The sequence below is a fragment of the Microtus oregoni genome, unplaced genomic scaffold (genome assembly GCF_018167655.1).
Source record: "Microtus oregoni isolate MIOR12 unplaced genomic scaffold, Mior012 000097F_ref0000449, whole genome shotgun sequence".
Taxonomy (NCBI): Eukaryota; Metazoa; Chordata; class Mammalia; order Rodentia; family Cricetidae; genus Microtus; species Microtus oregoni.
Genome location: NW_024544710.1, coordinates 2,278,926 through 2,351,014, shown reverse-complemented (window position 1 = coordinate 2,351,014; position 72,089 = coordinate 2,278,926). Strand labels below are relative to the sequence as shown.

The window sequence follows — 72,089 nt, the reverse complement described above, 5'->3', positions numbered from 1 at the left end:
CACCCTGAACCAGCCAGAAGTAGCCTGGAAAACTATGCCCACATTCCAAAGAAAATGGATTACAGATGATCTTTTTTATATAAAAAAGGGGGGAATAGTTTGGAACAATTCTGTATTCTGTCAATTATGTTTTAAATACACAGATTGGCTGGTAGCCAGGCAGGAAGTATAGGCAGGAAAACCAGACAGGAAGTAGAGGTGGGGCAACGAGAACAGGAGTATTCTGGGAAGAAGGAAGCTCTCTCCCCAGTCCTGCCCAGACCACGAAAGAAGCAAGATGTGACCTATCCCACTGAAAAAGGTACTAAGCCATGTGGCTAACATAGATAAGAATAATGGGCTAATATAAGTTATAAGAGCTAATACAAAGCCTGACCTAATGGGCCAATTAGTTTATAACATATGTAGATTTCTGTGTGATTTTCTTTGGGACCTAAAGACTGTAGGAAATAGACAGGACAGAAACCCCACCAAGCAGGCCCTCATGTTACAAATTTTAGGCAAGTTCAATCATTATTTTTCTGTGGGTCCTGCATGTCCAGTTCATACAGCATAACATCAAGCAGTCCAGGCAAGAGAATTTTCTTTCCCAAATGGCTAACAAACTCCATAAGGAGTCTCTCCGATGACCATCATCCTCTTGAAGAAATTTGTGCTGCCAGGAGCATATGTGTCTCAATGTCATGAAAATTCCTAAGTTCTTAAACATTCTAAATGCCATATTCTGTATGTCCTTGAAAGGTTTGAAGAATGCCTATCCATCTGAAATATTTATCTATACATCTAGAAAACCTAATTGACATGACTACAAACTTGACTATTATAGATGGCTGATGACATAAGTCACAAAACAATCCCACACCAGTTCAGAATTATGAATAATAAAGGGTTATTTATTTAAGGGAAAACTTACAGATCACTGTCTTAGACAACAGTCCTCTGCACAAACAGGAACAGAATCTAACAGCTGGAAGCGGGAGCCGTAAACAAGAGAGAGGGCACATGTTTACTGCTGCTTTTACCACATCTAAGTGGGCTGGTACCTTAAAGGCTATTGGCTGAAGGAGCAGAATGTGCTCACACAGCACCTCCCCCTTTCGTTTAAATAAGAGAGTTCCAGACCCATTACAACACGATATACACTAGGAACAGATATCAAGTATATTTAGAATTACAACCAGTACAAACAATAGTAAGCAAGGAACATATGCTAAATGTTTTAATAAACATTCTATCCTAGGGAGTCTAAGTCTTGTATTAGAAATGGCTTGGCTAGATCATAAGAGGACAGTAACTAAAACTACCTAATCTTCAACACCATTGAAGGCCTGAGAAGGGAGATAATATTACTTGAACAGGTAGGAAGTACAATCAAGTAGCTTCCAAAGCCAGCAATATATGACAGAGACAATTAGCTCCCTGAGCAATCACCCAAAGTTTCATTTTGCAACGTTGAAGTAACCAACTTTGGCTAAAGCCTAGTGTAACTGAGAGACCATTTTTAGAGGCAGGAAATTTTTCGAAACCATCTTATCCTATCTTGGCAAGATTTGACAGTCCTGTTTATTCATTTCCAGATACCATATAACTTGTTAGTGGTTGAGGTATTGTCAGTTCCTTGCCCAAAGGCCAGTTTTGTCAAGAAGAAAACAAACTCCAAGTGGAGTGTCTTTGGTGCTCAACACTCTCTCAGGAATAGATTGGTGTGGTCAAAAGCAATCATGTCTCATGTCAACAAAACCCTAAATTATTTAAATGCCATGTTCCACATATCCTTGAAGTGGTTGAAAATTACCTATCTAGACATAAAACAATTTCTTTGTATCTAAAGACCCTAACTGACTTGACTGTATGTACAACAAACATGAACAACTATTGACCTATAATAATTAATACCTGTATAACTTAAAGACTATAACTTCATGTCAGAATATTAAATAATCTGTAAACAAATATGCAACAAATGAGGACAGTGACCTCAAAATGTAAACAATATATAAGTATCTTAATCAGAGGTAGGAGTAATATTTAATGCAACATGAAAAGTTGCATCAATATACAAAATGTCCTAAACAGAGATGAAATCATGCATATATACAATCTGACAGAATAACTTTGCATAGGTGTACAAATAATGTAAACAAAAATAAGAAATATCATTTGAACTTGTATCAATATACAAAAACTATACCAATGTAAATTATCCATGAATAATAATAGCTCACAAGTATTCACTCTATTACTCACTATTATTATACCTTTTTTTGAACAAATATAGTTTTCACCCCAACCCTCTAGTACAAGAAATAATCAACAATACCTAAACAGTTGCATCCTCCTTCAGATTTCCTACCTCTTTTTCAAGAAGTTTGGTACCAGTCTATACCATTTCTAAAAATACCTCAGTTAACTAAGTTTTGTTAGTTTAAGTGGTCATATCCTTCTTCAGATTTCCAACCTGTCTCTTGAGAAGCCTGGTATCAGTCTGGAAAGACTGTACCATTTCTAAACATTCTTCATTCCTAGCCCTATTGTCAAACCATACTTTTAATAAAAAAAAATATTGAGGACAAGACTAATCCCCAGAATCAAAAATAGTGATGTAGAAGGGACATCATATAAGTCTTGTAAAACCTCACACATGGTAAAGAGGCTATTAAAACCTTGGACAGTTAGGTTGTCTGACATATTTCCCTTTTAAATTAGCAACTTATGATATATTTTGGATATTAAATCTTACCTGTGGTTTAATTAGCTGGATTAGATGAAAAAACCATTACCTGCCAGTAGGTGTCATGGGCCACCTACAAAATGAACCCAGCTGGGCCCAGCAGCATACCTGAAGTCATGTGACTGGTCTGAATCTGAATTTAGTGTGAAATGCTGAAAAATATGCTTAGATCAAAAATATATATTAATAGAAATCACAGACTGTGTGTACCACGGAGGGCCCTGATCAGTCAACAGCTGCAGGAGCACAGGAATAACAAGATAACAGCAGGCACCCAGGAAAGCTTGTATCCCCTCTGAATTTCTGCACAGTTTGCAGTGGTGGGACACAGACACTGGGGCTAGCATGCAGGAACTGGAAGCCACTCTTAGGCGAGTAATGAGATAATATAAAGAACCGTGGCCAAACTGCAGCAAGAAAAGCTGCAGATTCACAAGAATTCTATAACCAAATGAACTGCTGGCTCCATGCACAGGCTGCAGCCAACTGAGGGAGGGATCGCGCCAAATCGGGCACACTCCAAGCCAGTGGCATGCAGCAGGGCTGAGGGGTTCTAAAACCAAACATTCAGGTGCCGGGTGATGATGTAAGTCACAAAACAATCTCATACCAGTTCAGAATTATGAATAATAAAAGGGTTATTTGTTTATGGGGAAAGCTTACATGTTACTGTCCTAGACAACAGTCCTCTGCACAAACAGGAACAGAGTCTAACAGCCAGAAGCAGGAGCCACATTAGTCTGGAAGGGATCTACTGGTTCTCATCCTCTGTGGAAACAAAAGCAGAGCTTCTTTTCCAAAGCAATATATCCTTTCACCACAGTTTTGAAGTCAAGATATCTTTAAAATATATATGTTGGTTTACCTTATCACCCTATAAAATAAAATATCTCTCTGTACTTAGCTCATTCACTCGAAAATTCAAAAAAACCACAATAATATACATAATCCAGACTCTCTGTGTATATTCTATTCTTACATGGCTTATTTTTCTTTATTCCTTTAATCTATGACTATCTGTACTCTGTCTCTTTAAAGACTTTGTTTTATTTTTTAAACCATTTACTTGCTTTACATCTGTCTATATTATTTCTCTTCTCTCTCCCAAGCCTATGTACATTTATCCAACACTGTGACCCATTAAGGGGTCTTTTTCATCTGAATCCGCCTTTATTGTGTATCTGTAATAATTTTCTGACCAGGAACACTTTTAAAATGATAATCAGCTTGGTCACAGTGACCCTAGATGCTGATTCTGCCTGCCTCAGGCTTTTAATATATCAGAGGTAGTTCATCATCAGCTCTGAGACTGCCAGGTAGGAGCTGTCCTCACCACCTCAACTCTGGGTGGCACTGTGTAGCATATAAACACTTTATCTGAGTAAAAGCTAAATCAGCCATGTAGCATTTTGTATTGCCTGAAAATATCTCTGTGTGTGGCGGGGTGGGGTGCCTTGCTCTCCTGCCTGTGCACTCCTAGCAAACCTGATCCCACAACCTGACCAGGCAGGGAATACTAAGCCATGCTGTTTTCCTCCTAACCCCAAGCAGGTATACAAGTACCCAAACCTAAAGTGTGTGGTTTGCCATGCAGCTAGCCCTAGTTGTTTGGGCGCCATTCTGTAGTCAGAGGCTGATTGCTCATTTCCCAGGCACCCAGACCCTAAATGATCACACAGAAACTATATTAATTGCAACACCACTTGGCCAATCACTTAAGTGTATTGCTAACTAGCTCTTATATCTTAACCCATCTCTATTAATCTGTGCATCACCACAAGGTCGGGGCACACCAGCAAGGTACCAGTAGGCTCCCACAAACATCTTTCTCCTTCAATGGCTACATGGTTTCTCCTTGACTCTGCCTACTCTCTCTACATCTCTGTTTCTATTTCCTGCCTGGTTTTTTTCCATAAGTCATTGACTAAAAGCAGCTTCTTTATTAACCAATGGCAACAAAACATATTCACAGCATACATCACTTCCCACATCAGGTTTCAGTAAAGAATTCTACCAAAACTTCAAAGAAGAGCTAATACCTATATTCTACAAATTGTTCCACATAATAGAAACAGAAGGAACATTGCCAAACTCTTTTTATGAGTCTGAGGTTATGCTGATACTGAAAGTACACAAAGACTCCACCAAGAAAGAGAATTACAGACCAATCTCCCTCATGAACATTGATGCAAAAATACTCAATAAAATACTGGCAAACCGAATCTAAGAATATATCAAAAAAAATCATCCTCCATGATCAAGTCAGCTTCATTCCAGAGATGCAGGGATGGTTCAACATGTAAAAATCTATCATTGTAACTCATATAAATAAACTGAAAGAAAAAACATACAATCATCTCACTAGATGCTGAAAAAGCATTCACCGAAATCCAACACTCCTTCATGATAAAGGTCTTGGAGAGATTGGGGATACAAAGAATGTATTTATACATAATAAAAGCAATATACAGCAAGTTCACAGCCAACATCAAATTAAATGGAGAGAAACTCAAAGCAATTCCACTAAAATCAGGAACAAGACAAGGCTGTCCACTCTCTCCATATCTATTCAACATAGTTCTGAAGTTCTAGCTAGGGCAATAAGACAACAAAAGAAGATCAAGGGGATACAAATTGAAAGGGAAGAAGTAAAACTTTCAGTATCTGCAGATGATATGATAGCATACATAAATGACCCCAAAAACTCTACCAGAGAACTCCTACAACTGATAAGTACCCTCAGTAATACAGCAGGATACAAGATCAACTCAAAAAATCAGTAACCCTCCTATATACAAATGATAAAGAACCCGAGAATGAAATCAGAGAAGCAGCGCCTTTAACAATAGCCACAAATAACATAACATATCTTCGAGTAACACTAACTAAAGAAGTGAAAGACCTGTATTACAAGAAATTTAAGTCTTTGAAAAAAGAAATTGAAGAAGGTACCAGAAAATGGAAAGTTCTCCTATGCTTTTGCATAGGTGGGATCAGCATGATAAAAATGGCAATCTTACCAAAAGCAATCTATAGATTCAATGCACTCCCCCATCAAAATCCCAACACAATTCTTCATAGACCTTGAAAAAACAATACTCAACTTCATATGGAAGAACAAAAAACCCAGGATAGCCAAAACAATACTGTACTATTGCTGGGTTCTAACATCTTCCTTGGGGGAAGAGGGTGAAAAAGTGCAACACCAATGAACATAGATGCCAGGAATCAGGCAGAAGACTTGCTGCAGGCTCATTTATTTAACAGTGTGAAAACACTTATATACCCAGGCTGGGAGACAATTGATAGCTGACATCTCATGCTTATCTCTCATTGGCTAGGCACCATCAGGACCTCTGACAGCACCTGTCACTAGGCACTCAGGAAACACTGTTTGGTAACTCCTTATTGGCTAGGCACAGACAGGATCTTTGACACCTCCAGGCAGACTCTAGGTTGCCTCCTTTTGGTCCAGTAGGCCTTATCTTCCTACATATCCACCCTTTTTCTTTATTACATAGGATGTTCTGTGGGAGCCAGAGTTCTTTGTTTAGACCTTGTTGACCCCACCTCAGGGAGGCTCAGCAACTTGACTGTGTCTGTCTTACGTTGGCCTGCCAAATAAGCTCATGCCCACCTCTGACCACCAGCCCTCCAAGAGCATTCATTCCTGGAGAACTGCCAAGGTGTGGGGTACTAGATAATAATAGCATTTTGAATTACAAATAACTAGGCATGCATAAGCTCCTGTGGAGGACTGCCAGAAGGATGCCTAAAAGCCATTAACACCTGGAGTCACCTTAGTTACTGTCTACTGGTGTTGGATTTACTGCATGAGGCATTTAAGGAGAATAAGAGTTAAAAAAAAAAAAACACCACCAATTAATACATACATGAACATCCAGGAGGATCAATATCCTTTTTTATATTATGCCAAACTTTTTTTAAATGAATCATCAAAGGCCATAACCTCTGCTCTTAATAAACCAATTTGTTGGGGATGAGTAATGAGAGCAAGAAAGGGGAGTATGTACATTGCCCATCCTGGTTTATTCCCTCCTTGGTGGAAGCAGCCTGATCCATGGCTAAATGTACATCTCTTACTGGGACCCATATTGGTGTTGTGGCATTCTGAGAAAAAACACAAGCATACCCTCTCCCAAGGGTTAGCAGGGTGCTGGAGGCTGCCACTGGAGGGAGATAGGATCTCTGCATATCACCGGGGCAAAGATGCCCAGTGCTTGTAAACTGGGCTGAGCCCCTTGTCATCAAAACTGAGAAAGTCATATGTAAAAGAACCTCTGTTAAGGCCAGATGAGGATCTCTCCTAGCCTCTGGCAAGACAGTCCTGGCCAACAGCTCCTTAAGAGGACTGTTGGTTCTTTCCACAATGCCTTGTCTCTGTGGGTTGTAGAGGATGACAGTAGTGCAGAAAATCCTTCAGGTCCCCAGAAAATCATTGAATTGTTGAGAGGCATAGGCAGGGCCATACAGGAAAAAAATAGACATACATACACTCACAAATAATTACAAGTAAGATAAATATGTTTAAAAGTAATGCTATTCCACTGAGTATATGTCACATCTATTATCATCTGTCTATCACTTATCTATCCTCTATCATCTATGTATCTATCGATCTATTTTTCTATCATCTATTTTCTATTTATCATCTATATATCTCTATTTTTCTACCAATCTATTTATTTTATTTATCAGTTTATCAATATATACTTAAGCTGCTTAGCCAAAGAAAGGTACTAAAGAGTCAAAAATAAGTAAGGGGAGAAATAGAATTTTGGGGAGATAACAGAGTTTTGACAACAATAGTTCCTTGATTTTTGGTTTTCTTCTGTCCTATACCAGGTGGCTCTTCTGATGTGAGACAGAAACTCTGAATTTTTTCTTCCAACAACATGCTTGTGTTTAGAGAAGGAAACAGCCACATTCCAACTCCAAAGTTATCTTTAATTTTTAATTGAATTGGGACTACAACTTTTCTGAGAAGTAAAGAGATATAGATGTTTAGGTAGTGGGATCTAATGTGACAGGTACCAGCACTCAGTCCCCTGAGTTTTCACTGGAATCAGAAAAGACCAGTGTGATGTGAGGGGTGGAAGTGGAGGCAGGGACTGCATGGGGCTGTATCTAGGGATGGAGTGGAGGCGGGGGACTGCATGGAGCTGTATCTAGGGATGGAGTGGAGGAGGGGACTGCATGGGGCTGTATCTAGGGATGGAGTGGAGGAGGGGACTGCATGGGGCTGTATCTAGGGATGGAGTGGAGGCGGGGACTGCATGGGGCTGTATCTAGGGATGGAGTGGAGGAGGGGGCTGCATGGGGCTGTATCTAGGGATGGAGTGGAGGAGGGGGCTGCATGGGGCTGTATCTAGGGATGGAGTGGAGGAGGGGACTGCATGGGGCTGTATCTAGGGATGGAGTGGAGGCAGGGACTGCATGGAGCTGTATCTAGGGATGGACTGGAGGCGGGGACTGCATGGGGCTGTATCTAGGGATGGACTGGAGGAGGGGACTGCATGGGGCTGTATCTAGGGATGGACTGGAGGCGGGGACTGCATGGGGCTATATCTTTATTGGAAGCGTAGGGAGCCCAGCTAGGATCTTGTTTTTTGGCAAATGATTGACAGTTGTATCCAAAATGATAGTATTTGATAAGCCTTTCAGTCCAGGGATGTCCAGGAGATTAGTCAGTCCTGTCCAGTTAATCCCTAAAAGTGGTTTCCTAAGGAAGAAGATGGACAATGTTCCAGCTAAAGGCATGTCATCAGTCAAGGGCTCCAGGATCGTCCACATTGTCCCACGAATCTGAATACTTTTCACACCAGCTCCACAAAAAAATTGATCTCCAAATCAATCTCACAATTTTCTGCAAAACTAATCCAAAGGGGCCCCGGAGCTGCGGGACAAAGTGCGGCCGCCCGGCGCCCCGCCCCCGCAGCCGCCGGAACTGGGGGGCAGCCTGCCTCCCCCCCCCCCACCGCAACTGACGTGATGTTTCCTCAAAGCCGGCACTCAGGCTCCTACCACCTCCCCCAGCAGCTCAAGTTCACCACCTCCGACTCCTGTGACCGCATCAAAGATGAGTTCCAGTTGCTGCAAGCACAGTACCACAGCCTCAAGCTGGAGTGTGACAAGCTGGCCAGCGAGAAATCAGAGATGCAGCAGCGGCATTACGTCATATACTATGAGATGTCCTATGGATTGAACATGGAGATGCATAAACAGGCTGAAATCGTGAAGAGGCTGAATGGGATTTGCGCCCAGGTTCTGCCCTGTTTGTCACAGGAGCATCAGCAACAGGTTCTGGGAGCTATCGAGAGAGCCAAGCAGGTCACGGTTCCTGAGCTGAACTCCATCATCCGACAGCAGCTCCAGGCTCACCAGCTGTCCCAGCTGCTGGCGCTGGCCCTGCCCCTGACACCGCTGCTCGTGGGGCTCCAGCCGCCATCACTCCCTGCAGTCAGCGCGGGCACCGGCCTGCTGTCTCTTTCGGCTCTGGGCTCTCAGGCACACCTCTCTAAGGAGGACAAGAATGGACATGATGGGGACACCCACCAGGAGGATGACGGCGAGAAGTCGGATTAGCTCCTGGGGAGGAGGGAGGGGGAGGGGGGACACAGGGGAGACAGGCACAGAGAGGGAGCAGTGTTCCTAGGGCCACACAACACAGAGCTCAGCCACTGCCCAAGCTTCCACCCCCAGTCCAGGTTCCAGCCGTCTTGCCCTGCACCCTGGACCTAGGGGACCTCAGATGGACACCCCAGGTTACAGAGGGCAGCAAGAAATCCCCCACCTGCGACATTTATCCGGGTCACCGCCACCAGTCGTGGCCCACAATGTACACAATGCAACTCTAGCTGCCCCTTTCCGCCCTGTGCGCCCCGAGTCCTCCCCGTGCCCCGGCTCTGCTTCCCCACACTGTACACTTGCTAGGTCCAGACCCCCCCCCCAACTCACCCAGTCCAGTTCCCTCGCCCACCAAGGAGGGGACAGAGGAAGTGACATGAAGACTAGGGACTGCAGTGGGGGTGGGCACCCACAAACCTCCCTTCCTCCCCTTTCCCAAATAAACATGAGGGTTCTGAATTTGGTTTATTTTTTTTTTGCCCTAGTATTCTATAGCTTGTCTTCTAAGAAAGGGGATTTAAAGAAAGAAAAAGAGGAAAGAGATAAAAGACCGAAGCACCACGCGTGTCTGTGTATATAGTTAGCTTTGGTGTGTCCTCTTGGTCTCCCCATGAAGGAGGATTGCTGTACTGAGGGTGGGGTCTAGCTGTGCCTTTAAAATAAAAACATGAAAAGGTTAAAAAAACTAATCTGAAGGGCCAGAATAATTTGTCTTTTGTTTACATTTTCAGTATAAACCTTAACATCATTGACTCTAAGGGGTTGCTGACCCACATTTACTTTTGAAAAAATGAAAATGCTGAGGTGGGCGTTTGTTCAGCACACAGCCAGTTCTATGATTTCTTGAACGAGTTTTTCTATAAATTGACAAATAAAGGGCCACATGTGCCTTGCCATCTTATTTAGCCATTCTACCTTTTTGGTGTCTGGAAAATGAACCCAGGCAGGCAGATTACAGGCGTGTACCCCCAGGTGCACAGCTCGCCCCTTGTCCTCAAACAACACCAGCACATGACACAGGCAGCTAGCCTCAAAGCCACGGCTCAAGCAGCACCAGGCAAGAAGCCCAAGCGCCAGCAGCACCCAACTGAAGATCAGTCCAGGTAGCCAAAGGCATACACTGACAGCAGCAACATGAAGCTGTGGTCACTGCTTCATCCACACACCAGCTGCTAAGAGTCAAAGGGAATCAGGAGCTGTGAGGATACACCAGAGCGACCAGTTAACACCCTCACTCTGCAGGGCAGGCCCAAGCTCCCACTGCTTGGACCACCCACCAAAGTCCCAGCAGGTGCCGCAGAAGCAGCAAGCGTCCGAAGGCTCTGGCGGACTTGGACAACTTGGGCAGACCAGGCCGCGGGATATAGACACTCTGCAGTTCCTGGACAGGCTGCCGAAGACCAAGGCGGACCACAGGCCACCCTCCATGCACTACTGCAAGGTCTGCGGTGTCAGTTGCATAGGACCGCACACCTATCGCGACCACCTGGAAGGACAGACGCGAATGATGAAGCTTAGATGACAGGTACACAGACAGTGGAGGTCCGTGAGGGGCCCATAGCCTTCACTGAGGCCTAGTTGCACACCAGGCTAGGGAAGCCTTTTTCCTCTGAGCCCACACCTCAGAGTTTCACCTACACCCGAGGCTCGGTCAGCACCCTGAGACCTCAATCAAGTAGGAAGCTCACACCAGTCACAACTCACACCCTTCAGGCCTGACCAACACAGGCCTTCGGGTCCTCATCTCCCATGCCTCCATGCAGTTCACTTCTCTCTGCTGAGGCAAAAGCGGCACTCCATACCCTTCCTGTCAGTACCCCTCTGAGGTGGACAGCAGGAGATCAATGGTCAATAGGGGTGGGAAATTGTATTGGACCCTGTTGACATCATAGCTGGTCTAACTTGAGACCCATACAGCAAGAGGAAGTTCATACCTGGCACTGCCTAGTGTGCCAGGAACCAGAAGCTGGATAGCCCAGAGACCCAGAATAGAAGAAAAAAAAAACATGACTGGCAAAAAAAAGTCAATGAAATGATTCCTACCAATACTTTTCTGTACTTGTAGACTAACACCTGGCACAACTGTCCTCAGAGAGGTTTCATCCAGCAGCTGATAGAAACAAATGGAGAAATCCACAGCTAAATATTAGGCAGAGCTCAGGGAATCCTCTGGAAAGGGGAGAGGAAGGATTTATGAGCCAGAAGTTCAAGGACACTACAAGAACCGGCCCACAAAATCAACTAACCTAGGTTCATAGGGGTTCACAGAGACTGAAGTGACAATCAGGGAACCTGTATGGATCTGACCTAGGTCCTCTGCATTTATATTACAGTTATGTAACTTGGTCTTCTCATTAGACTTCGAAAAGTAGGAGTTGGGAATGTCTCTGACTCTTTTGCCTGCCCTTGGGACCCTTTTTCTCCTGCTAGATTGCCTCATCCTGCCTTAATATGAAGGGATATGTCTGGTCTTATTGTAACTTGTTATGTCATGTTTGGTTGATATCCCTAGAAGGTGTACTCTTTTCTTAAGGAAAACAGAGGAAGGGTGGATCTGGATGGGTGACTGGGAAAAAAGGAGGAAGAGGAAACTATATTCAGGATACAATATTTGAGAAAAATAAAAGTCAAAACTATTTTTAAAGGCAAAAAAAATGACATTATAGATCAAATGGACTTAACAGATATCTACAAAATGTTCCACAAAATACCAAAGAACACACATACTACTCAGCAACACACAAAAGCTTTTCTAAAATAGACATCTTAGAACACACATAAAAAGAATCTTTACAAATTCAAAAATATTGGAATCATTTTTATATCCTAGTTAACCATAAAAAATTAAAATTGACACCAACCAAGTCTCTAGTAAATACACAAACTCATGGAGATTAAACAATTCATTACTAAATGAACAAAATCAAAGACCCAAACAAATGTAACTCCAGTCACTTAATATTTGACAACAATGCCCAGAACCTATGCTGGAGGAAGGAAAGAATCTCCAACAAATGTTGCTAGGAAAACTGGATGCCTACATGCAAGAGAATGGCATTAGAGCTGTATTTATCACCTTGTACAAAAACTGACTCAAAATCTATCAATGACTTAAGCCTAAATCCTCAAATACTGAAACTGCTAAAAGACAGCAGAGGCAGTGCCCTGTATGATTAAGGTGTAGGAAGAAACTTCCTGAATAGGACTCCATTGACTCAAGAATTAAGGCCAACAATTGTCAAGTAGGACTTAATGAAACTAAAAAAAAAAAAGAACAATGACCTAGAGGAAGGGAAAGCCCACAGAATGGGAGAGAATCTTTGCTGGCTATACACTTGATAAAGATTTAATATTCAAAATATACAAAGAACTTAAAAATTAAAGGGCCAAAAGAGTGACCCCTTTCAAAAATGGGCCTGGAGCCTGAATAGAAAGTTCTCAAAAACAAAACAAAGAAAGTTTAAAAAAAAAAAGACAAAGCAAAACAAATTGGCTAAGAAATATCTTTTTAAAAAAACACATCATGGATTGCAACTAGGGAAATGCAAGTCAAAGTAACTTTGAGATTTCATCTAACCAGAGTCAGAATGGCTAAGATCAGTGGAACAACTGGCCACAAATGCTGGAGAGGATGTAGGAAAAAGAGAAACCTCACTCGTTGGTAGATTGCAAACTTGGTCAGAAACTATGGAAATCAGGAGCAATATAGCTGCCCTTTGGTAGATTTCTATTTGCTTTTTGATAATTCTCCATCCAACAGGCTCTCCTGAACATGAGCTAAACAAAGATAACACCATTAGGCATGCCTCTGGATAAGGAAAAGCCTAAAAGGCCTCAACCCTAAACAAAGAACTACAAGCAACTAAAGAATGCTGGAAGTAAGAGAAATCGTCTTCCCCAGGGAAGAGCACACCAAGGGGTTATCCAATCCCAAATGGTCAGTCCTGAAAACATACACACAAGTAATATTATAAGATTAAGTAGGCTCTATATAGGAATAAATGTATCTGTACATATATGCATGCAATAAGAGCTAGTGAAAAAAGAGCCTATGAATTTGACAGAGAGAGTGGAAGGATGTATGAGAGGATTTGAAGTATAGAAAGGAAAAAAGAGAAATTAAATTATATTATAATCTCAAAAAAATTAAAATTGAAAAATACATTTCTAGTAACCATATTTGATCTTTAAATCTTCTTTGCGTGATGTTACAAAACATATTCTAGCTCTATTGTGTTTTTTTGTGGTATACCATTTTTCATTTTCAACATATTTGTATCTTTGAAACTAAAGTTTATCCTATAGGTGCAGTGGTTGTGCTTTTCTTTTTAAAGTTCTTCCAGTCTTTCCCTCTTAACTAGATAATTTACTTGATTTTAATGTAATGCGTAACAAGTAGGAACTTTGACAATTTGCCATTCTTATGACTCATTTCTTAGACTTTGTCTCGGTTGTGCTAGACATTTCCTATCTTGCCAATTTACTAACCTTAACATTTCTTTCCATATGTAATTTGGGTTATTTTTTCCTTAGCAATTAGGCAATTTCTTACAAGAGTAAATTTATCATTGTTTTATTATTGCCATATGACTCAAATTTCAGTCTTGGATTTTCCCAGGGGAAAAAGTTATATTTACGCATAATCCTGTGAATGAATTTTTAGCAGTTAAGCACATACAAGCAAGAACTTGGCATAAATTTTTTTATCTATTCAACAACTGACTTTAACTAAACACACTATATATAATATATATGTATATATCTGTTGGAGGAAGGTCATTGGTTAAAAAAAATAAAGAAACTGCTTGGCTGGCCCTCATAGGTTAAAACATAGATGGGAGGAGTAAACAGAACAGAATGCTGGGAGGAAGAGGAAGTGAGCTCAGACTTGACAGCTCTGCTCTCTGGAGCAGAGACACAATGCTCCCCTCGCCCGGCCAGACACACGCAATGAAGCTCCTACCCAGGATGGACGTAGGCTAGAATCTTCCTGGTAAGCGCACCTAGCGGTGCTATGAAGATGATTAGAAATGGGCTAAATTAATATGTGAGAATTAGCCTAGAAGAGGCTAGACAGAAATGGGCCAAGCAGTGTTTAAAAGAATACAGTTTTCGTGTAATTATTTCTGGTAAAGCTAGCCGTGGGGGTGGCCGGGTGGCGGGACACAGCCCCTCCACTCTTACTACAACATATATCTATGCCATGTATTACTATAAAATAAAATGTTTTAAAACCCTATTCTATTGCTGTGACAAGATACTATGGCCAACCAAAGCAACTCATAAAAGAAAGCATTTAATTGGGGGCTTGCTTAAAGTTTCAGAGGCTTAAATCTTTATCATTATGGCAGAGAGCATGGAAGTACACAAGCAGACACAGTACAGGAGAAATAACTGAAAGTTCTACACCCCGATCTCCCTGCAGGCAGCAGGGAGAGAGATTGGATTTAGCATCAGATTTTGAGACCCCAGTGACACACTTCCTCCAACAAGGCCACACCTCCTAATCCTTCTAATCCTATCAAAGAATTCCACTCTTGGTGACTAAACATTCAAATATATGAATTATATATTCTTATTCAAATCACCACACCCTCTTTTCAGATATATTACTTAACAGAATCGTCATAGGGTTGTAGCCATATCGTGGTTGTTATCTATGTTATAATATTACAAAGTATTACTATTGAGGGAAAGTGAAGAAACTGCTCAAGGTATCTCTATTGTTTTTATAATTGCATATAAACCTTATTAGATAAATTGAAATTCCAATATGTAATCACTGGGTGTGATGGTTAGTGTTAGTTGTCAACTTGACAGAATCTGAAATCACCTGGGAAATGGGCATCTAGGCATGCCAGTGGGAGAATAGTTTGATTGTATTAATTGTTGTGGGAAAAAACATCTAAATTGTGGGGTGAGACTATTCCCTGGCAAGAGATCCTGGATTGTAAACAATGGAGAAAAGGAGCTGAGCACCAGTATGCATTGTTCCTGATTGTGGATGTGATATGACCATATGACCACTTTCTTCAAGATCCTACAGCTCTGACTTTACCACAATGAACTCTAATCTGAACTATGAGCCAGAAGGAACCATTCTCTCTTAAGTTGTTCTTGTCAGAATGTTTTTATCACAACTACAGAAAAAGAAACTAAGATGAGTTAGCCAGGAACTTTGATCTTAGAAAAAAACAAGTTTTATGTTCACACAAATACTACATATTGATGTCCATAGAAAACATTTGTAACAATAAAAAACAAAAATAGTCCAGATACCTTCAGTGTATGAGTGGATAGAGAAACAGTGATACATCCACACCTTCAAACATAATCACATGATTTAAAATAATTACTAGTACAAGCATTAACTTAAACAGTAAGAAAGTTACGTTGAATAAAAAAGTCAGCTATTAAAGATTATGTAGCATATGATTCCTATCATAACATTCTCAAAATGATAGTTCTTGTGCTAGAGAACATATTAATGCCTACTAAGGATTAGTGGCAAGGTTCTTGTGAGAAGGCAGTAGATATGACTAGAAATTGGTAGCATGAGGAATCTCCATGGTAATAGGACTATTATACCTCATGGGGATGTATGCATGAAACTATTATACATCAGAAATCGCATAACAAACATATACAATTGAGTATAAATAAAACATAAAACTTAGGCATTAAGGTGGATTCATTGTATCTGTGCTAATATTGTTATTATGATGTTGTTCTATAGCTTTTCAAAATTCTTACAATTTAGAAGAAATGTAGCACCAGTAACTTCTTTTTATAGTGTTTTTAAACAGTGAGACTATTCAGTTATCTTGGAATAATTTTTCAACATGTAAGCCTTCAAAACATCAAGTTGATTCACATGTTAAAAAGACTAATCCTTAAAATTACTCCAGCACAAAACAAGATTTAATTAACAAGAAAGGTATTTGCTTTTGTTTTATTCTTATTTTAACATTTTGAAAAGAGATGAATGTTACACAATTTTTCATTAGTACAACTGACATTTCAAGTGTCATTCAAAGGCCACAAATTGATCCAAGGGAGTAAAGGTAACTTGTCTCATTAAGCATATAAGATTCAGTATAGACTTCAGATGTAGTCCGGCTCCCTCAGAGTCAGCTTTCAATTAGGGTTGAACTTCAACAGTAGGCTGTATTATGGCCTTAAGTAAAGACTGACCTCCTTGTGATGGTGGTGTATTGTATGGAATTTCATATGGAGGGTTTTTAGTCTCAAGATCAATAGGTAAAGGTGTACTGGTAATCACTTTAGAAGTTGAAGGCGTACCTATGTTGACCATAGGTACAGGCTGTAGTCTATCTGAATCAGACTCAGGATGATTCTGAGCTCTTAGTAAATCAAGAACTGATTGATCTTGAGAGCTTGCATTATAATCAGAGGAAGAACCCCAGGGCTCAACTGTACCACTTGGCTGGGGAATCCTTATGCTTTCAACGGGGGGTGGTGGAGGCTCCAAGGGCAGACCTGTTTTGGTAAAAACTCTGCCTGAATTAAAGTATTCCCAGGGTCCCCCAGAAAAAGAAAGTTCTGGTGCTAAGTTGGTCTGAGTCGTATATTGATTCTGAGATCCATTTGTTATGGCTTTAAAAAGGTTTTTGTACTCTTCTAAATTAGTACTATTGTCTGTCCAAGAGTCATCAGTTGTATTAGCATTGAGGGAATTTGCAGGCTCCACACCGTCATCTACAAATGGACTCCATTGTTGAATTATATCTGCCATGATTTTATCGAAAGACTCATCGGAAGTCTCTGCTGCAAAATGCCAGGGTTTAGCACTATTAGTCTTCGGAGAGGTGTATGGCATGGCTGTGTCAGAAAAAAGATGGGATAATGGATTCTTATGCAAATTCCCTGCATTAGGTGAAGGGGTAACCTGATGATACTGAACTAAATTCTGTTCAGAATGTTGTGGAAGCCTGGCAACAGGCAATGATTTCACTTGCTTGGGTAGAAAACTAGCAACTTGTGAGGTCTGGCTTTTTTTGAGTAACAATTTATAACCATCAGTAAAAGAATTCATATGACTATAATTAAAGATTGTTGGGACATCTTTGATATGTTTGGTTTGTGGAGAAATGCCTATGTTTCCTTGCAAAAACCTTGAAGTGGAATCAGGTGAGCCCAGGGTTGAGATATAATTATGGCTGTGTCTTATTTGAGGAACATGCTCATTTTCCTGCAATTTCCTACAGTGTAAGGAGGAAGTAGGATTCAGTAGTTTTTTAGATGCCTTGATGAATTGTTTCATCCAGGCAAAGTAGGGAGCTATTCTAATGATGATTGTGGGATTTTGACATATTCTTGAAGTCTTCTGTATGAGGCCCACCAGTTCCCAGTGGTTCTTTAGGAGACATAGAACAGGACTGGCTCTCTGTACCTGAATAAAGAAACCAAGAAATATGTGTCGCTTATGCAGTCTACTGTGCACAAAATTCATATACCATGTAAGGAAGAGGGGGAAATTCAAATAATAATCATTATCAAGCAGCCTCCAGAAATTACCAATGTATATGATAAGAGAATATAACAACTGTTGCTACTAACTACAAATTTTTGGACTCCTACAACCAACCACTTTATCAGTACTGAATTTGGATTTCTAAACTTTATACCAAACTTAATGTGAAAACAGAAAAGGACCAACTATCTTCTGCATACAAAAATCTTCCCTTCTTTCTGTTTTCCTAGTAACACAACACTCTTTCAAAAGTTCAAGTTTTAAAATTTAAAAACCTTGAAATCATTCTCAGTACCTCTCCTTCTTCCACATCTATTACCAGTCTATCAACAAATAATGATCTGACACTTTAAATAATTTCCAAAAAAGTATTTTAGTAATAATTAAATGATTTTCTTATCTAGGAAAGCTCCTATTAATGATAAAACTTGTGCTGTCCTTATGAAAAGGCACACTTTGTCCTTCTTACTTCTAATTTTAATACAGCATCCAAATTTATCCACTTAAAATCTAAGAAAGACTGCTACATCTTTCTGATTAAAAACCTCTCAGTGTTTCCAAGTCTTAACAATGTCAAAAAGCTAACTTTTATAATTGCTTATAAGACCTTTGAAACCCTTGTTACCACCTTGATATCCCCTACTGCTGTTAGCTTGGCAAGGATAGTATAGCTACCTGGCTTCTCCTACCTGTTACATATTTCTACATCAAAATCTTTGTATTGGCTTTTCCTTTACCCTATACTTGTAACAGGGCTCTGATATCCAAATGACTTCTTTCATAATTTCTTCCACAACTCCATTCATACACTTTTATTTTTTACACATGTCTTTCCTGATTACCTAATCCTATTGAACAAAATTATATAAACAAAAACTCTTACATCTATTTTGTGTTGCAAATATTTTAGGTTAATACTGTCTTTAGAGTCCAGTTGTTCCAGACTGCATACAGAATTCAAGGTTATAATAAACACTGTTTTATGTTTGTCCTGGTGTATTTTACTCAAAATATTTAAATAGTACTTGTATTATTTACTTATTCTTGATCACCTTTCAAAAATACATAAAGTCATGAGACCATGAACAGCTCTACATTACCCTAGTTCAGATAAGGTTATTAATGTAAGAATGAAGAATGCATAAATAGTCTCTCATAAAACTGTTGTTTTGCATTTCTTCAACGTCTTCCCTTTTAGGGCATTTTCACATCCACTATAAGTAAACTTCAGAATATAAACTTTGCCATGCCATTTCTCTTGTTAAAATCTTTGCATGGCCCCCCATTCTTTTAATAATACAGTTTGTTTATGATAATAAGGTGATAACATATTTATAATCTGTCCCATAATTATTTGTCTCTCACTTCTCTCCTCCCTCCTACTCTACTTTTCCCCAAAAATCAATGCGCTTTTACATCTTCTAGACTTGTCTTAGTCTGCCTCCTATGACCTGAATGCCATCACTTCATCTTATATTTAATATTCTATTTGGTAAATGGCTTTTTATTTTTAAGTTGTAGTTGAAGTATTAACTTCAACACACTTCAAATTAACCTTCCTTTTACTTTCAGTGCTAATTTTATACTGTTATTGTACTATTGATATCTATTGTATTTACTTTTCCTCCTGGGCTACTATTCTCTGTCTTCTGTATAAGAACGTGAGCTCTGGGTGCTGGGACTAGGATGATTTTTCTACCACCTCCATACTACTGTAAACCATCTGATGTTTGTGAGTACTCTGGCTCCTTTTCTCCCTTATCAGGCCGACATTCTAAGGACTGATCTCAGTTGTTTCTTCTCTATCTCACCAAATACACAAGTGCTTACTTGAAGTTCTTTTGCAACTATGTGTTTCTAGAAACTAACATAAGGCCTGATATTTGATATATATTTCCAGAAATAGTACTGGTATTAATCTCATTCCTTGCAATTATCCACTACAAAACCTAGCTACTAACTCTATAACTTTATATGTGTTATTTCCTCATCTCAATCTGAAACAGTTTTGAACAGTGTTCCATCTGTTCTTGCTTAATTATTTGTCATATCTCAAAATTTAGCATCCATGGCTGGTCATACCATTCAGTAACTCAGTCCAGATCTCCACAGTTCAAGTCAATGCTTCCCTTGAAGTCTAGTCACTAGTATTTGTGTATGTGATTTCAAGTTGTCCAAGATACGTTGGTACCTAAAATTTTTCCTGCATGGGGCTTTGCTTTCTATAGCTTTACTACATGAATGGGTGGACTGGGTTGCATCTGTACCTTTTAAATCTCTCCACAGCTAAGTTTAAGCCATATTGTGTTCATTATCGTACCTACTGAGAAACTATAATAAAATTAGAAGCAGAAAGATTATTGTATTTTGTGTCTATTGATTATTTTATGTATTTCTTATTTGTATCTAAAGTATTCCTTGTGGTAAACTCTATGTCTCTCAAATATCCAATGGAACTTTCCAATTTTTCATATTTGCCTGGTGCCAACTTCTTTGTGTCCTGTTATCTATCTAACATTTGTTTGCTTGCATATTTATAGAATCTACATTTTTATATTTTCTTCCTGTTATTAATATTTCTTTGGTGTGTGATTACCCAGCAGTCTTCTCGTGGTTGACTCTGAATACACAAGCCCTCAGTCTTCTCTAGATAGGAATGTTGATGGTAGCATGTTGAGAAATCTAGCAGCTGCACGTCTATCTTCTTTACTCTTGTGGTTCCAAGCTTCTTGCTACCTGAAGGTGTACATAATGGATGATGCTGAGATTCAAAACACCCAATATCTGACTTTAGTTTGTCACCACCCTCAATTCAATCACATAATCGTCCTAAGATATTCTCCTTTCCCTTCCTTTTCTTCCCCCTACTTTTTCCTTTCCTTTCTCTCCTCTCTTTAGACATCTCCTTATTTAGGACTGTCTGAACCAGTCACACCTTCCTTGACCTACTGTGATGCTTAGTATTGACCATCAACTTGATTGGATTAAGAAATACCTTGGACTGCAGGATGTGCTGGCACAAACCTTTAATCTTAGCCCTCAGGAGGCAGAGGCAAGCACGTCTCTGTGAGTTAGAGACCAAGCCTAGTCTCCAAAATGTGTTCCAGGACAGCCAGGGCTTCTGCACATTACACATCTGTTTTCCAAGAACGCCTATCTCATAAAAGTAACAATGAAAGAAACACCTTGGAGTACCTTTGCAAAACTCTGGGCATGTCTTGTAGCATTTTCAAAGAGCTAGCTCATGACCACTCTTAACAAAACAATGAAATAATCACTTGAATATGATAACAGCATTGAGCTATGGTTAAAGGTATGAAGTGCATCCTAGTTGGAGAGGTAGTCAACTGGAGGCATGCCTTTCTTTGTGCCTTCCTATACTCCTCTCTTCTACTTCCTGACCACCAAGAAGTGAAGACCAGCCTCCACCACAAATTCCAAGTGTTCCACCCAGTAGACCGGGACAAGCAGCCATATTTGGAACTTTCTGAAACCATGAGTCAAAATAAATCTATCCTGTCTCAAATATTCTCCGTTAGATCTTTCATCATGACAACAAGAAAAGTAGTTTAACTACCTGGGTATAGAAAGAGTTCTGTAGCAAGAGTTGCAACTTAAACCCAGACATATCCCATTCCTTCCTTATGCTTCAGCTTATCTCCCAGTAGACTGAGGTGATAGAGACTTAATGACCTCCAATATGTCTTCTACATTATTCTTCCCACTTCAAAGACTGAATTTCTTTAGAAAATGAGTCATATGACCACAACCAAAAATCACAAAATAGTTTAACTTGAGTCCTTTAACTTACTCTGATATTCATACACATCACAGCTTCTGTATTGGCACTTAGAACAACTTTTCAAGGTTATATTTGGGGACTGAGATAGTGGAATTTCATCCCCGTAGATAGGCTCTTCCAAAATGAACAGGCCAATATCTGCTTTCACTGGATCATTTTCATCTTGAGGATCAAAGTTGGGATGGAGGCAAATTCTTTGTCCATGTGGAATGCTTTCTGGGTTATTTACTCCTGAAATGTCCAGGTGTAATAGTTTCCTAAGGTAAGAGAAGGATGTACAAAAATCTAATTGATGACAATAAATGATTATCCATATAATTTCTTATGAAAGACATCGTTTGGCAGCATACATAAAATTAAGTTATAAAATAACTCAGTTTTTCATTTATATGATATTATCTTATTCCAAGTCATACTGTGGTTATGTAAGGTCTTCTATTGGTCTTTGGTTTCTTCTCGTTTCTACAGCTCTACCAATTATCTGATTCTCAAAAAATTGTTATGCATGCTGGGATCTTAGTGAATTCCATAGAATGGAGATTCAAACTCCATTTCAGATTTAACCATTCTCTAAGTTGAAAAATAAGCACAGACTCTCTGCCAGGGATCCCCAGTGTTCACAAGAGTCTGAGATTCAGGTAGGTAGTTTCCACTCTCCTTTCTGTCCTTACAATCTCTCCAGTCTCATCCCTAATCCTGTAACACCCTGCTTGTATGTGCCTCTTCTCCCACCCTACCTTCAATCTCTGGGGACTCCGCTGGACTTGTTCTGAACCCAGCCTTCCGTCAGTCACTGATACTTATGCACTTTCTGCCTGGGGCCCCCAGTGGACACACTGGTCCTGCATACAGGCAGGTGATTTGTTTTCCTCTCCTTCCTGTCTTCCGTTAAAATCTCTCCATTCTCATCCTCATCCCTGTAGCAGCACGTTTGCAGGGGCCTATCCTCCTACCATCCCTCCATTCCCCGGGGACTCCACCAAACCTTGGTGTGAACAGAGACTTCCTCATTTCTGTGCTCTCTCTCTACTCTCTCCACCCACCTCTATCTCCATTCCTTTATTTATTCCTCTGATGCCTCAAAACAATTTCTACCTAGGACACCTAGTACCAAACCTGGCAGGGACTCGGGTAAGTTATTCACACTATCCTTCCTTTTCTCCATTATGACTTCTCCATTCTCACTCTGAGCCTGGTAACAACTTGCTTACAGGTGCCTCTTTTCCCTCCTCAACTCTAGTCACTGGAGAGTCCAACTCCTGGTTCAGAACATAAGTCCCCTTAGCCTATTCAACCTTGTCTCTCCAAATTATTCTTTCTCTTACTGCACCTTACTTGCAAAATCCCCTTTTCTCACCACACCTGCAATTTCCAGGGACCCTGCCTCTCAGTGCAGACAGGATCCTCTTATCTCTTTCCCAAAACCACTCTACGCATTTCCTCTACGCCCACCTCTACTCCTTTGTGCCACCAACTGACAAAAAGAAGCACTTTCTACCATGGAAGCCACAGTCACTGCACTTCCCTAAGATCTAGAGACAACAGCAGAAACCAATGAATAGAGCACCACCCAACAAAGACAAGACCAGATATCAACACCTAGAATCACGTCATTCATCCCAACCCCAGATGCCCAGAAACCAGCACAAAAATGCAAACCCTAACAGCTAAGACATTATGTCTCCACCAGAACACAGTAACTCTACTCTAAGCCTTGAGAAGTGCAATATAGCTGAATCACATGACAAGGTCTTCAAAATACCAATTGAGATATATCCAATGACCTTAACTAAGGTATGAAGAAAACCCTTCATGAAGTCTGTGAAAACACAAACAGTGGAGCAGAATAATGAAAATAGTTCAAGACATGAAAATAAAAATAGAAACACTAAAGAAAACCCAAACTAAGATAAAACTGTGTTGCAGAATAATCTTTTTGTACACTCTGAGTTTGTGTCACTTTGATTGGTTTAATAAAAAGCTGAATGGCCAATAGGTAGGCAGGATTTCCAGGCACAGAGGATGCTGGGAAAAAGAAGTGTAGAGATGAGGAGACACAGAAGAAGCAGCATATGGCAATACAGAGTAAAGGTAACCAAGCCACATAAAATAACATAGATTAAAAGATACAAATTAATTTAAGTTATAAGAACTAGAGACAAACCTAAGCTATCGGCCAAGCTTTCATAATTAATAGTGTCTCCGTGTAATTATTGGAAAACTAACAGACCCAGCAAAAAAGTCCAACTACAAATGGTGCCCAACATAGGGGCACATATTTACACATAAGACCTAAGAAAGCTTTCAAAAAGGTTCCAAACACACAAAAATGGGACCAAACACAGCTTCCTAGTCCCATAGTCTCACATGCTGGCTACCAAAGACACATCTCCTGGCCACTGCCTGAAGGCTTGAGCCACCAGTGCACCACGACTGGGAGAGACCTCCTAAGTATCTTGGCTACAGACAAGGTGAGGAAGCTAATAAAGACTACAGGACAGGTGATCTGTAAGCTGATCCCTTTGCATGGGAACAATCCAGAGACAAGATGGGATGTGATAAACTTGTAGGCTATGGAGTCACCATAACTATTGTTACATGTCATCCTTTCATATTACATGAATAAAAATGTATATTACAGTTTTGTTTTACAGTCCAAATGGACTTATAAAGTTAACAGGTGCCTTTTACCTGATCAACTAGTCCTTCAAAATTCCTGCTTCACAGAAAAGACTGTCAGATATTCTAGTCCTATGGGTTGAAGATGGATGCCCTAGTGTTACAGAGGACTGTCCTACTGTAGGTGAAATTTTCTGTCCCACCCAGTCCTACAGCCATTCATTCCCAAAGAAACACACAGAGGCTTATATTAATTATAGACTGTTTGGCCTATTTGCTCTGGCTTATTATTAACTAGCTCTTGAAACTTAAATTAACCCATAATTCTTATCTATATTTAGCCACATGGATTGGTATTTCTCTCAGTAAGGCATTCTCATTTTGTTTCTTCTTTGTCTGTCTGGTGACTGTGTCTCTGCAGCAAACACAAGGGCAACAAAATTTATAAAAGAAGCAGTTTCAGCTAAAATCACATATTGACCCTCACACAGGAATAGTGGGTGACTTCAGCACACCACTTTCACTAATCAATAGATCATCCAGACAAAAACTAAAAGGAGGAATGCTGGAGCTAACTGACATTTTAAACCAAATGGACCTAATATATATTACAGAACATTTTACCTAACTACAAAAGGAAATGCATTCTTCTTAGTAGGTAATAGAACTTTCTTCAAAATTGATCATGTATTTGGACACAAAACAAGCCTCAATATATTTAAGAAAATTGAAATAGGAGCCTACATTCTCTCTGATTACCACGGATTAAAACTGAATATCAGCAATACAAACAAAAGAAAGGACACAAACTCATGGAAACTGAACAAGTCACTGAGTCACTGCTGAATTGAAAAATGGATCAAGACAGATAACAAGAAGAGAATAAAAACTTTTTATAACTGAAGGAGAATGACTACACAACATACCCAAACCTGTATATACAATGAAGACAGTTCTAGGAGACAAATTCACAGTATTAAGTGCCTACATAAAAAAATTAAGAGAGCTCTCATATTAACAACTTACACACTTGAATGTCTAGAAGAAAAAGAAAAAATCACACCAAGAGGAGTAGATAGCAGGAAATAATAAAACTGAGGGTTAAAATCAAATCAAAAAAGAATAATACAAAGAATGGATGAAATGTGGAGTTTGTTCTTTGAAAAAAAACAATAATATTGATGGTTAACTCTTAGAAAAATTAATAAAAAGATGGTGAAAGAAGATGTAATTTCATAAAATTAGAGACAAAAATGGGGACATCACAAAAAAACAGTGAGAAAATTCAGAGACTCATAAGAACACACTTTAAAATCTGTACTCCCCCAAACTAGAAAACCTGAAAGAACTGAATAAGTTTTATAAATTCAACCTAGAAAAGTTAAATCAAGATCAGATATCAATTTAAACTGATTCAAAACCCCTAATGCAACAGCAGCAGTGATTAAAGGCTTCCCAACCAAAGAAATTCCTATAGCCAAATGGATTCAGCACAGGATTCTGAGAGACTTTCAAAGAATTAATGCCAATTCTCTTCAAATTATTCTGCAAAATAGAAGCATAAGGAACATTGCCTAATTCTTCTTGTGAGAGAATAATAATCCTGATATCCAAACAGCATAAAGACTCAACAAAGAAAGAGAATTACAGCCCAATTTCCCCATGAACACAGATGCAACAATAATCAATAAAATATTGGCAAATCAAATCCAAGAACACATCAAGAAGATCATCCACCATGATCAAGTAAGCTTTGTCCCAGAGATGCAGGGATGGTTCAACATATATAAATCGATCAATGTAATCTACCATACAATCAGGCTGAAATATAAAAACCACATGATCATCTCATCTCACTAAAGGCATAAAATATCTTTGACAAAATCCAACATCCTTTAATGATAAAAGTCTTGGAGAGCTCAGGGATACAAAGGACATATATAAACATAATAAAGGCAAATTACAATAAGCCTATACCCAACATCAAATTAAATGGAGAGAAACTCAAAACAATTCCACCAAAATCAGGAACAAGACAAGGTTTTTCACTCTCTCCGTTACTATTCAATTTAGTATTTGATGTCTTAGTTGAAGCAATAAGACAAATGAAGGAGATTAAGGGATAAATTGGAAAGGAAGAAGTCAAAGTATTGCTATTTGCAGATGATGTGATAGTATAGTAAGTGACCTCAGAAATTCTACCAGGAAACTCCTACAACTGATAAACATTTTTGCAAAGTAGCAGAATATGAAACTAATGCATAAAAATCAGTAGCCTTTCTATATACAAATGGCAAAAAAAAACCCAAGAAAGAAACCAGGATTGTAGTAGTTTGAACATATAAACTTATAGGAAGTGGCACTACTAGGAGGTGTGGCCTTGTTGGTGTAGGAGTGGCCTTGTTGGAGGAAGTGTGTCACCAAGGGGTAAGAAGGACTACTCTGGCCAGGTATGCCCATGACTCAATGTTATGATGATAACCAACTACTTTCTGATAATATTTAAAGCCTGTTCCATAAGATAGAATGTTGGAGGAAGGTCATTGGTTAATTAATAAAGAAACTGCCTTGGCCCATTTGATAGGCCAGCCCTTAGATGGGTGGAGTAAACAGAACAGAATGCTGGGAGGAAGAGGAAGTGAGGTAAGACGCCTGAGACAGATGCCATTCCTCCTCTCTGGGGCAGACGCGATGAAGCTCCAACCCAGGATGGGCATAGGCTAGAATCTTCCTGGTAAGCGCACCTTGTGGTGCTACACACATTAATAGAAATGGGCCAAACAGTGTTTATATGAATACAGTTTGTGTGTTGTTATTTTGGGGCATAAGCTAGCCAGGGGGCCGGGAGCTGGGAGGCAGGAAAGTAGGCCCACAGCTCCCTCAACAATAGAACCCATAACTGATACCACTAATAGGACCAAGAACCTGTGGCTAGATAAGTCGTAGGCCCAAGGGAAGAACCTAGTACTATTATCCTTCTAAAATGGGCATAGTATTAAAACCACTCCTAGTCACTTATTGCCATACCCATACATCAGTGCATCTCTCAGCTCTCATCCAGAGAAGCTTCTTCGTGTGAAGATGGCATGTAACAGAGACTCACAACTGGTCAGCATGTAGAGTATGAGAGACTGCAGAGTGTTCAGCTGCTAATGTGACATCTATTTCATACCTCTATTCCAAAGGACAGAGATCTTCACAGAAGAGGACCAAAAAGATCATAAGAGACAGAGGTGGTGGGTGACATCAAAGAAATAGTGTTTTCCTGGTACCAGTGAAGTTGTGCATATAAACTCACAGCAATTGTGACAGCATGCATTTGCAAGAACGAGCTAGACAATAGTCCTAGCATGAAAGGGGGGGGAAAAGGTTGTTATGATGTCTCACGCCTAGCTCAAGAACTATTGATATTTGATAATTGCTAGAAGAAGAGTCAATTTTCTTAAATGGTAGGATGACCATATCCAGAGGGAGACCCCATACTTAGGAGTAGTTGAACAATACAATTTGGGCTACATGGACCTTACAAAGAAAGATAGAGAACACACATAAATTGGGGTGGGTAGGGAGGTAGGGGTGGACCTGGGTGTAGATAGGGTGATATAGTCGAAATATTGTGTATGAAATTTTCAAAAAAATAGCTAAAATATTATTTAAAAAAGAATATAGAGGATAGGGTCAAGAACAGCATTAAAATATTCCAGAATCAACATCATGAATATCTGAATTGAAACAATGACCATAGGGAATGAAGATAAAGGTCTGAATGACATGGCAACTGAATTGATATCAGAGCAAATCATTTTGAACAAATTCTGCTTATAACCTTAGTAATATTAATGATTTCTGTTTCTTGCTGCATTTGTGATAAAAATGCAATCTCTTCAGATGACACAAAAGACTTCAATCTTTATCTTTCATGAAAAACTAGCATGTCTTCAAGAATAGAGATAATATCTGCCCTTTAAAAAATTTGAGGAGCAAATCTAGTCCTGGGAGCCAACCCAGTTTTGGGACACTGGCAGACCTGGATTAAGCCAATGATCTGACTTAGAGTATGCAATCTCCACTGGAACTGGAACCAGAGTGGGACTGAACCAGCTACCTAGGACAGAGAGAGAACGAGCCCCACCAGGAGCAGAAGCCGGGACCAAATCTAGTCCCAGGACACAGTCACATCAGGATTGAGCCAACGAGCAGATCCAGAGTCAATGATCTCCACCAGAACAGGTACAGGGGAGTAACCACTGAGTGAATGAGTCAGAGCCAGAGACTGCTGAGGGTCTGGACATGAATCTTGGACCTTCAAGGGAGTAGACCTAAGCCAACACCCAGGAACTAGGACCTCCCAGTAACTAGGCCTGATCCAGGACCTCTGCCAGCCTGGGTGTGGGTGAACTTGGGTCCTCTGAGGGAATAGGCAAAAACCAGATATCTCGGAAGGGCCAGGCATGAGTCTGGGACCTCAGATAAAGTAGGCCTGAGCCAGGACCTCTGTGGGTTTGGACATTGGTCTGGGACATCAAAGGGAATAGGCAGGAAGCTGGAACCTCTGCAGGTCCTAAGCAGGTTCGGGCACACCTGAGCCTGGGTCCTCTGAGGTAGTAGATCAGAACCAGAAACCTTTCCAGGTCCAACTCCAACCCAGGGACTCTACAGGAGGGAATTCAGACCAGAATTTACAGACACAGGTCAAAGTCGGTAACCTAGGCCAAAGTTATCCTGAGGCAAGGAACTCTACGTTGGGCAACAAATTCCACAGGAGTGAGACTGAAATAGCTACCTATGACAGAGAGGGCCTGAGGAAACAAGCTCCACCAGGAGCAGAAGTCAGGAGCAAATCCAGTCCCAGAAGCCAACCCAGACCTGGAACACTGGCAAATCAAGATTGAGCCAATGACCTGACTCAGAGTCTGCAACCTCTACTGGAACCAGAGTGAGACTGAACCAGCTACCTAGGACAGAGAGAGAACAAGCCCCACCAGGAGCAGAAGCCAAGAGCAAATAGAGTCCCAGGACACGGTCACATCAGGATTGAGCCAGCTACCAGATCCAGAGTCAATGATCTCCACCAGAATATGTACAGGGGAGTAACTGCTGAGTGAGTGAGCCAGAGCCAGAGACTGCTGAGGATCCGGACATGAATCTGGGACCTTCAAGGGAGTAGACCTAAGCTAACACCCTGGTGGGTCTGGGCATGAGTCTAGGACCTCCCAGGAACTGGGCCTGAGCCAGAACCTCTGCCAGTCTGGGTGTGGGTGAACCTGGGTCCTCCAAGGGAAAAGGCAGGAACCTGATCCAGAGTCAGCGATCTCCACCAGAACAGGTCCAACTCCAAGGCAGGGACTTATGCAGGATAGAATCCAGACCAGGATTTACAGAAACAGATCAGCAACCTAAGCCAAAGTAGGCCTGAAACAGAAAGCTCCAAGGGAGCAGAGCAAAGCACAGGAGCACTGAGCCATCTCTAGAAACAGAAGTAACCAATGGGGTAACTAGAACTGTGACACTGACTGTACCATGAGGAACAACCATCTGAGCTTTGGATTCATTGGCACCTAGAAGATTATTCAACAGAATCTCAGACAGCCCCAATCACACCTATTAGAGGAAAAGATGAATAGAAAAGGTAAGATCACATGCTATACCACAAAGAACAACACAATACCAGTAAACCTAAAGACCCTACAACAGCAAGGCCTGAACAACCAAATATGGATGAATCAAAAGAAAATAATCTAAAAAATACCCTCAAGAGAATGTTTGAAATTCTTAAAGATGAAATGAGAAATTCCCTTAAAGAAATTGAAGAAAAGACAAACAAAAAATTGGAAAGTATCAGCAAATCACTTAAAGAAAACCAAGAAAAACAAACCAAACATATAAAAGAAGCTATCCAGGACTTGAAAACTGAAATAGAAACAATAAAGAAAACACAAGCCAAAGGAATTATAGAAATAGAAATCATGAGAAAAAGATCAAGAACCACAAACGCAAGAATGAACAGCAGAATACAAGAAATGGAACAGAGAATCTCAAGTGCTGAAGATACAATAGAGGAAATAGACTCATTAGTTAAAGGAAACATTAAATCTAAGAAAGGTTGCCAGGCGATGGCGGTGCATGCCTTTAATCCCAGCACTCGGGAGACAGAGGCAGGTGGATCTTTATGAGTTCGAGACCAGCCTGGTCTACAAGAGCTACTTCCAGGACAGGCTCCAAAGCCACAGAGAAACCCTGTCTCGAAAAACCAAAAAAAATAAAAATCTAAGAAAGGCTTAACACTAAATATCCATGAAATATGGGACATCATGAAAAGGCCAAATCTTAGAATAATAGGTATTGAAGAAGAAGAAGTTCAACTCAAAGGCCCAGAAAATTTATTTAACAAAAATCATAGAATAAAACTTTCCCTACCTAAAGAATACCAAATTGACTGGATCAAAAAAAAGGCCTCTTGCCACATAATAATCAAAACAATAAACATACAGAGTAAAAAGAATATTAAGAGCTGCAAAGGGAAAAGGCCAAGTAACATATAAAGGTAGACCTATCAGAATTACACCTGACTTCTCGTTGGAGACAATGAAAACCAGAAGGTCATGGTCATGCATTATGCAGACAATAAGAGACCATGGATGCCAGCCCAGACTACTATACCCAGCAAAACTGTCCATCACCATAGAAGGACAAAACAAGATATTCCATGACAAATCTAGATTTCACCAATCCCCAGCCACAAACCCAGCCCTACACAAAATACTAGAAGGAAAACTCCAACCCAAGGAAGATGGCCACACCAACAAAAACACAGACAATTGATGATCTCATAACAGCAAATCCCAAAGAAGAAAAAAATGCCCAAATTATCATCACCAACAATGAAGACTAAATTAACAGGAGATAGAAATCACTGGTCATTAATATCCCTTAATGTAAATGGAGTCAACTCACCTATAAAAAAAAAACATGGGCTAACTGATTGGATATGAAAATCCATCCTTCTTCTGCATACAGGAAACACATCTCAACCTCAAAGACAGACATTGTCTCCGAGTAAAGGGTTGGGAAAAAAATATACCAATCAAATGGACCTAAGAAACAAGCCTGATATCTAACAAAATAGACTTCTAGCTATAATCAGCCAAAAGAGACAAAAAAGGTCATTTCATATTAGTCACAGGAAAAATCCATCAAGAGGAAATTTCAATAATAAACTTCTATGCCCCAAAAACAAGGGCACTCTCTTATGTCAAAGAAACACTTCTAAAGCTTAAATCATACATTAAACCCCACACACTAATAGTGGGAGACTTCAACATTCCCCTCTCACCACTGGACAGGTCAATCAGACAAAAAAAATGAACAGAGAAATAAGAGAACTAACAGATGTTATGACTCAAATGGACTTAACAGACATCTATAGAATATTCCATCCAAACAGAAAAGAATATACCTTCTTCTCAGCACCTCATGGAACCTTCTAAAAAATTGGCCACATACTCAGTAACAAAACAAACCTCAACAAATACAAAAAAAATGGAATAACCCAATGTACCTTATCAATCATCATGGTTTAAAACTAGAATTCAACAGCAATACTAATTCCAGGAAACGCACAAACACATAGAAGTTAAACAATGCTCACCTGAATCATCAATGGATCAAAAAAGAAATAAAGGGAGAAATTAAAGACTTCCTAAAATTCAATGAAAATGACCACACTACATACCCAAATTTATGGGACACAATGAAAGCAGTGCTAATAGGAAAGTTCATAGCACTAAACGCCTACGTAAAGAAGCTGGGAAAATCCCACACTAGTGAATTAACAGAACATTTGAAAACTTTAGAACAAAAAGAAGCAAGCTCACCTAAGAGAACTAGATGGCAGGAAATAATCAAATTGAGAACTGAAATGAACAAAATAGAAACAAAGAAAACAATAAAGAATCAATGAGACAAAGAGTTGGTTCTTCGAGAAAAATCAACAAAATAGACAAACCTTTATCCAAACTTACCAAAATGCAGAGAGAGAATATCCAAAATAACAAAATCAGAAATGAAAAGGGGGACATAAAAACAGAAACGGATGAAATACAGAGGATCATCAGGTCATATTTTGAAAACCTGTACACCACAAAATTGGAAAACTTATAGGAAATGGACAACTTTCTGGATAAATATCACTTACCAAAATTAAATCAAGACCAGATAAGCAAATTAAACAGACCTATAACTGCTGAAAAAATAGAAACAGTCATCAAAAGTTTCCCAACCAAAAGCAGCCCAGAACCAGATGGTTTCTGCTCAGAATTCTAGAAGACTTTCAAAGAAGAACTAATACCAATACTCCTCAAATTATTCCACATAATAGAAACAGAAGGAACATTGTCAAACTCTTTTTATGAGACTACAATTACCCTGATACCCAAACCACAGAAAGACATTACTAAGAAAAAGAATTACAGACCAATCTCACTCATGAACATTGATGCAAAAATACTAAATAAAATACTGGCAAATCAAATCCAAGAACACATCAGAACCATCATCCACCATGATCAAGTCAGCTTCATCCCATGATGGAGGAAGGTCATTGGTTAGTTAATAAAGAAACTGCTTGGCCTGATGGGTTAGAACATAGGTGGGTGGAGTAAACAGAACAGAATGCTGGGAGGAAGAGGAAGTGAGCTCAGACGACATGCCGCCATGCCACTGCTCTCCAGGGCAGACGCGATGAAGCTCCGACCCAGGATGGACATAGGCTAGAATCTTCCTGGTAAGCACACCTCGTGGTGCTACACACATTAATAGAAATGGGCCAAGCAGTGTTTATATGAATACAGTTTGTGTGTTGTTATTTTGGGGCATAAGCTAGCCAGGTGGCCGGGAGCTGCATGGCAGGAATGCAGCCCACCGCTCCCACTACAATCCCACAGATAAAGGGGATTGTATGTTCAACATACAAAAATCTGTCAACGTAATCCACTATATAAACAAGTGAAAAATAAAAACCACATTATCATCTCATTAGATGCCAAAAAAAGCTTTCGACAAAATATAACATCCCTTCATGATAAAGGTCTTGGAGAGAGCAGGGATACAAGGAATATACCTAAACATAATTAAGGTGATATAGAGCAATCCAACAGCCAACATCAAACTAAATGAAGAGAAACTTAACAAGACAAGGTTGTCCACTCTCTCCATATCTATTCAATATAGTTCTTGAGGGCTTACTTAGCTAGAGCAATAAGACTCCAAAGGGAGATCAAGGGGATACAAACTGGAAAAGAAGAAGTCAAGCTCTCACTGTTTGCTGATGATGTGATAGTTTACATAAGTGATCCCAAAAATTCTACCAAGGAACTTCTACAACTCATAAACACTTTCAGAAATGTAGCAGGATACAAGATTAACTCAAAAAAATCAGTAGCCCTCCTGTACACAGATGATAAAATGGCTGGGGAAGAAATCACAGAATCAACATCCTTCACAATAGCCACAAATAGCATAAAATATCTTGGAGTAAGTCTAACCAAACAAGTGGAAGACTTGTATGACAAGAACTTTAAATCTCTGAAGAAAAAATTGAAGAAGTCGCCAGAAAGTAGAAAGATATCCCATGCTCTTGGATAGACAGAATTAACATAGTAAAAATGGCAATCCTGCCAAAAGCAATCTACAGAATCAATGCAATGCCCATCAAAATCCCAGCAAAATTCTTCAAAGACCTTGAAAGAATGGTACTCAACTTCATATGTAAAAAAAAAAAAACAAAAAACAAAAAAACCCTCAGAATAGCCAAAACAATCCTGTACAATAAAAGAATTTCTGGAGGCATCACAATCCCTGACTTCAAACTCTACTACAGAGCTACAGTACTGAAAACAGCCTGGTATTGGCATAAAAACAGACAGGAGGACCAATGGAACCAAATAGAAGACCCAGATATCAATAAACACATCTTTGAACACCTGATCTTTGATAAAGAAGCAAAAAATATCAAATGGAAAAAATAAAGCATATTTGACAAGTGGTGCTGACATAACTGGATATCAACATGTAGAAGAATGAAAATAGACCCATATCTATCACCATGCACAAAACTCAAGTCCAAATGGATCAAAGACCCCAACATAAAGCCAGCCACACTGAACCTTATAGAAGAGAAAGTGGGAAGTTCACTCAAACGCATTGGCACAGGGAACCACTTCCTAAATAGAACCCCAGAAGCACAGACACTAAGAGAAACAATCAATAAATGGGACCTTCTGAAACCGAAAAGCTTCTGTAAAGCAAAGGATATGGTCAACAAGACAAAACAACAGCCTACAGAATGGGAAAAGATCTTCACTAACCCCACATCAGACAAAGGTCTGATCTCTAAAATATACAAAGAACTCAAGAAATTGGACACCAAAAGATCACATAATCCAACAGAAAAAAATGGAGCACAGACCTAAACAGAGAACTCCCGATAGAGGAATCTAAAATGGCTGAAAGACACTTAAGGAAATGTTCAACATCCTTAGTCATCAGAGAAATGCAAATCAAAACAACTCTGAGATTCCATCTTACATCTGTAAGAATGGTCAAGATCAAAAACACTGATGACAACTTATGCTGGAGAGGTTGTGGGGTAAAGGGAACACTTCTGCATTGTTGGTGGAAATGCAAGCTGGTATAGCCCCTTTGGATGTCAGTGTGGCGATTTCTCAGAAAATTAGGAAACAACCTTCCTCGAGACCCAGTAATACCACTTGTTGTTGGGGTTTTTTGTCCTGCCCAGTCCCGCATTCGTTAAGTCCCAAATCACACAGTTTTACATTAACTATAAACTGATTGGCCCATTAGCTCAGGCTTCTTATTAACTCTTCTAACTTATATTAGCCCATTATTCTTGTCTATGTTAGCCACATGTCTTGGTACCTTTTTAGTGGAAGGACCTCTTAAAAGAGCTGCAAGGTTTTACTGCTAAAGATGAGTCAGGAAGACTCTCTTAAATGATGCACATTTGCCTCTAGCAAATAGAGCCCACCTGAGAAAATGCTGCTATCAGTAAGCCATTTTTAACTCTATTATTTTTGTCTAGAATTACTTCCCAAGATCACAGGCTTTATGTGGATGCAGTTGTCCATTTGGGTGCCATTTGTTGTCGATGTTTTTATCCTACCTGGTTCCTGCAATCTTTAAGTCCCCCAAAAAAATCACACAGAGTTTTATATTAACTGTAAACTGATTGGACCATTAGCTCAGGCTTCTTATTAACTCCTGTAACTTATATTAGCCCACTATTCTTGTCTATGTTAGCCACATGGCTTGGTACCTTTTTTAACGAGGCAGTCACATCTTGCTTTTTCTGTGTCTGGGACAGGACTGCATTCTCTTCCCAAAATTTTCCTGTTCTCCTTGACCCATCTCTACTTCCTGTCTGGTTGTCCTGCCTATACTTCCTGTCTGGCTACTGGCCAGTCAACATTTATTTAAAATATAATTGACAAATAATCCCACACCAACCACTTTTGTGTATATATTCAAAGAATGCTCAATTGTGCCACAAGGACATGTGCTCAACTATGTTCATAGCAGCTTTGCTTGTCATAGCCAGAGCCTGGAAACAACCTAAATGCCCCTCAATTGAAGAATGGATAAGAAAAAATATGGTACATTTACACAATGGCATACTACACAGCAGAAAAAAATAACGGCAGCTTGAATTTTGCAGGAAAATGGACGGAACTAGAAAACATTATTTTGAGTGAGGTAACCCGACACAGAAAGACAATTATCACATGTACTCACTCATAAGTGGTTTTTAAACATAAAGCAAAGAAAGCCAGCCTACAAACCAAAGTTCCCAGAGAACTTAGACAACAATGCGGACACTAAGAGAGACTTACATAGATCTAATCTACATGGGAAGTAGAAAGTAAAAAAAAAAAGACAAGATCTCCTGAGTAAATTGGGAACATGGGGACCTTGGGGGAGGATTGAAGAGGGGAGGAGAGAGGTAGGGAGGGGAGCAGAGAAAAATGTAGAGCTCAATAAATATCAGCAAAAAAATTTCATTTCATGTTATTAATCTGTTTATTTTTATGTATGCCTGTGTATGCACATACTACAGCAAGTACATGGCACTCAGAGGACAACTTGCAGGAATCAAGCTCAGGTCATCAGGCTTTGTGACAGGCAAGTTGTAACCACTGAACCATCTCTCCTCCCCTAGATATTTTATCTTTCATCTATGACTCCTCAGAACTTAGTTTTGAGCATGACAACAATGAATATTCAATTAATTTTCAATAGAATCGGTGAGAGAAAAAGAAATGAAAAATAAACTGAGAGAAAACAGAAAAGAGATTGGCTAGGTAATTGTAACAAACTGGTTATCTGATTTCAGTACAAGAAAGTGATTCTTTTTTACAGTGATTCTTATCAGCATCTTCTTCATTGAGTTTCTCTGGAATCTCAGAAGGAGTCCTAAAAAGAAAAACTCATTTAACAGATCCAAGACCCAAGAACATTCTTTCTCCCCCTACTCACGTTTTTTTCAGACAGTTAGCTGTAGAGAGAATCAGCCATGGAGTCAGGACAATACCCTGACAATTTCCAGGTATAGCTACCAGCCATGGTATGTCAATGTGGGGTTCCACTGGTAGCAGACTTCCAATCAATGAGCTTGAACGCAGACTCTGTTTCGGCACTTGGGGCACTGAAAAGGGGTATGATAGAAATGAGGATGCTGAAGAACTTTCTATTTTTTTTTTTAGTTAATCTACTCAAATTCAGCTGGAAAATTTCTGTTGCATATTCAGTTTGGCCTAACTTCCTTCACATGTGTGGTTTCTTCTGTGTGAGTAGATGTGTGATATCCCCCACCATGACCATAACTCGATACTACATCTCTTCTCTATGCATTTAAACTAAATGAAAACAAAGTTTGTACAAGGAAAGGTAGGCAAAGATGTTCTATCTGATGCAGTGCCATTTAAAAGGTGGGGCAGAGCCGGGCGGTGGTGGCGCACGCCTTTAATCCCAGCACTCGGGAGGCAGAGGTAGGCGGATCTCTGGGAGTTTGAGGCCAGCCTGGTCTACAAGAGCTAGTTCCAGGACAGGCTCCAAAGCTACAGAGAAACCCTGTCTCGAAAAACCAAAAAACAAAAAAAAAGGTGGGGCAGAAAGTAGAGATAGAGAGAAGAGAGTAAAAAGAATAAAGTGGATGTGTAAATGTAGATGAGGGATAAGAGAATGAGAGGAGGCACCGAAGAAGGAGGCTAAACTAGTTCGGAAAAGGATAAGAAATGAAATAGGGATGAGACAGACAGGAGAATGGTCTTTGGACATAGAAGGGAAAGAAAAATACATAAGGATATTCAGGTATCTATGACTTACCACCCCTGCAGTAGGAAACAAAATACAAAACACAGTAAAACCACAGTAGAGCCTTCATTTTGGCTCTACTGGCAAGAGCTGTGTTGTGGAGATCCTAAGGCAAGAGCAACTCTAGCGGAATGAAGCAGAGTTCAGAGGTTACAGAATGTCTGACATCATAATACCTACTGTGAGATTCTTTCTCTTGTAGCCTTCTTAGTGCTGCTTAACATAGGGAACTGGAAATAGCAACAGTTTAAAATCAAGCATTATTTTATTTTTAAATTCTGGGTCTTATAGGGCTTTTTGGCTTAAATGAAATAGGAACTATATTACCTCATGCAATTGAAAACTCAAAGGATAATATTAGCTTCAGAAATAGTTGGGTATGGGTGGCCGAGGGTTGTCCCTTTTCACCTCTAGGCTCCACGCTCCCCTGATAACAGACTGTATGGTGACCCTGATAACACTGTGCTTTCATGGTGTTGAGGCTGGCACTTGCCAGCCACATTGGGATGAGAACCAATATTTTCAATAACTCCAGCCAATTCCCCCTTTCTCTGTTGGGGCATGCAGCCATTTCTCAAAGAGCCCAGCCAATAGATGCATTCATAGTTTACCTCCGGAGGCCATGCAAGTGGCCTAGTCCCATGCAGTCACATAAGAAGATCAGGAAACAGAGTGAAGAAAGGAGAACAGGCAGGTAAATCAAGTCCCCAGCACGCTCTGGGGCTTGAGAAGCCTGTAACCTGGTGCTGTTTTTTCTGTACTCTCTTAGTCCTGCCCCTTCCTGCCCAGCTCCTTTACTTCCTTCACAATAAACACAGCATGTCCTTCCATCAACCTCTCAGGCTTCAAATTAATCACCTTCATTCCAAATTGTGTCTGGACCTTTGTCTAATGAAGTCCCCATGCCATACTCACATACTCACCCATCCCCTGACTGTGTAGACGTGGATGCTATTCAATCTGCTCCCAGCAACATTCTGCTAAATTTGCTTGTAGCTGGTTGGTTTGTTTTTATTTTTGGAGATGGGGTCTGGATAGGTAATCCTAGTTGGCTTCAAACTTGTAGCAATCCTGCTTCAGGCTCCTGCATGCTGGAATTGCACGTGTTGAGCCCACCATGACTAGCTACTCTGCAGTGTGAAGGGAGCCCAGTTCATAATATGGTTGTATAAATGCCATTGTGAGCCCTTTCTGTGTTTAAATAGGTTTCAACCTGTGTGTGTTAGATACACATGACACATGACAGTGTCAGGGCTGAACTGAATTGTAGGATACCCATTAGTGTGTACAGAGACCTGGAGACCTGTTTGGTGTGAAGCCCCTGGCATATTTAGTAGCCAGTAGTATTGGTATAGTTGAGGGAAAACTGTTTTTCTTTATTTGGGTAGAAAATACTTTCTTTTTCACTGTGCTGCTGAGAGCATTCTGCCTGCCTCAGTCATCTGAGGGTGGGTCTGAGACTGAGCACAGTCCAGGAACTAGATGTAGCACAATTAATAAAAAGTCAGAGACAGATATTTGGGTTCAACCTGAAGGTCAGAAAAACAAAACAGACAGACATTGACTCTTAATAAAATGTGGGACTATTAGTAACAACAGAAAGACAGATATTGGGGTTCAATTTGAAGGTCAGAAAAGCGAAACAACCAGTCACTGGTTCTTACCTCTACCTCAGTCCAAAATGGTGATCCTGCCTCCAGGAATCCTCAGAATGAGACTCAAAACTCTGTTTTGTTTTTGTTTTATTTTTTGAGTGGGTGGGTATAGCATAATTATTAGCTATTTTCTTTCTTTTTAAAAAGAGTTTTATTTAGTTGTATGGGTGTTTTGTCTGCATCTGTGTCTGTGCCCCACATGCATGCCTGGCATCCACAAAGGTCAGAAGAAGGCATGAGAACACCAGGAACTGGAGTTACAGACAGTTGTGAACTATGTGAGTGCTGGGAATTAAACACAGATCATCTTGGGCAAGTGCTCTTAACCCATGAGCCATCTCTCCAGTCCTACTGGCTATATTTTAGTTGCAGGAGCCACACCCCCAATCTGCTGGATACCAATGCACTTTCAAGTCTGTGTATTCACAGCAAAGCTGTGTTTACAGAAACTTTTCAAACTTCTGCACAACTGAGTCTGACTTCTTGCTACTCTCAATCCTCAGTGAGGGAAGAGTTCAGCTCCACAGTTTTCTCTTTCTCAAGGTTAGTCCTGCTCAACAGGACTGAATGTCTGATTTGGACACCATTATGTGTATGCTTATTAGTGTGCCCTCATGGGCATGTCCATTTAGAGCCAGCTCATATTTTCAAGCTCACCTTCTGCTGTGGAGGTGTCACTAATTAGGACTAGTGGCCACACGGGCTGTGACATGTTACAATTGCTGTTATATGAAGACTCAACCTAACCTCTGTCTGAAATGTAGGCCCCTTTGTCATTTCAAGAAATAAAGGTCCGGATACAGAAATACTTGCTCCAACCTAGCAAAATTATTCATGTACTTTCATTTTCCAATTTGGCAGACATGACACCTCTCACTGACACAGCTCCACCGCTCCTATCAATACAGAGTGGCGCCCAGCGTGATGGACTAAATCCACTTAAAAACCTGAGAGGGCTATAAAAAAAAAGGGAGAGAGAGTTTAACACAGCTTTTGGCTGTTTCTGGGTGGCTTGCCGCAAAGAAATTTTCCTGACTCAGCAGCAGGAAAAAACTGGCTGTTTTAAAATGCCAGCTTTCTGGGCTGTGCCGCCATTGCGATCTCTGTCTGACTCCTGCGGGAGACAGATCTTTTGAATGGAGCATTTGGAGTAAAGTGCTATGATTTGCTTGATGGCAATGTGGACTGCTGTATGCCTGGAACTGTGTGCGACTCAGGGACATCAAATGGCTCTGAGGCAGGAGCAGCTCAGCTCTGCCATGCTGAACTGTGCTGACCTCAGGCAGGAACTACAGTAATTACCATAATAACAGCACAGTTAAAGTTTAGACTCTTCAGGAAACAGGCGGTACCGTATTACCCCTATGTGGCGCAACTTAAGTTTTTAAGAAGTGCTTAACATTTTAAGAAATGCTCCTGGAAAGTAAAAAAAATTACTGATTTACAATAGAACAGATTCAGACATAAAAGATTTGTAAATCGGTCACACTGTTGGATGAATGTATGTAGGCTTGGGAGAGAAAAGTAAAAGAATATAAAGAATAAAGTTAATGCCCTTAAAAAGGGGGGGGTAAAGTCTTTAAAGAGACAGAGTACAGATAGTTATAGATTAAAACAAATAAAGGAAAATAAGCCACATTAAAATGAAAAATTCACAGAGAGTCTGGATTATGTACATTGTGTTTTCTTTAAAATTTTTGACTGTGAAGGAGCTAAGTACAGAGAGACATTTCATTATATGGGCTGCCAAGCTAAACCAGAATGGAAATAAGGGTATTATGATTTCAGAATTTGGGGCTAAGGATATGATGCTTTGGAGAGGGTCTTCTTTTATTTTCACAGAGGATGATACCCTGTGGATTGCTTCTATCCCAATATGGTATGATGGACCACGCCCTCCTGAAAGGTTGCTGTGAACACACTCAAAAAATTACTTCACTCAACTGCCAACTGAGATGACCCTGGCACACAGGTTATACCATGAAAGACCTAATTAACGACGCCCCCATTCAGCAGGAAGCAGTTTGGGGAGAAATAACTGTGCCCATATTCCCAAATACTGTTTATAAATGTTCTTTTACACTTAAAGGGGGATATGATATAGGTATGAATAATTTGCATTGGTATGGACTTTAAGGTCAATTTTGTCACATGTATATGTATTTCTGATGTTGACTAAGGTATTGTGATTGTGTAGTTCATTTAAAATGTAATGTATAATTAGGAAATATAGGTTGCTAATGGATAATCATCTATAATAGTCAAATTTGTAGTTATGTTAGTTAGATTTTCTAGATATATAGAGATATATTTCAATTAGATAGGCATTCTTCATATCTTTCGAAGACTACAGAATATGGCATTTAATGTTTTAATAACTTAGGGTTTTTCATGGCAATGAGACACATCTGCTCCTGGCAGCACCAGCTACTTCAAGAGCAAGATGGGCATCGAAGAGGCTCGTTATGGAGTTTGATAGCCATTTGGGCAAGAAACTGCTCTTGCCTGAACTGATGCATAAACTGGACACAGAGAGAGGACTGCTGAACTTGCCTAAAGGTGAGATGGTCTTTCGGGGTTCCTGACTCATGAAAGAGTCTGTGACACATTCTACAGGACACAGCAGAAAATGACTGAACTGTCTTTGAAATTTCCTGCTTCATGGAAATGTCTGCTGGATACTATGGGCCTGAAGGCTGAAGATGGATGCCCCAACTGTACAAAGGAACTTTGGATGACTGTCCAGGCAGCAACATGTCTCTGTCATTTCTAGAATTTTGGATTTTTTGTTTGCTTAGGCAATATTATATCCTTCTGGAGTCTTTGATAGAGTTGAAGAATGGTTAGTTATAGTTATTGTTTTCCTTAGTTATGATAAAAGATAAAGTAGATATAAATATTGTAACTGTAATTCTTACTTGACAACTGTTTTGCTATATGTAATTTTACTATGTTAAAATGAAAGCCTTCTTTTTTGCTTAAACAGAAAAAGGGGAAATGATGTGGGAATGATTTCTTTCTGATCTGTTGCTTTCATTGGTTAATTAATAAAGAAACTGCCTTGGCCCATTTGATAGGCCAACCCTTAGGTGGGCAGGGTAGACAGAACAGAATGTTGGATGAAAGAAGCCAAGTCAGTGAGTCACCATGATTCTCCCACTCCAGACAGACACAGGTTAAGATCCTCCCTGGTAAGCCACCAGCTCGTGGGCTACACAGATTATTAGAAATGGGTTAGATCAATATGTAAGAGCTAGCCAATGAGAGGCTGGAACTAATGGTCCAGGCAGTGTTTAAAAGAATACAGTTTCCGTGTAATTATTTCGGGGCATAAGCTAGCCATGCGGGCAGCTGGGTGCTGGGGACGCAGCCCTGCCGCTCCTATCACTACCAGTGAGACCCTATTGCTGAAGATACCACACACTTGACTTATACTACAAAGAAAATCATGATACAATTGAGCCAGAAGTTTCCTCCTTGTTGACTAACCCTCATAATGCCAAAAGCTGCTATGTAGGTAACTATGCTATGCAGATATGGAGAAAATTTATCAGTGGCATTACTGTGGTGGTTTAAAAGAAAATGACCCTCATGGGCCCACAGGGAGTAACAGTACTAGAAGACATGGCCTTGTTGGAGTAGGTGTGACCTTGTTGAAGGAAGTGTGTCACTGTAGGGATGGGCTTTGAGGACTCATATTCTCAAGTTACACCCAGTGTGGCCCACCATCTCCTTCTGCTGCCTGTGGATCAAGACGAAGAACTCTCAGCTCCTTCTCCAGCACCATGTCTGCCTGCACACTGCCATGTTTCCTAACGTAACGATAATGGACTAAACCTCTGAACTGTGAGCCAGCCCCAATTAAATGTTTTTCTTTGCAAGTGTTGCAATGGTCATAGTGTCTCTTCACAGCAATAGAAACCCTAACTAAAACAATTACCCATATGTGGATCATGGATGCTATTAGTACCAATTTATCAGGCAAGATATGTCCATTGGTACATTTAGTGGCATGATAGTTATGGTTATAACCAACTGCCTTCTGATTCTAAGGCCTACTCTGTGTTTATACCCATAGATGAGTACTGTTCTCAGCCTTGGTCAAAGCAATGAAAAGAGGTTCATGACAAGACTTGGCCCACAACACTCAGTTATGGCTGGAAAAGGCACTCACAGGGTGCAATCCATTCTTGAGGAGCTACTGAAAGTTTTAGTAAATGTGGAGAGAGAGTCGTTGCCTTCGGTGGTGTAGCCACCAGAAAGCTATTTATACTTTGGTGAACAGCTCCACACACATGCTCATGTGGGCAGCAAGTAGGCCACAACACAAAAACAAAGGAAAAAGATTTGGAAGTTGGAAGCAAAATCTATTGGGAGAAGTAGAAGGAGAATAGAGAGTTTGGAGTGAATGTGACTAGAATGTATTTACAGGTGTAAAATTCTCAAAGAATAAATTAAATTTTTCTTAGAAATGTAAATTACCAAGTTATAAGGATAAAACCAATAAAAACATATATAAGCCAAAAAAAAAATCTATCCCGAGATTGAGGAGCCACCTGAATGGCCGAGCCCTCCACCACCCCCTTACCCACTGCCCCAGATACCTAATCCTGGTGCTAGAGGCAGCACTGGGGGGGGGGGAGATCTGCGACAGGCACACGAAGTCGGTGTGCTCAGAGTCCTGCACAGGGTCCCAGAGGACCATTTCAACAGTGGCATTGCCACTGTGCATCCATGGCCCTCCAGTGGACCCACCCCATCTCCAACCACTCCAGTATTGGCCATTTTCCTCTGCTCATCTTTACAACTGGAAAGCTAATCACCCTTCCTTTTCAGAGAATCCCACCAGCCTGACAGAAGTGGTGGCATCTTTGATGTCTTCCCACCAACCCACCTGGGATGACTGTCAGCAGCTTTTACACTACTGAAGAGAAAGAGAGGATCTTGTTGAAGGTCCAGAAAAATGTCCCCAGAGCAAATGGGGCACCAATCAATCTTCCGAATGAAATAGATGCCAGGTTTCCCCTTAACTGACCTGATTGAGACTTCAATACGGCAGCAAGTAGGGAGCGGCTGACAGTCTGTCACTAAGTTCTCATGGCAGGTCTCTGAGGGGCTGCAAGATGCCCTACTAATTTGGCCAAGGTAAGGGAGGTTCTTCAGGGGCCAGTTGAACTGCCATCTGTGTTTCTTGAATGTTTAATGGAGGCTTACAGGCATTATACTGCCTTTGACCCAACCTCTGAGGGTCAGCAAGCAGTGGTAGCTATGGCCTTCATAGGGCAGTCAGCATCAGATATTAAGAAAAAGTTACAGCGGTTAGAAGGGTTGCAGGATTATACCTTGCAGGATTTGGTTAAGGAAGCAGAGAAAGTGTTTCATAAGCAAGAGACGGAGGAAGAGAAGTGAGAGAGAGAGAGAGAGAGAGAGAGAGAGAGAGAGAGAGAGAGAGAGGTGGGAGGCAGAGGAAAGAGAGGACTGGAGGGATCCTAGACAAGAGAGAAATTTGACTAGAATTTTGGCCACAGTGGTAGGAGAGAAAGGAAAGACGGGACCTAGACAGATAGAACCTGGGCAACAGAAGACCAAAGATGAGTGAAGACAGACAGAAGCACCCCTTGGACAAAGATCAATGTGCTTATTGCAAAGGAAAAGGACATTGGGCAAGAGAATGCCCAAAGAAGAAAAGAAGGGCCTCTAAGGTACTGGCTCTAGAAGAAGATGATTAGAGGGGACAAGGTTCAGACCCCCTCCCCAAGCCTAGGGTAACCCTGACTGTGGAGGGGACCCCTATGGATTTTCTAGTGGACACAGGGGCTGAGCACTCTATGCTGAAACAACCACTGGAGAAGCTAAAGAATACAAAGAATATAGTAATTAGAGCAACTGGACAGAAACAATATCCGTGGACCACCTTATAATCTATAGATTTGGAGAGAGGACAAGTGACTCATTCCTTCCTGGTTATCCCTGAGTGTCCCATGCCTTTATTAGGAAGAGACTTGTTAACAAAGTTGAAGGCCCAGATCAGGTTTACTCGAACCGGGCTGGAGGTAACATGGGAGACTCCTACCTCCATGATATTGGCCCTGAGACTCAAAGGAGAGTATAGACTACATGAGCTCCTGAGTCAGGCAAAGACCCCTGACATTAAGGAATGGTTAGTGACATTTCCTAAGGCTTGGGCAGAGAATGGGGGTGTGGGAATGGCAATGAGAGTTCCCCCAGTAGTAGTGGGACTAAAGACTGATACCTCCCCCATATGAGTATGTCAGTACCTGATGAGCCAAGAGGCCAGAGAAAGAATTAGACCTCATATCCAGAGGCTTATACAACAAGGTATTTTGGTGCCTTGCCAGTCTTCCTGGAATACTCCCTTGTTGCCCATCAAAAAGCCTGGCACTAACTACTACAGACCAGCACAAGACCTAAGGGAAGTTAACAAGAGGGTCCAGGACATACACCCAGCTGTCCCCAACCCATACAACCTTCTCAGCTCACTCCCACCAGACAGGAAGTGGTACACTGTTCTAGATCTAAAATATGCTTTCTTTTGCCTGAGGTTACATCATTCCAGCCAACCTGTTTTTGCCTTTGAATGGAGAGACCCGGACACCAGACTGGTAGGGTCAATTGACCTGGACCAGACTACCCCAAAGGTTCAAAAATTCTCCCACTCTTTTTGATGAGGCCCTCCACTGGGACCTGGCCACCTTCAGAGCTGAAAACCCACAGGTAACCTTGCTTCAGTATGTTGATGATTTACTTTTGGCAGCAACTATTGAACTTGAGTGCAGACAAGGAACTGAAAAATTACTAATGGAATTAGGTGAGTTGGGGTACCAAGCCTCAGCTAAAAAGGCTCAGCTGTGTCAGAAAGAGGTTACTTATTTGGGATATGCCCTCTGAGATGGGAAACGATAGCTAATGGAAGCCAGGAAAAGACTGTAACTCAGATCCCCACCCCACTACACCAAGGCAAGTAAGAGAATTCTTGGGCACTGCTGGATTCTGCAGGCTATGGATACCTGGGTTTGTAACCTTAGTTGCCCCATTGTTCCCCCTAACCAAAGAAGGGGGTGTTTGCATGGACCCTGAATCACCAGAAAGCCTTTGAAGAGATTAAAAGGGCCCTACTGATGGCCCCAGCCTTCGCCTTGCCTGACCTAACTAAACCTTTTACTCTCTACGTAGATGAGAGAGCAGGGGTTGCCAGAGGAGTCCTTACTCAGACTTTGGGACTTTGAAAGAGGCCAGTAGCTTACCTATCCAAAAAATTAGACCCTGTTACCAGCGTATGGCCTTCTTGCCTGAAAGCTATTGCTGCCATAGCTCTGCTCATCAAAGATGCTGATAAGCTCACTCTGGGACAACAGACAACTGTAGTGGCACCCCATGCTCTAGAAAGCATTATCTGACAGCCCCCTGACTGATGGATGACCAATGCTCATATGACACATTATCAAAGCCTCTTGTTGACTGAATGAGTGACCTTCACTCCCCCTGCTGTCCTCAATCCCACTACCCTACTGCCCAAGACTGATGACTCCTCACCTACCCATCACTGCACTGACATTCTGGCAGAAGAAGCTGGTACCTGAAATGATCTGAAGGATCAGCCTTGGTCTGGGAGTCCAAACTGGTATATGGATGGCAGCAGTTTCATGGTTGAAAGTGAGTGGAAGGCAGGGGCAGCAGTGGTGGATGGAAAGCAAGTGATCTGGGCCAGTAGCCTCCCTGAAGGGATATCAGCCCAGAAAGTCAAACATGTGGCTTTGATACAAGCTCTATGGATGGCAAGGGGAAGTCTATCAACATCTCACTGACAGCAGGTATGCTTTTGCCACTGCCCATATACACAGAGCAATATACAGACAAAGAGGACTGTTGACATCTGCAGGAAAAGACATAAAAAATAAAGAAGAAATTTTGAGCCTCCTCGAGGCCATACATTTGCCAAGGAAGGTAGCCATCATATATTGTCCAGGACACCACTAAGCTCAAGATGCTGTAGCTAAAGGAAATCAGATGGCAGACCTAACTGCTATGTTGTACAGCAGCTTTAAAGGCTTGGTACAGGATTCAGGAACTAGGAAAGAGAGTTGAATCACATCTTAGAGTTAAACAGGGTCAGAGAGAACCTTTTTGTGACTTTTTGCAAAGACTAACTAGGGCTGTACAAATAGGGGTAACTGACCCAGACGCTAGGCATATAATAATTGAATTTATGGCTTATGAGAATGCCAAAATTGAGTGCAAATGGATCCTTGGGCCTTTACAGATCAGATCAGTACCCATGGATAAATGGGTTTTAAATACAATGAATGTTGAGACACTTGATTATGGTGCTGAATGATGGGTAGGGGAAGCAATTTCCAATGGTAAGAGAATACATCAAAATATCAAATGTTTTAATGGTGGTAGAATGGGACATATGAGAAGGGATTGTAGACAATGGATTCCTAGGAATAATACCTCCTCTGGAAATGGCAGAAATAGGAAGACTCAGGGTTCAGGTGTATGTAGGAGGTGTGGAAATGGCCAACATTGGACAAATGAATGCAGGTCAACAAAAGATAGACAAGGCAACCTGATACCATCAGGAAATGCTGTGGGGGGCCTCTTGCAGGCTCCCATGACAAATGTGATCCAGTCATTCCCAGTTACAGTAGAAAACATGTCTCACCAAAAAAATTAAAAATCCAAAGCCTGCTGTTAAAAGCAATACTGGTTTGAATAAAGGATTAAATATCAAAAACTCTAGTAGGACAAAGGAAACGTATATTTTGGCAGATTTCCATAAATGATCAAAGACCAAAACTAAGAGTTTGTATAAATGGTATTTTTATTGAAGGCTTATTAGACATGGGTAGGGGTGTAAGTATCATTACTCCAGAATCTTGGTATATGAATTGGCCTCTTCAAGAGGTAGATGTTCAGTTTCTGGGAATTGAAACCCTATATCAGGTAAAACAAAGCACGAGATGGGTTGACTACATAGGGCCTGAAGGGCAAATAGGAAGACTAAGGCCATATATAGCCAATATTGTAATGAATTTGTGGGGTCATGACTTATTGCAGCAATGGAATACCCAAATTAACCTTCCTGCATCCCCCAAAACTTATGTTTCTGAAGAAAATATTAGAAGATATTATAGAGACACCACAGAGAGACCAGCGCGCAGACGCGGCGGAAAGACCGGGATCAACCTACTCCTGGACCCAGCAATACCACTCTTGGGAATATACCCAAGAAATGCCCTATCATACAACAAAAGTATATGCTCAACTATGTTCATCACAGCATTGTTTATAGCAGCATTATTTGTAATAGCCAGAACCTGGAAACAACCTAGATGCCCTTCACTGGAAGAATGGATAAAGAAAGTATGGAATATATACACTAAGGGTTACCAAAGGCTTGTTCACAGAAATAGAGAGTATTGGAGCATCTCCTCAGGGTCTCACTAGTCCTCAAAAGGAGAAGGGGTTCATTGCTTCACTAGGATGTCCAGGAACAAAGTCAAGGGTATTTTCCCTTTTTTTGGTTAATGGAGACAGGGTTTCTCTGTAACTTTGGATCCTGTCCTGGAACTAGCTCTTGTAGACCAGGTTGGCCTTGAACTCACAGAGATCCTCCTGCCTCTGCTTCCCGGGTGCTAAAATTAAAGGCATGTGCCACCACTGCCCGGCCATTTTTCCTTTTTTATGTTTAACCAAAGAGTAAAGTCTTTGGGGTGGAGACTAATATTCCCTCACAGAGGAGAGAGGGGCATTCTCTCTTCCAATGGTGTTTCACTTTTCAGATTAGACATGGCCCTGGGTGAAGCTTATCACCTAGGAGCTTTAGGCACTCTCAATGAAATGTCCTGACTGAGCACAGTAGCAGGAGACATTCTGAAGCTGGATTGGTTCCTTTAGACTGGACCAAATGGCCACTAGATGGCACTATAGGATTCCTGGAGTTTCATCCATAGCGAAATTGACATGTTATTGAAAATAACCTTCATAAAGTGGGACAAGAACTATGGGGTCTCTGGTCTAATTTTTGAAGCTTCTGTTTATCCAGAGAGGCTTGGATTATAAAAGGTAGAGCTCGTATAACTTGGCCTTCTTGAGTTTTACAGATGGTACATTTATTTGTTCATGGCTTCAACTAAACTAGACTAAATGAGAACCACATTCTCAAAATCCCCCTGTGTTACGTCTCACAACTGGCTACAGTTAAGAAGTATTGTCTGCCAACCCCAAAGGAAGGCCACACGCCTCAGGTAGGAGAGCTTTATCTTGCCCCTAACAGGTCCAGTCAATATCTTGCTTTCCACAATGTTTGGAAGACTATTTATGGAAACTGGAGCAAAATCTATGAATGATGAACACTTCTTCATTCAACATCTTCTAATACCCCACCCAGACAAACCCAACTGTCCTTTCCACAGCCTCTTTTTCTCTTGATTCTGCCTCTCCATTACTAGTCTCTTCTCTTCCTAACTCCGTTTTTCCTTGAGCCATCACAAACTGCATCAGGATTCTAATGCAGGGAGGATTATAGTAGCTATTGCATTCTGGCAGCTATTCACTGTCATGGCTGGGGGCCATTATATTTGACATCCCTGGGATTTTCTTTCTAAAATGGATATTCCAGGAGCCAGAGGAAGCTTATTTTATTGTTTTCCCTTGGAGCCTTTTCTTCCAGGTGGCAAATATTTTGATGTGAGGGATAGTGTAGGCCTAGGCTCCCGCAGCTAGGAGCCTCATGAGAGAAGGGGAGGGGAAATGTTAGTTGAGCCATGGGTAGGTGTTGAAGTCTCAATACTCAGTCCAGCATCTCCTGGGACAGACTAGACAACTTTAACTGATTCCCTTTGTACACTGGAGTTGGTCCTCCAGGATAGAGAACATGAGTGGAGAAGGGCCACCTCCATCTGAGGCTTCTCTATCTTTCCTCCTCCAAACTCTTAAAAGATTTTGATCTTTTTCTGCAATAGAGCTTAGAAGATCTCCCCAGGAAGATCTTATATCCATTTTTTTATTCCACCAATTGTTAGAACAAGCTCCTGTTAATGCCACTTTTTTCTCTTCAGGATACATTATCTTTTGTTAAGGTAAGAAACACTCTTAAAATTCTTCATTCTTGCATCACTGTTAATACTCAGTAATGCTTCCATGGTTGATTTTAATCCAATTGCTACATCTAGCAAGGTTGTGGGACTAAGACATGTTTGGTATTCCATGAATACCAATACCAAGAAGGATTTAAAAAGTACTGTGACACATGATCATGGACCTAAGTGGTATTATTAACATGTGGTGGTACGGCCATAGGCCTGCTGACTTCAGAATAGTACTTTTGGGGAGGGAGATGTTGTTCTTGATTGTTCTTCCAGAGACTGTAGCCTGAGCAGTTGCAGGGATGGAAGCTCCTCAGCTGCCCTGTTAGCTTGTGTACCAGCAATCATTCCTTTGCCAGTCCGAGAGAAGGCCATTTGTGCAGAAGTGACCTTGTATCAAGAAAAATGTGATTTAGGAATAATAGTTGCTATGGTTGCGGTCATTACCGTCTCTGCTACTGCTGCAACAGTTGCTGGACTGGCAGTGGCCCAAATGTCTCTTGTGGCAGACACTATGGATAGATTGGCAGGACAAGTTAGTGAGGTCCTTTAAAGGCAAAATGCCTTGAATTCTCACATCAAATTTGAACTTTTAAATTTAAATCAGCAAACTGTCTTATTGCAAGAACAGGTCGACTCATTATGAATAATTCAACAAATGTCTTGATACGGTTTGTGTTACACCCTCTATTGTGACTAATGCTTCTGAAATTGCAAAATTCTACTTCCCTTAATTTTAAATAATACTCGAGTGCCCACTGTTCCAGCCAAAGGGTGGTGGAATGCTATGGCCCAGTTGGGAGGCTGGGTCCAACAGTGCTCAGGGACTCTCTTGCTGGCTATTCTGAGTTTCATAGCCATGGGCATTTGTCTCTGGATTCTGTGTAATCCATGAGATCACAAAACATGGTCATTCAGCAGGATCTTTTATGTCTGTCATCTGGAAATCCAGATGTGCCGCAAGTCTGGCTACAAATGCAGAAATGCTGAGGATACCTCCATAGATGGGCAACTTCTACAGGGGAGGGCCCGCCTAAGACAGGAAAAAGGCCTCCCAAGGATGGGTAAGGGACTGCTCTCCTGATATGACCTAAAACAGGAGGATCTTCCTTTTTAAAATAATTAGGGGAAGATGTTGGGAGTCCTGACCTTTCTTGCCCTTGTTGTACTGGGTTTCTGAGAAACTTGCAAGTTCCATGCTCTCAGAGTTGTTTACCAACCTTGCTTCCTGGGTATGCATTGCCTTGGCCCTAACCCGAGGATCCAGCGATGAGGTCTCCATCCTGTTGGCCCACCTGTCTGGGTTAGGCATAAAACCCCCTTGGTTATGTACAATAAAGGCATCTGATTCTGCAACATCCAAAGTGCGTATTTTATTAATCCTGACGTCCTTTGCTTGGACTTGGCTCTAGCTGCGCTGGCACAGCAGAAAGGAAGAAAGGAAGAAAGGAAGAAAGAAAGAAAGAAAGAAAGAAAGGAAGAAAGAAAGGAAGAAAGAAAGAAAGAATCCATTCCTGCTACTTACTGATGAGGAAAATCTTGAACTTAATTACTCTCCTCAACTTACTAATGGGGGAAATCTTGAATACTCATGTTACAAGGTCTTGCTAGAAACCTATGGTGCTAGACCTGCTCTTAGAAAACAAACCTTAAAAATTACCAACCTCCAAGTTTTTACTGATGACTTTTCATTTGTACAGAATGGAACTCAAAAAGCTGATATGCACTGGTAAGCAAATTTGAGACTCTCAAGCCTAACCATCTCCAAGTTAACACCAGTGCTCAACTGGCAGACTTTATCATCCTAAAGGGAGTTTTGACCCTTAGAAAAGAAATATGAGAAAATACACAAATTCTAAATATGCATACTGGATGCTGCATGATCATGCAGCCATCTGGAAGGAGACCAAGTTACTGACCACCTTGGAGACACCTATCAAACACTCCAAGGAGATCTTGGACTTACTAGATGCAGTCCTGCTTCCCCAGGATATTGCAATCATTCACTGCTGAAGGCACCTGATGGAAGATGATCCGATAGTCTTGTGTAACCATCTAACAGATGCTGCTGTTGAAGCTGTAGCACATAGAAGAATGTAGCCCAGAGACAAAAGGTAGATGAAATCATTTAATCTAAGGCCAGTCATTTATAAGTAAGAATAAGCCTCCTTGTGTGATTTATTTCAGAGCCAGGTGGTGGGCCCCCAGAAGAGCAAAATAGTAAAAAGCAACCAACAGCAGACATGGTAAAGTGTAAATATCTGAAATGTCTCCTTTAATTAAAGCATTTCCCTGACTATATGTTTTACCACAGTCTGCAAGCTTGCACTGGTCACTACCATAGTTACCATAGCAGAGTGAGAAAGTCAAATGGGAATTTTGAGGGTCTAAGCAAACACTGCTACTACTTTTCCTTCCATGACCTCAACAAAAGCAGGAGGACATCTTTGCCGCTGGAGCCTCCTAAGGAAGGAGAACCTAGGTCACACTGTCTCTTAGGATTAGGGCCTGAGCACTCTGAGACTTATTCAGCAACTGCCAGAGTTAAACCCATCCACAGTAATGGTACCAAGATTACGAAGGTCCCTGAAAGTGTCTTAGTATTCCATTGCTATGAAGTTACACCATGATCACAGAAATGCTTATAAAAGAAAGAATTTAATTTGTGCTTGTTTAAATTTCATTCCATTATTATCATGGAGGGGAGCATAACAGCATGCAGGCAGACATGGTGCTGGAAAATGAACTGATAATTCTGCATCTGGATTGACAGGCAGTAAGAATATAGAGTTACATTGGGCCTGACTTGAGCATTTGAAACTTTAAAGCCCATACTCAGTGACAAACTTCCTCCAACAAGACCACACCTACTCTTAATCCTTCACAAGTATGGCCACTCTCAAATGACTAAGTATTCAAATACATGAGCTTATGGGGGCCATTCTTTTTCAAACCACCACAGAAAACCAATCTGCTTCTTATTTTGTTTTTTTGTCTAACTGTGACATTACAGAGATTTCTCCATCTTGTATCCTTGCAGAGGCCATTTTAGATTTGACTAGAATTTGATCTCCTTGATGGAAAGTTTTCTGGAAAATTACCCAACCCTATTCTAGTAACATAAGGTCAAGATACCCCAGTTAGCTTATCTTAGATTCTGTTAAACTGCCTGCTTGTGAAGACCTCCTCCTCCAGATAACTATTTTTCTTAGTTTCTGTTAAACTGCTTGCTTGATTGCTTGTTTATGGAGACCTCCACATTCAGCTACCTACTTACCTTGTCTTCTGTTAAACTTCTTGCTTGCATAAACCTACTCCTGCAGGTGCCAAGATATCTGGATGTGGTTTTTGCCTTCAAAAACCCCTTATCCTAAATACTTGGTGCTACACTTCAGTAACAATACCTAAGTGTAGTCCCAGCTGGCATGATGGTCATCTCTGGTGGGCTCCCACAACAAAGGTAGTAAAGGTGTCCAGCAACTTGAGAAAGAGGAATTTTTGTAAACCATAACACTTGTTGGAAGAGAAAAACCTCTACAAACCCTATTCTTAGTTATCCACTGACTTTCCTTCCTGTCGATAACATTATCTGCAGGGAATCATGGAGTTGGCTTGATCTAGCTGCCTTGAGAAGTATGCACCATAGGTTTTATAGGTTAGGGTCCATGGATTCTGAAGCACTGTGTGCCTTTCAATTCCTAAGAAACTGAGAGACTTCCTTGGGCAATGATGTATTCAGGCTGTTTATGTTTCTCTGTGTTCCCTAGAAGTCACCAAAGTATGTATGTATATATGTCAAAACAATTGTTCTTAGACATTAATCTTACATACCCTGTATAGCTTGCAAACTTTGTCACTGTATCCTGAAACCTACAATTGTGTTGATCCTGACAACCTCCATTATATTCTGTTTCTGATAAAGGCATAAAAAGTCTGATTACTTGCAATAAATTTGTCACAGCCTCAGTCTTGCTGTGACCCCTCCAATACATACCTGATGATATTCCCATCAACCATAATAAGGTGACTCTAGTTAAGTATGCACTGGCACTTACAAGTGGTATCCAAATGAGGATATAAAATATGTGAATTTAAGAGAAAGAAAAGGAAAAAATTAAGGTGAGGAATTCCTAGGTATTGGTATGCTCACAAGTATAATAAGGCAGGAGGTTAATCCACTGGAGGTACTGTAATTGTCTGTCCTGTCCCTTTAAGAGATAAGCCCTGCCCACTCCCTCCCCCATCCACTTCCAGCCTGAGCTCTCTCTTTTCTGTCTTTCTCCTGAAGAGGTAGCTTTTCCCCTCCTCTCCCCACCTCCTCTCCCCCCTCCTCTGTGTGTGTGTTTCTCTTTCTCTCTCTCTCTCTCTCTCTCTCTCTCTCTCTCTCTGCCTATTTCTCTGCTCTTCCCTTCCCCCCCATTTCCCTTTCCCCTCTATAACCCACTAAATAAATACCCACTTTCTCTGTATGGTGTGCCTGTCTGTCTCTATCTCTCACCCACTGTGGCTCCTCATAGGACTGGTCTCTCACTCACTGCCTCCCACCCACCCCAGACCCATAGAGGCCTCAGGTGGTGGGACCAGCTGCCCCTTGTGGCCCACTGTGCCCCTTGGGGAAATGCACTGCAGCATTTTACCATTACATTAGTGCTTGTGACTTGGTCAGGCTCTCTCCACACTCTCTCCCACCTGCAGGAGGGCTGGCTAAGGACACATGGAACCCTGGCCTCCGGAACCAGGTATCTGCCTGAGCACGTACCTCTACTGACACCAGTGGTTTTGGGGGTGAGTTTTCCCCTTCCAGCCAGCTTAACCATTTCTCCAAACCTAAGGAAATGACCATTGAGCTTCCACCAATCCTATGGTGTTTCTAGAAACAGGGGATTACCCCCAACCACAGTCTTTATGGATACGGTTGAGCCCTTCACTGACATTTATCTCTGATTGTTTCCCATAGCTAAAACCATGATCAGACAACCCAGGGTATTCCTCTTGTGCTAGTACTGCACACACTGAGAACTGCATTTGCTTTGGAGCCTGGGGTGCCCTTGGGTATTTTTTCTCTTTTCTTTTTCTTTTCTTTTGGACAACTCATAATTGGTCCCCATTGTAAAAGATCATTCAGGATGGCCTCTAGCCTCTGGTTTCTGAGTCACACAGACTGGGGCCAGTTGGCTTCATTAATACCCTGCTTGTTCATTATATCTCATTTCAGACTACAAAAACAATAAGTTTCATGTTTTAAATTAGTATGTACTTTTAAGTATCTTAATCCAACCCTGCTTTACCTGTTAAGTTGAGAGCCAGTACAGTCAAGCTCAGACCCAGCTCTCAGGGCAGATTCTATACTATACTGTAGTTATAACTCATCTATACCCAGTAAACAGCCCTCAACTGCTCAGAGATCTGGGAAATATGGCATTTAAATATTTAACTATTAAAAGACTTTTTATAACAAAAAGAGACAGGTTGGCTTCTAGCAGCAGCACTCTACTTCCTCCAAAGAAGACAAATAGGCACAGAATAACATCCATCCTCAATTTGCTTCAACTGCCAGGTGCTGACCACTTGGAAAAACTGCCTTTCATCTAAACTGAAGGTCACCAGACCGTGGACAGAATCACTGGAATCGGCAGCCTAGCTGCTCGGGTCAAGGTAGGCTTGTCTTCCTACAGATTTCCTAACCCACAGGATCTTCTGGAGCCTAGCAGGCCCTGTGCTAAACAACAAAAGGCAAATACGATCCTCAGCAATTATGGAAGAACCTGAGGAGTAACTCTAGGTGCCAACCAAGTAAGTTCTCTGTCATTTTTTAATCAATAACTCAAGTAAAATATTATCTTTCTCAAAGATCTCTGATGCAGTTTGACAGTTGAGGGGTTTTGTCATTTAAAAGGACAGCCTCACCAAACAAATTTGAACAAGTAAAAGTTATCAAATCTCTCTAATGTTGCCTTCCATAATCTTAAAAATGTTTTTCATTGTGCAAAAACATCTGCCACAATCTTTCTGCTGCTGTTTAAAACTTATGTTTTCACAAACCAAAAAAATTCTCGTGAGTTCCAGGGAGCTGAATTGAAGGATCCACCTTAAACAAGTCAGATATACCCCCTCTCAATTCCCTGGTCCTAAAAAATATTTTCCCTAAACTTAACTTTGTCCTCTGTTCTGCCAATACCTTAAACAAGTGTAAGAGACACCAGACATTTCCATACCACAAACACCAGAGAGGAGCAAAGAGACCAACTACCCCAGGATACAACCAGCACCCAGCTTTCTTAGATTCCCCCCTAAGAAGGAAGCAGTCTTGAGAATCTGCCATCCAAATTCCTTTAACCTATTGTGCCTAACCTCCCTTCTTTTTATTATAAGAGATGGGAACATAATGGTCTGTCCTGTCCCTTTAAGAGACAAGCCCCACCCACTCCCACTCCCCTTCTGCCAAGGCAAGTGGCTCTTCCTTCCACTTCCAGCCTGTGAGCTCTTTCTGCCCTGTCTCTCTTCGGAAAAGGTGGCTGCTGCTGTGGCTCCTCTCCTCCCCCATCTCTCTGTCTCTCTGTCTCTCTGCCTCTCTCTCTCCCCCCTTCCCTTTCCTCCCATAACCCACTAAATAAACTATACCCAAGCCCTCTCTCCACATGGCATGCCTATCAGTCTCTGCCTCTCACATGTCATGGCTCCTCGTGGGACTAGCTGCCCCACCAATGACCCATGGAGCTCTGTCACCCACCATGGTTTCCTCACCTGCCTGGGACCTACAGAGGCCTTGGGTGGTGGGACCAAGAGCAGTCAGTGCTCTTAATCTCTGAACCATCTCTCCAGTCCCAACTCTTCAGAGTCTTATGCAGGCTTACAGTCAATATGAACCAACTGTTCCTTTTACATTGTCTCTCCTTGATCTAGAGATATTTTACTTCCCTCTGACAGAGTTATTCTCAAAAGCTTTTCTCACTGGGGATGAATATTTACTATGAAGGATTAATTATTCAGAAAAATATCAGGACAAAGTGTTCTTGTGGGACACCTAACAGTAGAAGCAGCGGCTGTCTCTGAATCTTTTTGGCTTGCCCTTTTCTGAAGGGAAATGGAGGAGGACTAGATCTGGGAGTGGGGAAGTAGAGGGAGGGACTGGAAGAAGAGGAGAGGAGGAAAATTGCAGTTGGGATATAATATATGAGAAAAGAATAAATTTTTTAAAAGAAATTAGCAAAATAATGTATCCATCAATTTTGAAATGCTAGCAGGAGAAGGCATATATAATGATGCTCAAGGACAGATTACATATCCTCCTGAGGCTTAAGAACTAACAAATGTTTTGGCCCTGTAAAGCATGGTTTAAGTTACCAGACTCTGAAAGAAAGACATTGAAACTTTCTAAAATTAGACAGGGGCTTGATGAGCCATATTGAGACTTTATTTCTTAACTGGGAATCAATCTACCTCAAGACCCAGAAATACCACTCATGGGCACATACCCAAATGATGCTCAATTATATGACAAGGACACCAGCTCAACTATGTTCATAGAAGCATTATTCATAATAGCCAGAATCTTGAAACAATCTAGATGCCCCTTGACTGAAGAATGGATAAAGAAAATGTGGTACATTTACTCTAAGGAGTATTATCCAGCAGTAAAAAACAATGACATAAGGAAATTTGCAGACTAATGGAAAAATATCATTCTAAGTGAGGTAACCCAGACAAAGAAAAACAGACACAGTATGTATAGTATGTACTCATTCATAAGGGGATATTAAATATTAATGCAAAGGACTGGAATTAGGGGACATTTGGGGTAATGTGGAAACTTGGGGCAATAGTCACTCCAAGAATTCTGTGAGAGTGACCCTAGCAAGAACTCTTAGCAATGGTAAAAATGGAGCCTGAACTAACCATCTTCTGTAACCAAGCCGGGTTCTAGTATTGGACTGGGTCACCAATCCAGTCACAAAACTTTTAACCTACAATCTATCTTGCCTGCAAGATGAGGCAATGGAGGCATAGAACTTTTGGGAGTAGCCAATCACTGGCCTAGTTTCAGGCCCAAACCACAAGAGAGAGCCCATGGCCAACATGGCCTAGATGACCAGGAAGTCGGAACTAGATAGCTCAGAGACCTAGGATTTAAAAAAAATCAATAAAAAATTCCTAATGATATTCTACTATATTCATAGATCAGTGCCTGGTCAAATTATTGTCAGATAGACTTTCTCCAGCAGTTGATGGGAGCAGAAGCAGAGGCCCATGTTGCAAGGGGGGGCACTTGTTCATCCCAGCCACCTGGCTAGCTTAGCCTCAAAATAATCACACTGAAACTGTATTAATTAAATCACTGCTTGGCCCATTAGCTCTAGCCTCTTATTTGCTAGCTCTCACATCTTGATTTAACCCATTTCTATTAATCTGTGTATCACCACGTGGCAGTGGCTTACCGGGTAAAATTCCCAGCATCTGTCTCCAGCAGATTCATGACGTCCCTCCAACTCTGTTTTCTTTCTCCCAGAATTCAGTTCTGTCTTCTCCACCTGCCAAAGTTCTGCCCTATCAGGCCAAGGCAGTTTCTTTATTCATTAACCAATACAAGCAACACACAGAGGGGACTCCCACATCAGACCCATAGCCAGACATTAGGAGGGAAGAGAGCCAAAATTGGTAATCTCTACCAGGGTCCCTTCCATTGGAGCTCAAAAACCCAACAGAAGAGGACAAAGGACTGTAGGAGTCAGAGAGGTCAAAGTTACTAGAGCACAGGCCACCCAATCAACTAAGCAGGGCTCATAGAGGCTCACAGAGACTGAAAGGGCAATCACAGAGCCTGCATGGGTCTATACTAGGCCCTCTGCATATATGTGTTATGGTTGTTAGCTTGGTTTTTTTTTCTGTGGAATTTCTATCAGTGGAAGTCGGGAAGATTTTTTTACGTGCTCTTGGGACCCTCTTTCTCCTACTGGGTTGCCTTGTCCAGCCTTGATATGATGGTATGTGCCTAATCTTATTGTATATTATTATGTCATGGTCTGTTGATATCTCTGGGAAGCCTGCTCTTTTCTGTAGGAAAACAGAGGACTGGATCTGGGAGAGAGGGAGTTTGGGAAGGACTAGGAGTTGTGGAGGGAAGGGAAGCTGTGATCAGGATGTATGGTATGAGAGAAGAATAAAAAAGAAAGAAAAGGAAAGAAAAAACTGTTTGTATTAGTTACAGTTTCTATTGCTGTAAAGAGACACCATGGCCATGGGAACTCTTATAAAAGGAGAATTTAATTTGGGGGCTTACAGTTTCAAAGGTTTAGTCCATTATCATCATAGTGGGACATGGTGGCACACAGGCAGACATGGTGCTAGAGAAGAAGCTATGAGTTCTACATCTTGCAGACAACACAAAGCAAACTGTCCCAGTGGGTGTGGTTTGAGCATATATGAGACCTCAAAGCCCATTTCCACAGTGACATACTTCCTCCAACAAGATTACACCTACTCCAACAAAACCACACCTTCTAATACTGCCACTCCCTTTGGGGACCATTTTCTTTCAAATACCACATTGCTAGCCAGGCGGTGGTATCGCACACCTTTAATCCCAGCACTCAGGAGGCAAAGGCAGGAGGATCTCTGGGAGTTCGAGGCCAGCCTGGTCTACAAGAGCTAGTTCCAGGACAGGAACCAAAGCTACAGAGAAACCCTGTCTCGAAAACAAAAAACAAAAAAAAAAAATACCACATTGCTAAAGGTACCCCCATCCCCAACATGAAGTTATACCACAGAGTTGTAGTAATAAACAGCATGATACTTTCACATAAACAGGCATATCAATCAATGGAATCAAATAGAAGCCCAGATATAAATCCACACACCTGTGGGCACCTGATTTTTTATAAAGAAGCCAGAAAACACACTGGAAGAAAAAGACAGTATCTTTAACAAATAGTGCTGGTCAAACTGGATATCAGCATGTAGAAGAATGCAAATATATCCATATTTATCACCCTAAACAAAACTCAAGTCCAAGTGAATGAAAGACCTCAAAAGGAATCCAGATACACTGAAACTGATAGAATAGAAACAAGGGAATAGCCTTGAACACATTGACACAGGAAATGACTTTCTGAACAGAACATTAATAGCATAAGCACTAAAAACACCAGTCAATAAATGGTATCTCATGAAACTGAAAAGCTCAGAAAAGCAAAGAATACCACCTACACAAATGAGAAAAGCTCTCCACCAACTCTACATCTGACAGAGGGTAATTTCCAAAATAAATAAATTAAATAAAGAATTCAAAAAAGAGATATTGAGAAAACAAATAACCCAATTAAATGGGATACAGACCTTATTAAAAATGTAATACAGATCTAAGTAGAGAATTTTGAACAGAGGAAACTGAAGTGACTGTTCAACAACCTTAGTCATCAGGGAAATGCAAATCAAAATTACTTGAGATTTCATCTTACACCTGTCAGAATGGTTAAGATCAAGTGACATCTTATGCTGGAGAGGATGTAGAATAAGGAGAACACCCCTTCATTGCTGATTGAATTCAAACTTATACAGCCATTATGAAAATCAATAGACAATTCCTTAGAAAGCTGGGAATTAATCTACCTCAGGATCCAGCTATACCACTCTTGGGCATATACCCAATAGATGCTTCATCCTACTATGGAGATACTTGCTCAACCAGGTTCATTGCTGATTTATTCATAATATCCCGCAAACAACCCAGATGTCGCTCAACAGATGGATAGATAAAGGAAACATGATCCATTTGCACAATAGAATACTAGTCAGCCATTAAACAAATGAAATCATGAAATTCACAGGTAAATGGAACTAGAAAAAAATCATTATGTGTGAGGTAATCCGGTCTAAGAAAGACAAATATGGTAAAAATTTGATTATATGTAGATATTATCTGTTAAGTCAATGATAATCCAACTACAACCCATAGAACTACAGAAGGTAGATATAGAGTAAGAGACTAGGGTAGAGGGAAGGATCTCCCTAGGAAAAGAGAATAGAATAGAAAGTTACAGATGAGTGGGAGTGGGGTTGGGATGAGAGGATTAAGTGAGGAGAAGAAAGGGAGATGAAGGAGGGAATATGAGGACAGACAACTAAAATTAAGGGTCATTTAAGGGGTAGCATGGTAACCTATTACAGTAGAAGCTTCCTAAAATAAATACATATGTAGGCAGAAGCTGCTCCTTCATTTCCTGGCTACCCAGACCAGAAATAATCACACAGAAACTATATTAATTGAAATACTGTTTGGCTAATAGCTTAAGCATATTTCTAGCTAGCTCTTACATCTTAAATTAACCCATTTTTATTATTTTATATCTTACCATGAGGCTCATGATTTACCAGTATGGTGAGCAAGTGTCTTTCTCCTCCAGCAACTACATGGCATCTTCCTGACTCCACGTTCTTTCCTCTTCTACCTCCTTGGAATTCCCTCCTTACTCAATTCTGTTCTGCTGTAGAACAAAGGAGCTTTATTCATTAGCCAATGGTATTCACAGCATACAGAGAGGAATTCTACATCATACATATATGAAGGAAATCTAAATAAAAATCACCAAATAATGGGGAGACAGAACCCAGCTGCTATCTCTTGTCACCAAAAGAAGCTTCCAGTACCAGGAATAAGTTACATCTAATTGATATATTGGCCAAAGGGGTCCCATGAGAATCCCTAAACTACCCAGGATATTGCCAAGAATATAGGTTGTTCGACACAAATTGACAGCAAGGTCCTATTGCTGAAGACAACACCTACACAACTTATTAAATGTGGAGAAGTTGAGCTGGTGCCTACATAGAGCCTTGACCTCTACATTCTGTTATCTTTGGTACAGGAAGGTATTCTTCACACTACTAAAAGAGAAACACCAACCCAACCACAAGCCCTTTGATCTACAGTGGTGCCGTGCTTGCAAGATATTTTAGGGCAATGGTAGCACAAGCATTATGGGAATAACTAATCAATATCTGATTTGGAACCCACACCTGACACTGTTTAGGAGACCAAGAACCTGATACTAGATAGCCAGACACTTAGGATAGATAAAAGCAAATACAACTGTTCTGCTAAAAGAATGCAGCAATTAAATGATTCTGAATGGCATTCTGCTATACTCATAGATCAGTCATCATCAGAGAAGCTCTTAACAACAGTTAAAATACAGTTTTAATACAGACCCACAGGCAGACAATATGCAGAGAGTGAAAGATCTTGGAACACTCAGACCTAAATGGGAACCCTGTAGAAGAGGAAGCAGAAAGAGTTTCCTTTGCATGTATATTGTAGCTTCCAGTTTAGTGTTTTTATTGGATTCCTGAATGTACAAATGAGTAGATCTCTGTGTCTATATCTATTTCTTGTGCCTTTGGGGGGGAGCTTTTTTCTTTCTTTTTGTTTGTTTTGTCCTATTCCAATGTGTTAGTTTTTGTTTTGTTTTATTATTATCCCTTAGAAGCCTGTTTGTTTTCTAATGAGAGACAGAGAAGGGATGGATGCAGGTATCAGAGAAGGTAGGGAGGATCTAGGAGGAATGGAAAAGGGTAGAAACTATAATCAGGATATACTATGTGAGAAAACAATCTATTTTCAATCAAAGGAGAAAAACTAAATAAACAGAATCTGACCCTCAGTGACATGTTCTCCACAAAGACCACACCTACCAAGCCTACCCAACTGGACCATAAACTGGATACCAAGTATTCAAATACCCAAGAACATGGGTGACATCTCATTCAAACCACCACATTCCACTTTTTGGTCCCCATAATCTCATGGCCATATCATATTGTGTAGTAAGAGGCTGCTTCTTCATTCCTAGCTGTTCAGCCCCAAAATAACCACACAGAAACTGTATTAATTAAATCACTGCTTGGCCTGTTAGCTCTAGCTTCTTATTGGTTAGCTCTTACATCTTAATTTAACTCATTTCTAGTCATCTGTGTATTGCCACGTGGCTGTGGCTTACCAGCAAGGTTCCATCCAGTATCTGTCTCTGGAGGAGCTACATGGCTTCTCACTGACTCTACCTTCTTTCTCCCAGAATTCAGTTTAGTTTTCCCTGCCTAGCTCTGTTCTGCCCTGCTATAGGCCCAAAGCAGTTTCTTTATTAATCAATGGTAATTATAGCATACAGAGAGGAATCCCACATCAAAACGTAAAACTCATTTAGCCTGACCTCAAAATTCTCTATCGTCTTTCAGTCTCAAAACTGTTTAAAAGATCAAAGTCTCTTCTGAGTCTCAAAGCAATCGCTACCTATAAACACCTGTAAAATCAAAAACCAAATTACATCCTTCCAACATATAATGCCACAGAATATATATTGCCATTTCAAGGTGAGGAATCTGGACAGTGAGGAAAAGCTGGATGGATCAAAATGAGATCAAAATCCAGCAGAGCAAACTCCAAATCCTGTAGCCCCATATCTGATGTTAAAGGGCTTAGATGTCTCTACTGCAACTAGATTTGCTGCCTGTTTCTCTCTTTGGCTAGTTTTACTCCCCTGTGCAACTCTCCTTGGGAAATATCCCATGATCCTGGCATCTCCAAAATCTTGGGAGTCTCCCAAGGAACCCAGATTTTATTTACATGGCTTCAAGAAACAGCTTTTCGAAGTCTTCATGCAGAGGACTTCCCCTTCCACATACCTAGCCTCAGAAACTGTAAAGGAAGGTTTCCTCTTTACACATGTATCATTCATGATTCTAAAGCCAGAACCATGTGGATGACACAGCCAGGTTTGGATGCCAGCTTGGGATGATCCTTAACCTCCTTTGTTACTAGAATCTTTTTTGTTACTTTTGAGGAGAAGAAATTACTTGGGCCTCTTCCTTTCGTAAGTTTGAAGCTTTGCTAGGTGGGTCTTACCCTGAGGTTACATGTGGTGGTTTGAATGAAAATGGCCCACATAAGCACATATATTTGAATATTTGATTTCCAGTTAGTGGAACTGTTAGGGAAGAATTAGAAGATATGGCCTTGTTGAAGGAGGTGTGTCACTGGGAGTGGGATTTGAGGTTTCAAAAGCCCATGCCAAGCCTAGAGTCTTGCTTTCTGCCTGTTGCCTGCAGATTAGGAAGTGGAGTTCTCAGCTAAGGCTCCAGCACCATGCTTATCTGCTTCCCACCATGATGATTATGGACTAACCCTCTGAAACTATAAGCAAGCCTCTAATTAAATGTTTTCTTTTGTAATAGTTGCCTCAGTCATGATGTCTTTTCACAGACAGTACTAGTGCCTTTATTCTAGTGCAGAACTGACATCACCTTAACGCCATGATCTCTTTCAGCACAAGACTCAGCAGTAACAATCTTCTGGTGCTTGTTTTCTCTTCAAACTGTACATTTTGTGTTTCTTCACACACCTCTTTCACTATAGACCTGCAGAAGCACAATTCCTAGCAACAGTGTAACAGAGTCAATATTAGTCTGCCTCTAAATCCCCTCTTCCAAAGGAATTAATCCATTGTTTTTCAGTTTTGCCTCAGGCAAATTTTTAGGACTAGAGCAAGAAGCATCCATATTCTTTACGAAAATATCACAAGAATGGTTCTTGCTTAATTAATTGCTGGTATTGTTCCCTTCTGAAACCTCTTGGGCTGCCCACCACAATTCATATCACTCTCCACTCTTCAGTCTTTCAAGATTTTTCAGTTTCCCTTTAAGCTGATTCCAGCTCTGTTAGGACCATTTCAGGCCACCAGGTGGCAACTTCGGACAATCTGTTAGGAGACTGAAACCTGCAAACTTCCCAGGCAGGGCTCATTTCTCCAGTTCTAACCCGCTCCCGTTCAGGGATCTAATCAGGCCTATTTCTGCCTCCCTCCTGATGAAAACAGAGGCCAGATCTAAGCAGCTCTCCTATAGCCGCTCCCTTCCTCAGGCAGCCTAACTCCAGTTCCAGACCAGTTTTTGTCTCCTGAAACTTTGACACAGCAGTAAAGTTTACTGGTGCTGGGGCCACCACAGCCAGTGTGGTTCATCCAAAGCTGCCTTTGACTACTCCACGCCTGCTTCATCTCTTGACTAGGCTAAGCTTTTTTTTTTTTTTTTACTAAGCACAGCTTTTCTATTTTAAAAGAAAAAACAAAACTGTTGTCTACCCTTGGTTCTAATTAGTAAAAGAAAACAATGTTTCGCTAGATTTAATACAAGTCAAACTAAAAGAACAAATAATTAATTGTTGGGAGTTTTTGTTTGTTTGTTTGTTTGTTTGTTTTTGGAGACAGAGTTTCTCTGTGTAGCCCCTGTAGCTCTGGCTGCCCTGGAACTCAATATGTAGACCAGGCTGGCCTTGAACTCAAGAGAGATCCACCTGCTTCTGCCTCCTGAGTGCTGGGATTAAAGACGTGTAACCAACATCCAGCTGCTTTTTTATATTTTAAGTAAAGGGAGATTTCTATCGCCAATATTGAAAAACTGTCACATCATCAGTCATATAGAATAGTTATACTCAAAATTGAAAATGCCAAGCCTTTTTGGCTACAAGATATGGAAGTTAGAGGAAGTATATGATAAGAGATACATACTTTAGGCAGGAGGTATGGGGGAGATTCTGGCTTGGGAACAAGTGCAGTGCAGGATTTACTCCAGCTCACTTCCACTCAGAATTCAGGTGCCACAAAATATGTGGATTCCGATTTATTTCATTATGGATCTAAATTCATCCTTCAACCTTTGTTTAAGGATGAGTTTAATAGAACAAGCACAGGCAATTTCCAATCCAACAGAATAGAAACACACACCCTTTTCCAACATACATGTATCTGACCCACAGCAGCCTTCACGGACTCTGTACAAAAAACATACATTTTCTTTCACAGGAAGGGCTCCTGCTTAGGGACACTGACAGGAGGGAAGCCTCTGTGAATGCCATCTGTTAGAAGACACCACCTGAGAGACACTGAGGTCTCTGAAAATCAACTGGTGCTACTGATTTCCAGACAAATATTTGAACTTTGTCTTTAGTAACAGGCATAATAAGTCTCGGTGCAGCTGCTCAGGACACTGCGAAAAGATCTCAAGTTTGAAATCAGAGCGATGCAAGGCCCGACTGGGTAACTTAGTGAAATGCTATCTGAAAATGAAAATAAAGAGCCAGGCATGTAGCACAGCAGCAGAACATATAATCCCCAAAACTGCAAATAAATACAAATATGCATAAATACACCCATAATAAAATATTGCAGAGTCTGGGACAATCTCTCAGTCAACACAATGCTTGTTTTGCAAGCATGAGGACAAAAATTCAATCACCAGACCTCACATTAAAAAAATTTTAAAAGCCAGGAATGATCATGCACATATATAATTTCAACACTGGAAGGCAGACGTAGAGATCCCTGGGGCTCACTGGCCAGTCAGCCTAGCCTATTTGCCAAGTTCTGGTCAAGTAAGAGATCCTGTCTCCAAAAAGAGATGGACAAGACCTTAGGATACCTGAAGTTGTCCTCTAGCCTCCACACATATATATATGCACAGGAACACACACACACACACACACACACACACACCATATTAACTTTAGGAAATCATGACTCACACAAATCTAGTAATAAAAAAAATGCAATAGTTGGGTACAATTCTGAATTTTAATCAGTCTCTCTTGGTAATAGATCTAAAGGAAAAGGGTTATATATAGATTTAAAACTTAAAAGTCTTGATGTATTTACACCATTGACTCAGGATGTACTAAAACACATTGCAAAAATAATCTTTACTTAAACATTAAAAAGCACAAGGCAATACATGTATGCATGCAATAACAATTAGTAGGGAAAGAGCCATGGATTTGAAGGAGAGCAGGAAATTTTTTTTTAAATATTTATTTATTTACTTGTTATGTATACAGTGTTCTGTCTGCTGTATGCCTGCAGGCCAGAAGAGGGCACCAGACCTCATTACAGATGGTTGTGAGCCACCATGTGGTTGCCGGGAATTGAACTCAGGACCTTTGGAAGAGCAAGCAATGCTCTTAACCGCTGAGCCATCTCTCCAGCCTCAAGAGAGCAGGAAATTTTATGCGGGAGGGTTTGAAGGGAAGAAAAGGAGAAATGTTGGATGTATATTATAATCTCAAAACTAAAAGAAAAAACAGATGATATGCAGCAACTGTGATTGGTTGAACTACAAATATGTAATGTGGCACTAGAGAGTATTTAAAAATAAAAGTTTGCTTCTAAACGCAGAAAAACTGAAGAATAATGATAAAGTATAAAACTCTAAAACCATACCTTAAGACAAAAAGTTACCCAAAAGATATAAGCTTTTTATTTATGTATTTATTTATTAGGTATACAGTGTTCTGTCTGCAAGTATGCTTGCAGGCCAGAAGAGGGCACCAGATCTCATTACAGATGATTGTGAGCCACCATGCGGTTCCTGGGAATTGAACTCAGGACCTTTGGAAAAGTCAGTGCTCTCAATCTCTGAGCCATCTCTCCAGTCCAAGATATAAACTTTATAAAAATTTATCTATCTAAATTTAAATAAGGCTTGGCATAACTTGTCACTTTTGCTATCCTCCGTGATGGCTACAGCTGGAACACAAATAGGGATGATGGGCTTCAGGCTATCTGTTGACCTAAGACTGAACAGATTTCTGAGAATTTCCAGTTCCAGGTGTGACCCCTGCATCTTGGCAACAAAATTTCTCTGCCTGGCACTCTTTCCTGGAAGTGAAGGCTTTGTCCTCCAATGGACAACACTGACTCCATTTGCACAAGCAGAATGTAGATCACCGCTGCTTTTCACTGGCTTGCTTGCTTCCATTGTTGCTTACTGGGCTGGGGGTGGAGGACGTTTATTTTCTTGTTTGGCTTTACTGTCATGACTGGCACGGAAGATGTGGAGAACAGTACCTGATAGCAGCACCTCAAACTTCCTTCTGCCTCGATGAGTCCATGTAAACACACAAGATTAACATCCTTGTGTTTCCATTGATATCAGAGCAGGAGAGAGACCCAGAGAGCTGACCTACACTGTTCTGCATGTCTCGGGCTGCCTCTTTGTGGGGTGATTATGGTGAACCTCATCTTCCACCTGGTTTTGTTGACGTTAGGTCTGTGCAAGAGCAAGTAACACCACCTCCTTAACCACGTTGTTGCTAGGTGAGGACAGAAGTTGGGAACACTGTTGGGGATGCTACCCCTTCTGCCATGCCCCATTGTTGCCTCTTTGACACTTCTTTACCACTGGGCCAGGATATATGCTCTGCTGCCCCATTGAAGGGGAAGTGAAGTGCTAATGAGCTCTACTTTTTTTTTGCTCCACCGGTTGTTTCAGAAGGGAGCTTCTTGATGTGTCCAATTGAAACCAGGTGGGGGCAGCACCTTACTACTTAATGCTATCTTATTTTTGTTGGTGAGATGTAAGTTCAATTTCTTGCCAAAATGCACTTATACCATCTCTGTAGTTGCAGAGTTCTAACTCATATCACTGGTTACTTAGGAGGAGGTGGCAGCTGCACATTTCACTGGGCCTTACTAACACCAGATGTTGAGAAATTGGGACACTGGCTAGTTGCATCTCATGGCTGTTTCATGGGGATACACTCAGTTCCTAATTGGTTCCCACTGAAAACGGTAGGGATAGCAATGTACTGGCTGGCCCTGCCCCTCACTGCCCATCTTCTTTATTGTTGCTGAGTGAGAATGAAAGCCCTGATCACTGCTTGGCCCCACTATCAACCACACAGGTGGGGTAATAAAAAATAAAGTCTGTACTGCCTTAAATACACCGTTGATTGAAATTCAAGTGTTAATGATTCTGCTACTGTAAACATGGAAGTAGGGATGCTATGGGAAGAGAATATCATATTCAATTATGCCTAGGTCATCTGAAAAGACTATTACTAGAAATAGGGGAATGAAGGGCACCCTGTGAAGAAGGACAGAGACAGTAACTCAATTAAAATGGGCAAAAAATATTGTAACAGACCCTTCAGAAGAAGAATCTACAAGTGATCAATAAACATATCAAAAAACATTAATCACCTTTAGATATGGAAAAAATCCATAACTAAACCTCAGTATATTCGTGCACATGATTATATAAAGTTAGAAATATGAGAATCATAAATTTTGGCAAGTACGTGGAACTTGAATATTGGTGACAGAAACACAGATAGGTTGCCTTTGGAGATCTGATTTGCTATCTAGAAATATTCAACATAAATACTCAATTACTCTACAATTCCAGTGCTGTATACAGTCTCAAAAGAAATAAATCCACCACAAAATATTTATAAGAATTTTATAGAAGCTTTGTTATTAATAGCTGAAATCTGGAGAAAATTCATCAAAAGGAGAATTAATACCCTCATTTTGTATATTCATATAATTAAATAAAGCACATCAATAAATAGGAATCAATGATTATTCAACAAGACAGATGTATCTCAGAGATGTTATGCTGAACAAAATGAAGAATACTCAAATTTTATTTACTGCATGATTGCATTCTCAACATAACAGTAATGGCAAACTTTACCTATGATTATTTAATCTCCAGGATAAGTAATAAGTGTGTGTAGAAGCCATAGTTGTTATACTTGGTGCACACACAAATAAATAATTAAGATTTATGAACTTTATTTAATTTCATATCTTGATTTAAAACTCTATGTACTAAGAGAAGGTGTGGGGATAAGGGAGAAATTAGAAACATCCTTTCTAAGAAAATGTAGTACTCAGTCTGCATTCAGGTATACCAAATTGGAAAAATATGAGCACAGAATGTTCATCTCTTTCTAACTGAAATATTTCAGATACAATGTGTCACTAGCCTAGCTTTCAGGATACAACTGCAAACATTACAGCTGTTTCTGGATATTTTTCCTGGGGAACATAATTAGCAAACATTTTCCTAAAAAAACTTTTTCTTTCTTTCTTTCTCTTTCTTCCTTTCCTTCCTTACTTCTTTTCTTTCTTTTTTTTTTTTTTTTGAGACAGGGTTTCTCTGTGTAACAGCCCTGACTGTCCTGTAACTCACTCTGTAGACCAGGCTGGCCTTGAACTCACAGAGATCTTCCTGCCCCTGATTCCCAGGGGCTGGGACTCAAGGCATGCACCACCACACCCTGCTGAAACCTTATTCTTAAGAATCTGTCTTGGAATTTTGACCATGAGATACTGTTCTTGAAAGTAGTGGTTCTGGGGCATTCCCAGAAACTGAAGTCTGAAACCATGTGGAACTTTATTGGTGGTGGTGTGGGGTCATGATGGTTGACCAAGAAAGGGGAAGTAGTGAAGAGAAAGCAAGGGTCAGGTGGAGCTTGCTTAAAAGGGACCCTTTGCACATTCAATACAGAGCCCTACATATTAAGTACGGCTGTAGGGTCTTGGGCTGACTAAGTATTTGCCTAAATACCCACAAGCTCATGCGTGGCTGTAAAATTCTGGGGCTGGCTAGGTATTTACCTGAGCTGACAGGTGCATCTTTCCAGGTGATAAGGGGCGGGCCAGCATAATGCCTGAAAGTTAAAACCATGAATATTGGTCCCTAGGGTTGCTGGTGCAGTAAATAATTTAGGGAACTTTCTTCCTGCTATTGTTGTGGATGGAATATGTTTGTTCAGATGAAATATATGATTGCTAGTTAAAAGTGAGATTTTCACAAGCAACATTTCCAAAACTATACCTTCACCAGCACAGAAATAGGAGACAAAACTTCCCGATCTGAGGTTTATACCCTATGTGACAGAAAGACTTCAGGGACATAAGCATAGCAAGCCCTAGATTATTTTGTTAGTTTTCGCCTTTTAATGCCAGAGATTCTGATTCATGGGTCTACAGTAGTGCCCCAGAAGGTAGGCTTTCAAAATTCCTCCAGTGTATTATGGAGTTTAGGAGCACCTACTTATCCTACAGTGTAGTACAGGAGTTGAGGATGTTGCTAAGTGATTATTTACCAACTATGTGCCAAGCCCTGGATTCACCCCCATTAGTGCCCCCTCTCTCATCACATATAAATTACCCAGTCTGAGCTGGGAATAGTGGTGCACACCTTTAGTTCCAGCATTCAGGAGACATAGGCAGGTGGATCTCTGTGCGTTTGAGGCCACTCTGGTCTACATAGTGAGTTCCAGGATACCCAAAGCTACATAGACCCTGTCCGGAAAATAAACGAAAGCTAAATTACCCAGCGAAGTAAGGCTTCTTTCTTTATGTATTTGAAAAAGGAACAAGTGCATTTAATAGCACACATAGCAAGAAATAATGGGGAAAATGTTTTTCCAGTCCTTATTAGATGTTTCTTTGAAAGACTCTGCACTATACTTCAATCTTTGCCAATGCTATTTTGATAAATCTCTACATATTTAAAGGCTGCTATTAACTCCCATCTCCTGCATTAATCATCCACTAATTCTCTGACAGCAAGTAATGTTTTAATCCCCCTATTTCTCAAAAGTAGTTCAAAAAAAGTATTTCAAAGAAAGTAATTGTTGGCTTAGTAATACAATGTTTTTAAAACATCCTTTCTCTGGCTATAACCTTTGGTATCTCGTCTCAACTACATATTTGAAAGAATAGTCATATTTTCATTTCTAGCATATTCCATTTGATTTATCCTGATTTCTCATTTTCTTCACTTAGAGAACACCTAACTCAGAGTCACA

General features: G+C 40.7%; 2 protein-coding genes across 2 annotated transcripts; one reads left to right on the top strand and one right to left on the bottom strand.

The window, feature by feature from the left end:
• The first annotated feature begins 8,743 nt into the window (after positions 1-8,743).
• Positions 8,744-9,337, top strand: LOC121442912 (TLE family member 5-like). Its single transcript, XM_041644549.1, has one exon. It carries the CDS (start codon positions 8,744-8,746, stop codon positions 9,335-9,337), a length of 594 nt encoding a protein of 197 aa, XP_041500483.1.
• Positions 9,338-17,122: 7,785 nt separating this feature from the next.
• LOC121442838 lies at positions 17,123-37,750 on the bottom strand. The gene is made up of 6 exons (XM_041644496.1): positions 37,693-37,750; positions 36,844-37,012; positions 21,685-21,932; positions 20,470-20,609; positions 17,646-17,792; positions 17,123-17,167 (listed from the first exon to the last, which is right to left on the bottom strand). The coding sequence occupies exons 1-6, from the start codon at positions 37,748-37,750 to the stop codon at positions 17,123-17,125; spliced, it is 807 nt and encodes a 268-aa protein (XP_041500430.1).
• Positions 37,751-72,089: the final 34,339 nt, after the last annotated feature.

Bases quoted from the DNA above. Each gene is read 5' to 3' on its own strand.
- LOC121442912 (XM_041644549.1), top strand. From the start codon at position 8,744: ATGTTTCCTCAAAGCCGGCACTCAGGCTCCTACCACCTCCCCCAGCAG.
- LOC121442838 (XM_041644496.1), bottom strand. From the start codon at position 37,750: ATGAAGGCTCTACTGTGGTTTTACTGTGTTTTGTATTTTGTTTCCTAC. The intron at 20,610-21,684 runs GTAAGTTAAAGG...GTACACCTTCAG, and splicing joins TGATGTGTATGAATATCAGA to GTAGCAAGAAGCTTGGAACC. The intron at 17,168-17,645 runs GCATCTAAAAAA...GGCATTTTGCAG, and splicing joins GGATGAAACAATTCATCAAG to CAGAGACTTCCGATGAGTCT.